Source organism: Leucoraja erinacea, chromosome 16 (assembly GCF_028641065.1).
Source record: "Leucoraja erinacea ecotype New England chromosome 16, Leri_hhj_1, whole genome shotgun sequence".
NCBI classification, from domain to species: domain Eukaryota; kingdom Metazoa; phylum Chordata; class Chondrichthyes; order Rajiformes; family Rajidae; genus Leucoraja; species Leucoraja erinaceus.
Window position 1 is genome coordinate 2630942 of NC_073392.1, and position 66559 is coordinate 2697500.

The window sequence follows — 66559 nt, forward strand, 5'->3', positions numbered from 1 at the left end:
ATAGCCCCGATAACCCATTATTTCCTTCAGTTAAATATTGAGAAGGTAGCACTATTGTCATTTGCCACCGTCACTGACTATTTCTAACCCCCCACCCCTCGCCACCCCCCCGCAAATTCCTTGGACAGGTTGAATAGAAATGTCCCCAATCTCGTTGTTTTATTAATTGAACACGTAGATGAACATCCTCAAGGAGTGTAATCTGATGGAAACTGATTCAGATACGATGTTTAAGAGCTTGTTCAAAGAAGGGGCATATTTTAAAGAAGTGACAGAGATACTTGCAGGGGAATGTGTGAGGAGATTATTATTTGTCTTTTGTTTTAGCTTGAACCAGGTCATCTGAAGATTCAAAGTTTAATATAGTAATTGTGCTGATACTGACTCCAACCGACCACGTAATGAATATCATCCATTCCGGAGGTTTTATTTTTCTGATGCCATTTAAACTGCACTTGGATTTCAATCACTTCAATGTAAAGGTAATTGGGAATGGGGAACATTGGAACAAAAAATTGCCCTTGGTACTGTAATATATTAACTGTAATATAATAATGTATGCATGTTGGTAGGTGGAATCAAAACAAATATCTTTTCATCATTGTTGTGTTATGAATACCACAGAAAATATTATGTATTCTCAAGATCACATTTAATAAAATAATATTGATTAAATATATAGTTATTGGACTTTGCATTTCGGAAAGTCCCCAGCGGGGGCTTTGACTTTGCCATGACATCGGGGGGGGGGGGGGAGAGTGTAGTGGAGAGATAAGTTTTTTTGGCCTTCCATCACAGCGATGTGATGGATGTTTATGTAAATTATGTTGTGTCTTGGGTCTATTTATTTGTAATGTATGGCTGCAGAAACGGCATTTCGTTTGGACCTCAAGGGGTCCAAATGACAAATAAATTGAATCTTGAATCTTGAATCTTGCATTTCGGAAAAGTCCCAGCTGAGAGGAAAACAGCAAAATTCTGAAAACATGGGGGTGAAAATGACTTCAGGACAGTTTGTAGGGAAATGAAGGACATTGTAACCGAATACTTATATAGCTGAGTGAGTATAATTTTATGGATGAGAAATTGTGTTCAACCAATTGATGACTTCTTTGACAAAGTAACTAGCATGTTAGATAACAAGGAAGCCAATGGATGTAGCAAATTATGTGATACAAAAATTTGGTCTGTGAAGTGCCCCATAAAAGATTACCGCATTAGATACGCACCTGTGGACTTGGACGTAATAGGTTAAGTCCAGGGGGTCAGATATGGGGCTTTATGTGTGGGCCAGATATATTGTCAGTGCAGAGGAGCTAGGAGCAAGGCAACGTGTGTGTCCAAACTTACAAAATTCTTAAGGGGTTGGACAGGCTAGATGCAGGAAGATTGCTCCCGATGTTGCGGAAGTCCAGAACAAGGGGTCACAGCTTAAGGATAAGGGGGAAATCCTTTAAAACCGAGATGAGAAGAACTTTTTTCACACAGAGAGTGGTGAATCTCTGGAACTCTCTGCCGCAGAGGGTAGTTGAGGCCAGTTCATTGGCTATATTTAAGAAGGAGTTAGATGTGGCCCTTGTGGCTAAGGGGGTCAGGGGGTATGGAGAGAAGGCGGGTACGGGATGCTGAGTTGGATGATCAGCCATGATCATATTGAATGGCGGTGCAGGCTCGAAGGGCCGAATGGCCTACTCCTGCACCTAATTTCTATGTTTCTATGTTTCTAAAGTGTACGTCCAGAGTCAAGGTCCGGAATGGTGCTAGGTGTGCAGTCAAAGCTGGGACAATGGGAGTGTTCAGCACTGGGAACCTAAGCAGGTAAGCTGCTATGATCAGGGTAGAATAGGGGTCCAGGTGTAAGTCAGGGTCAGGAATGAGAGAAAGTATGCAACTGGAGTCAGGGTCCAGAGTAGCACCAGGTGTGCAGAGATGCTGCCTGACCCACTGAGTTACTCCAGCACTTTATATTTTTTGGGCAAAACCAGCATCTGCAGTTCCTTGTGTCTAAAAATCCTGAGGTTACATATACTAAAAAGAATCCACACAGAGTGCTGGAGTAACTCAGCGGGTCAGGCAGCATCTGTGGAGAACATGGATAGGTGACGTTTCACAGTGCTGGAGTAACTCAGCGGGTCAGGCAGCATCTGTGGAGAACATGGATAGGTGACGTTTCACAGAGTGCTGGAGTAACTCAGCGGGTCAGGCAGCATCTGTGGAGCTAAGGAAATAGGCAACGTTTCGGGCCGAAACCCTTACGGGTTTCAGCCCGAAACGTTGACTATTTCCAGAAGGATTTCGGCCCGAAACGTTGCCTATTTCCTTAGCTCCATAGATGCTGCTGGCACCATAACTGAGTGGGTCAGGCAGCATCTGTGGAGAACATGGATAGGTGATGTTTAGGGTCGGGACTCTTTTTCAGACCGATTGTAAGGGGGGGGGGAGGGAGGGGACAAGAAAGCTGGAGGAGAGGAAGGGGGCAGAACAAACCCTGGCAGGTAATATGTGGAGACAGGTGAGAAGGGAGGTGTGTATCAGCAGATGGTGGTCAAAAGGTGGACAAAAAATATTGTTCATTGTGAATCAAATAAAATGCCTCAACTGATGCCCCTCCATATCTCAAGTCTCCCTCTCCCCTGACTCTCAGTCTGATGAAGTGTCTCGACCCAAAACGCTACCCATCCTTTTTCTTCAGAGATGCTGCCTGACCCACTGAGTTACTCCAGCATTTTGTGTCCATCTTCAGCATAAACCAGCATAGATACATAGAAAATAGGTGCAAGAGTAGGCCATTTGGCCCTTCGAGCCAGCACCGCCATTCAATATGATCGTGGTTAATGATCCACAATCAGTACCCCGTTCCTGCCTTCTCCCCATATCCCCTGACTCCGCTAGCCCTAAGAACTCTCTCTTGAAAGCATCCAGAGAATTAGCCTCCACCGCCTTCTGAGGCAGATAATTCCACAAATTCACAACTCTCTGGGTGCAAAGGTTTTTCCTCATCTCAGTTCTAAATAGAAACATAGAAACATAGAAATTAGGTGCAGGAGTAGGCCATTCGGCCCTTCGAGCCTGCACCGCCATTCAATATGACCATGGCTGATCATCCAACTCAGTATCCCGTACCTGCCTTCCTCTCCATACCCTCTGATCCCTTTAGCCACAAGGGCCACATCTAACTCCCTCTTAAATATAGGCAATGAACTGGCCTCGACTACCCTCTGTGGCAGAGAGTTCCAGAGATTCACCACTCTCTGTGTGAAAAAAGTTCTTCTCATCTCAGTTTTAAAGGATTTCCCCCTTATCCTTAAGCTGTGACCCTTGTCCTGGACTTCCCCAACATCGGGAGCAATCTTCCTGCATCTAGCCTGTCCAACCCCTTAAGAATTTTGTAAGTTTCTATAAGATCCCCTCTCAGTCTCCTAAATTCTAAAGAGTATAAACCAAGTCTATCCAGTCTTTCTTCATAAGACAGTCCTGACATCCCAGGAATCAGTCTGGCGAACCTTCTCTGCACTCCCTCTATGGCAAGAATGTCCTTCCTCAGATTTGGAGACCAAAACTGTATGCAATACTTGAGGTGTGGTCTCACCAAGACCCTGTATGTCCCAAATGGCCTACCCCTTATTCTTAAACTGTGACCCCTGGTTCTGGACTCCCCCAACATCGGGAACATGTTTCCTGCCTCTAGCCTGTCCAATAAAATGCCTCAACTGATACCCTTCCATATCTCTAGTCTCCCTCTCCCCTGACTCTCAGTCTGATCAAGTGTCTCGACCCAAAACGTGTCCAATCCCTTAATAATGTTATATGTTTCCATAAGATCCCGTCTCATCCTTCTAAATTCCAGTGAATACAAGTCCAGTCGTTCCATTCTTTCATCATATGACAGTCCCGCCATCCCGGGAATTAACCTGGTGAACCTACGCTGCACTCCCTCAATAGCAAGAATGTCCTTCCTCAAATTAGGGGACCAAAACTGCACACAATACTCCAGGTGTGGTCTCACTAGGGTCTGTACAACTGCAGAGGGACCTCTTTGCTCCTATATTCGATTCCATTTGTTATAAAGGGCAACATGCCATTCGCTTTCTTCTCTGCCTGCTGTACCTGCATGCTTACTTTCATGCAGGCCCTCCCCATCAGTCTGAAGAAGGGTTTCGGCCCGAAACGTTGCCTATTTCCTTCGCTCCATAGATGCTGCTGCACCCGCTGAGTTTCTCCAGCAGTTTTGTGTACCTGCATGCTTACTTTCATAGACTGATGTACAAGGATCCCCAGATCCCGTTGTACTTCCCCTTTTCCCAACTTGATGCCATTTAGATAGTAATCTGCCTTCCTGTTTTTGCTGTTTAGTTTTTGCTGTTTTTGCTGTTTAGTTTGCAAAAATTCCCCTCGATGGGAATGCAGTGGCTTCATACAACTATAAGGGTCATCGGCCAACAGCCCAATCTCCAGTCTGGGACATGTTATTCCAGGCAAGTCCCCATTGTTGAAACAATTCCTTTTTAATTTCTTTGTCAGTCAGGGTTGCATTAGGAGGAAACAAATTAGTCCCATTGGGACATTTGGGCCAATAATTGAAAAGTTAAAGAGGTATTAGTGCTGAGCGGATTAGGGCTGCACTCCCATTGTGAGCATTGTGGGCAGTATTTAAACTGACAACAGAGTGGATTTACTAACAATTGCTCATCCTTGCAGAGATAATGATATGTGCCTTTCGGACAACAAAAACAGTGTTAAATGGGATCAGTAATCAGTGCCACCCGCCGAGCTCGGGCACGGTAAACCAGTTACAGTCAAAACAATGGACCAGCAGCAATTAAATCCTCGGGCCATGTTAGCAAGTAAATTAGAAGCAGCGTAACAAGTCATCACCACACCAACTCTGAATTAGTAATCGGCTTGGTTGATCTATACAGCAGGAGGTGCAACTCCAGAGCAAATAAAATCATGGGAGACCCCTTCTACCCCTGCAACGGACTGTTCCAGCTGCTACGGTCAGGCAAACGCCTCCGTTGCCATGCGGTGAGAACGGAGAGGTTGAGAAGGAGTTTCTTCCCAGAGACCATTCGGACTGTAAACGCCTATCTCACCAGGGACTAACTCTACTGAACGTTTTTCCTTCCATTATTTATTATGTAAAAGAATATGTGTGTTATGATTGTGTTTATAATTTGTTTGGTTGTTTGTCTTTTGCACAAATGTCCGCGAGCATTGCCACTTTCATTTCACTGCACATCTCGTATGTGTATGTGACAAATAAACTTGACTTGACTTGACTTGCAACTATCGATTTAGTTTAGTTTAGAGATACAGCGCGTTAACAGGCCCTTCGGCCCACCGGGTCCGCGCCGACCAGCGATTCCCGCACATTTACAATTATACCAGGGCAAATGACCTAAGGGTCTCAACCCGAGACGTCACCCATTCCTTCTCTCCAGAGATGCTGCTGCCTGTCCTGCTGAGTTCCTCCAGCTTTTTGTGTCCATCCTCGGTTTTGACCTTCAAACAATACAATACAATACAATTTATTTGTCACTTGAACCTCATAGAGGCTCAAGTGAAATGTTGTTTCTGCAGTCAAACACACAAGAAAAAAAAGACCCAAGACACAACACAATTTACACACACATCCATCACAACTCCTCCTCGCTGTTATGGAAGGCAAAAAATTTTTTCTCTCCCCTGCACTTCCATCTCCCCCCGATGTCAGAGTCAAAGTCAGAGCCCCCGGCGGGCGACAACAATTGTCCCGCGGCCATTAACGCCGCGCCGGGTGGTGCAAGGCCGCGCTCCGGGTCTTGTTGTTGGAGCCCCGGGCGGGCGCTAGCAAAGTCCCACAGCCGTTGATGGAACCTGTACGTCTTTGGAGTGTGGGAGGAAACCGGAGATCCTGGAGAAAACCCACGCAGGTCACGGGGAGAACGTGCAAACTCCGTACAGACAGCGCCCGTAGTCGGGATCGAACCCGGGTCCCTGGCGCTGTGAGGCAGCAACTCTACCCCTGCGCCACCGTGCCTCTTGGCTTTTTGTACTAATATTGGGTTTTGTATTGAATTCAGTTAGTGATGTTGCCTTACAGTACTGTGTTTACAGGCCTGTTGTGCTGCTGCAAGTTAGAATTTCACAGTCCGGTTTGTTGGTACACATGAATATAAAAAGCACGCGACTCTCTCGAGCACTTAATACCACTATTGATCAGTGATGCGGTTTTGACACTCTGTCTCTGTAACTCGTTTTTTGCGTATCAATCATTTGTTCTATAGGTAGACAAAAATGCTGGAGAAACTCAGCGGGTGCAGCAGCATCTATGGAACGAAGGAGATAGGCGACGTTTTGGGCCGAAACCTATATCTCTCTATATCGGAGATGAGGAAACACTTTTTCACACACAGAGTTGCGAGTCTGTGGAATTCTCTGCCTCAGAGGGCGGTGGAGGCCGGTTCTCTGGATACTTTCAAGAGAGAGCTAGATAGGGCTCTTAAAGATAGCGGAGTCAGGGGATATGGGGAGAAGGCAGGAACGGGGTACTGATTGGGGATGATCAGCCATGATCACATTGAATGGCGGTGCTGGCTCGAAGGGTCGAATGACCTACTCCTGCACCTATTGTCTATTGCCTATGAAGAAATTTCTCCTCATCACCTTCCTAAAAGAACGTCCTTTAATTCTGAGGCTGTGACCTCTAGTCCCAGACTCTCCCACTAGTGGAAACATCCTCTCCACCCATGTTTTGCGTCGGGACCATTTTGTCCCCATGAATCTTATTGTATGCAAAGCACTTCCCACATGGAAATTAATACAGCCACTGGTGGTCCAGTTATAATACACTTTATTTTAAATATACCACATATGCATCACACTAATATCTCGACAAGTAATACTTGGTGACACAAACACATCATACAGTCAGAAGCTAAAAGACCTTTTAAACATGCAATTTAAAACTATTCACACCATCTGGAGTTATGCAATTTGAATAAACGTCTGATCCATTTACATGGCCTTTTCATTTACATTAGGTAGTGTGCATTTAATATATCTGACTGAAGGCATTTTAGATTTTTCTACCCTCAAATTATCTAGGTACAGGTACCACAAGTTAAACTAATTCCAAAACATTACGACAGGTGCATCAGGGATTTTCAGGTGACTGGTGAAACCAGCACCTTCTTTCACCCACCCCCCGAATATGTGACACCGAGGCTGGGTGTGGTGGCCGATCTCGACCTCATCGGGACTTCCGTGGCCGATCGGCGGGTGGAATCTGCCCCCTGTGGCCGGGGCTCTGGAACTGCGGCCCGGCTGGAGCCGGCAGATCCGTTCCCATAGCCGACTTCCGTGGCCGATCGGCGGGTGGAATCTGCCCCCTGTGGCCGGGGCGCTGGAACTGCGGCCCGGCTGCAGCCGGCAGATCCGTTCCCATAGCCGACTTCCGAGGCCGACTTTGCGGGGCCGGTGTCTCGGTCCACCGGCGGCCGAGGCGGAACATTCCGGGACCGCTGGGCTCCTCTCGGAGGCCGGGACCTCCGTTGGTCCGGACAAAGGCTCTGGAACAAAGGGGGCCGGATAATGGGTGGTGTGGACCTATGTTGGATACTCTTCAGAAACGTATTATACGCTTTAATCTTTGTGATTCTTAATGGTCACTTGAAAATGTTGAGTAACATCAGGAGATTCATACAGTGTCAGTCGTCAGAGTGATGTACATACCATGGCCTCGCCAGGCCTGGATGACCATAACTCTAACCCAGTGCCAAAGCCAGGACAACGGGCCTTCATGGCCAAGTTAAGACTTTGACATCTTGTAGACTCCAGACTCTAACATGGCAACTCTTGTGTATGGACTCAGTATGGTCTACAGTGTCGGAAGGAACTGCAGATGCTGGTTTAAGGGCCTGTCCCACTTTCACCACCTCTGCCGAGTTTGCCCTTGACTCGTACTCGCAGCGTGGTCGTCACGAGGTCGTAGGTAGCTTGTGATGCTAGTCGTAGGTACTCGTGGCATCAAGTAGGTCGGGGAGTTTTTCTAGCCTGATGAAAAATGCCCACGAGAAAAAAAAGGTCGTGAAAGTGGGACCGGCCCTTTAGACTGAAGATAGACACAAAAAGCTGGAGTAACTCAACGGGACAGGCAGCATCACTGGAGAGAAGGAATGGGTGACGTTTCGGGTCAAGACCCATTCAGACTCAATATCACCTATCAGTTCACCAATTCATGTTCAATTCAAAGTGGAACCATGGCTGTCATACTTGCAGCAGCAAGGACGTGAATCAGATGAGATCTGACCCGTCTGAAGAAGGGTCTCGACCCGAAACGTCACCCATTCCTTCTCTCCAGTGTGGTCCACATACTTAGTATGATTGTATATAGAGTAGGATTGTCATGGAGCTGATGTCATTGTACTTGGGAGCACGTGACAATAATGTACCAGTAAACCATTGCCCCAACTAGGAAGCCTCACAACAGCCCAATATAATACACAAACATTGTGGCTCTGGGCCTAGACTCGCTGGAGTTTAGAAGAATGATGGGGGATCTCATCCAAACTTACTGAATAATGGGAGAGTGGATGTTGATAGAATGCTTCCACTAGTGGAGGAGGCGAGGACTAGAGGGCACAGCCTCAGAATCATAGGACATTCCTAGAAATGGAGACGAGGAATCTCTCTTTAGTCAGAGGGTGGCGAATCTGTGGAATTCATTGCCACAGACGGCGGTGGAGGCCAAGTCAATGGGATCTTCTAGAAACATATAAAATTATAAAAGGACTGGACCAGCTAGATGCAGGAAAAATGTTCCCAATATTGGGCGAGTCCAGAACCAGGGGCCACACAGTCTTAAAATAAAGGGGAGGTCATTTAAGACTGAGGTGAGAAAAAACTTTTTCACCCAGAGAGTTGGGAATTTGTGGAATTCCCTGCCACAGAGGGCAGTGGAGGCCAAGTCATTGGATGGATTTAAGAGAGAGTTAGATAGAGCTCTAGGGGCTAGTGGAGTCAAGGGATATGGGGAGAAGGCAGGCACGGGTTATTGATAGGGGACGATCAGCCATGATCACAATGAATGGCGGCGCTGGCTCGAAGGGCCGAATGGCCTCCTCCTGCACCTATTTTCTATGTTTTCTTAAAGACTGATATGAACGGGGTACGTGGTGGGGGGGGGGGGGGGGGGGGTGAAGAGAGGAAGATGAATCAGGAGAATGTGTTTGAGTGGGACAAATAAATCAACCACGCAGCAGCCACGATGGGCCGAATGGCCCAATTCTGTGCTTGATGGGAAGAGCCTGTAGGCTTCAATGAATTTCCATCAAAAACAAGATATTTTCCAACAATTTCCCTCGTGAGCTAGGAATGCCAAATTCAAGCAATTGCTGGGACACTTGTAAAGAACAACAGCACTGAATCCAAACAAATATTCCTGGGAAAAACACACTAAGTGCTGGAGCAACTCAGCGCTTTGTGTTTAGCTCGGTATTCATGCTCACGCTAGAGGCAGGAAACATGTTCCCGATGTTGGGGGGGGTCCAGAACCAGGGGCCACACACAGTTTAAGAATAAGGGCTAAGCCATTTAGAACGGAGACGAGGAAACACTTTTTCTCACAGAGAGTGGTGAGTCTGGGAATTCTCTGCCTCAGAGGGCGGTGGAGGCCGGTTCTCTGGATACTTTCAAGAGAGAGCTGGTAAAAATAGCGGAGACAGGGGATATGGGGAGAAGACAGGAACGGGGTACTGATTGGGGATGATCAGCCACGATCACATTGAATGGCGGTGCTGGCTCGAAGGGCCGAATGGCCTCCTCCTGCACCTATTGTCTATTCCAGCATCTGCAGTTCCTTGTATCACCATCCCTAACTTCTGACACCATATTTCTAGTTCCTTGTGCTACTACACACTGTCCTGCCCCACATGTCCCTGGCTGCACAATGGGATGCCAGATAGTTCACAAGGTACCCATGGTTGCTCTGCTGATCAGGTCCTCATGGCCGCGCGCCTGGTTTCTGCCTTTGTACGTCCGAACTTATCAATGCATTTTTCACCATTAAAAACTGAGATTCCCGATGAGACCGTTTCAGTTTTGCCCGGCGATTTTGAAACCAGATCTGAAATCAAACAAATCGTAGGTGAACTAAGATTTTTTCTTTAAGCTGTAACAACAGCATGCAAGACACACAAAGAGAGAATGTGTTCTGTTTGGGACTAACTTTACTGTACCATTCAACAGTTTTTTTTAAATTGCTGTTTTTGTTTCCTTTTCCCTTCCTCCCACAATATGTAATATGTATAAGAACATGTGAATCTGTTTGTATGCTTGTTTGTTTTTTGCACAAAGTCCGCGAGCATCGCCACTTTTCATTTCACTGCACATCTCGTATGTGTCTGTGACCAATAGACTTGACTTGACCACTTGACTTTAAAGTGTCTCTAAATCACCTGAATTCGATCTTCGTCCAGAGCCAATTTCCGAGCTAGTTCTTCGCGGACATCAATCCCTGGGTAACAATTCTGTCTGAATTCTTCCTCCAGCACTTCAATCTGAGAAAATGATCCACATAAAATGCATCAATCCAGATCCCATATAGTTGCATGTTCAATTGAACCACATTTAGGAATGAAAGAGACACAAGGAACTGCAGATGCAAAGCGCTGCAAAGTGCTGGAGGAACTCAGCAGGTCAGGCAGCGTCTCTGGAGAAAAAGGATGGGTGACGTTTCAGGCCGGGACCCTTCATCAGTCAGATTAACAGATATATTGTAAATAAAATGAGTGCTAAGAGAAACTCAGCGGGTGAGGCAGCATCTATGGAACGAAGGAATAGGTGACGTTTTGGGTCGAGACCCTTTGGGTCTCGACCCGAAACGTCACCTATTCCTTCAGTCTGAAGAAGGGTCTCGTCCCGAAACGTCACCTATTCCTTCAGTCTGAAGAAGGGTCTCGTCCCGAAACGTCACCTATTCCTTCGCTCCATAGATGCTGCCTCACCCGCTGAGTTTCTCCAGCATTTTTGTCCACCTTCGATTTTTCCAGCATCTGCAGTTCTTTCTTAAACACAGTGTCAAATGGCAGTCAGAGGAGATTCTCTGATACATTTTTGGAAGCAGAATCTACACATTTCTTTCAATTGAATGCTGAAATTGAAAATACACAGGAACAAATCAGTGCAGAATGAAAACCAGAGTTGGTTGTTTTTTTGCTCAGTATTGCAGCATCTGCAGTTCCTTGCATCACCATTTCTAACTTTTGCCTATATTCTTACAGTTCCCTGTGTCACTATCAACTGTCCTGCCCCCACATGTAGTGTCTCGTGTCTCACTGGCTCATTTCCCAAACATAATGCGCAGTCACAGGTAACAAGGTCCTATTTCTGCCCTCTCCTCTCTGTATCGTCCACTGCCATACGCGACTTGGGCAAAACACAAAGTGCTGGAGGAACTCTGGAGGAACTCATCTGGTCCAGACCGCTCAGACCCTTCCAACCAAATGGTCCATTCCTTTCACAGACGCTGCCTGACCCGCTGAGTTCCTCCAGCACTTTGTGTTTTGCTCAAGATTCCAGCGTCTGCAGTTCCTCGTGTCACCATACCTGAATTTGCACTCTCAGTATCTTTACAATGTTCGCACTGAGAAGGCAAAGTTTCTGCTGAAAAATCCTCAGGAGAAAACAAGCTGTATGTTATATTTCTGTACAGCTTTTAAAAAAATGTTGAGTTACTCATTTCATCGCGGATTAAAGTTGTAGATCGGGTGCAGACACAGAGTGCTGGAGTAACTCAGCAGGTCGGGCAGCATCTGTGGAGAACATGGACAGGTGACGTTTCACAGAGTGCTGGAGTAACTCAGCGGGTCAGGCAGCATCTGTGGGGAACATGGATAGGTGACGTTTCACAGAGTGCTGGAGTAACTCAGCGGGTCAGGCAGCATCTGTGGAGAACATGGATAGGTGACGTTTCACATAGTGCTGGAGTAACTCAGCGGGTCAGGCAGCATCTGTGGAGAACATGGATAGGTGACACCTCGGGACGGGACCCTTCTTCGGACCAAGGGGGTTATTAATGCCCAATTGGCTTCAAACTAGTGACAACAAATTAACTTAGATTTTTCCAACTTTGTTGACTTGATTGGACCAGTAAAAAAAAGTTAATACATTTTCTTTTTAACAATAGCAAACTGAATTGGAGAACAAAACTGCTCAAGGTGATTTTACGACTTATCCATTACAGACCACGTTCATAAGTGGTAAGAGCAGAACTAGGCCATTCGGCCCATCGAGTCTACTCCACCATTCAATCATGGCTGATCTATCTCTCCCTCCTAACCACATTCTCCCCGTATCTCCTAGTTGAGAACTCAACATAAGAACATTGATGAGTAGCCATGTACTTTGGATCTAGAATTATGCAGGATTTCGCTTTTAAAACACACAAACTACAGTTGGTAGACAAAAATGCTGGAGGAACTTGAAGGGTCTCGACCCGAAACGTCGCCTATTCCTTCTCTCCATAAATGCCTCACCCGCTGAGTTCCTCCAGCATTTTTTGTCTACCTTTGATTTTTCCAGCATCTGCAGTTCTTTCTGAAACAATCCACAGTTTGGTTTAGTTTGAAGCAATGACAACGCGAGGATGTGATGTACTAACGTGTTGTAGCCAGTCCCCCCCTCCAGCCAGACTGTCCCGGCATCTACCTGCCCCCTGGTGAATGCCGTCCTGGGTCTCCGGCCACGGAACCAGCAACAGTTGGGCGGGGAGAAGAGGTCCTCTCTGTGGCCGCTCCATCTGGCTCCATTGCCCCCCTGATCTCCCTTTCCACCGCCGGGCGTGTGGCAAGATCCCTCGGAGGAGCGTGGGCAAGAGGTCCCAGGAGAGGCTGAGAGAGGGGGAAATATGGTCAGTGCTTGCGAAGAATATCAGGTGACCATCAACAAAAATAGAGAGCTCATTATTCCCTGCCACGTTTTTGGACGTAGACTTAAGGGACTGTCCCACTGTACGAGGTAATTCAAGAGTTCTCCCGGGTTTCCCCCGATTCGAGCTCGGAGAATTACGGTAATGGCCGCTCGTAGGTACTCGGGGCTCTCGTGGACATGTTTCAACATGTTGAAAAAACTTCACAAGCTCACCGCGTTTCCAGAGTACCCGCCGTTAGCGTTACGAGCCGCTAAGAGACGTCCCCGAGCTCCGACGGACCCACAACGTACATTCTATGTGCTTACCACGAGTTTGATTGTTTTTTTTAACTCGGGAGAACTCTTGGGTAAACTTGTACAGTGGGACAGCCCCTTAACTGAGCGATGCAGAGTGCTGGAGTAACTCAGCAGGTCAGGCAGCATCTGTGGAGAACATGGATAGGTGACGTTTCACAGAGTGCTGGAGTAACTCAGCGGGTCAGGCAGCATCTGTGGAGAACATGGATAGGTGACGTTTCACGGAGTGCTGGAGTAACTCAGCGGGTCAGGCAGCATCTGTGGAGAACATGGATAGGTGATGTTTCACAGAGTGCTGGAGTAACTCAGTGGGTCAGGCAGCATCTGTGGAGCTAAGGATAGGTGACGTTTCGACAGAGTGCTGGTTTAACCCGAAACGTTGCCTATTTCAGCAGCATTTTGTGGGGAACATCGATAGGTATTTCCTTTCTCCACAGTGCTGGAATAACTCAGTGGGTCAGGCAGCATATGTGGAGAACATGAAATAGGTGACCGTTTCAGGTCAGAGCCCTTCTTCACCAGAACCCTTGTTCTCCACAGATGCTGCCTGACCCGCTGAGTTACTCCAGCACTCAGTGTATCTTTTTGAGTAAACCAGCATCTGCAGTTCTTTGCTTCTTCCCTTCTTCAGACTAAAGCATTAAGATGGTGATTTGTGGATCAAAACGCCTTGTACTCCAGAATAACGCAGAAAATAAAATTAAATTAAAGCGGGGCGATTCAGAGAAACATTTTTACAATGACTGCATAAACTGTACTGTTATGCCTCCCCGTGCCAGAGACCCGGTGCTGCTGTCTGTGTGGAGTTTCACAGAGTGCTCCCTGTGATCGTGTGGGGGTGTACGTGAATCGGCATCTGTGGATTGCCCCCTAGTGTGTATAGGATGAGGATTTGGGATGTCAGGACCCTATCTTCACTGGATACCCTTGGTTTAGACGCTGCCTGAGAATTTAGTTACTCCAGCACTCTGTGTATCTTTTTGAACTGACAAACCAGCATCTGCAGTTCTTTGCTGGAAGATTGTTTCCGATGTTGGAGAAGTCCATTAAGTGGTGATGTTGTGGATAAACGCCTTGGAACTCCTTTTAAAAACGCAGATGAGAAAATTTTTAACGCAGAGAGTGGCGATTCAGAGAAACATCTGCCACAGATGATTGGAGTTCATTGGCTATATTTAGAGGGAGCCTCCCCGTGCCCTTGAGACAAGGGGATGAGGGTCTGGTGTGGCAGTTTACGGGTTCACCCTGGTGATCGCCATGTGAATGGGTTTGTAGGCTCGAAGGGCCGAATGGCCTCTACTCTGTAAATTGCCCCCTAGTGTTTCTGTGAGGGAGTGGATAAGATCGTCCTTCGCTCCATAGATGCTGCTGCACCCGCTGAGTTTCTCCAGCTTTTTTGTGTACCTTCGCCCTAGTGTGAGCGGGTGATGGATGGGTGGGTGGTCGGCGTGGACTCGGTGGGCTTAAGCAAGTGTGAAGAAGGGTCTCGACCCGAAACGTCGCCTATTTCCATCGCTCCACAGATGCTGCCTCGCCCGCTGGGTTTCTCCAGCATTCTTGTCTGCTCTCGATCTTGCAGCATCTGCAGTATCACGGAGTAATTAACTCAGCGGCACAGACAGACAGGCAGCATCTCTGGAGAGATGGACTGGGTGGCGAGACCCTTCTCCAGGGGGGGAACGTACCCGCTTGTGGCCAGGTTTACCTGCAACGTTCAGCATCTCAGCCCACGGGCGGTGGGGGGCGACGGTTGAGGTGGTCTTCTCCTTTCTCCCGAGCCCCAGGATACTCTCAATGGTGAAGGGACATCTCGCAACTTTTGTCTCAGCCGCGCTGCAAGTCCCTGCGAGTTGAGACTCGGCCTTCAAACCTCCAGCCAAATCAGGGTGTCTCAATGTGGCCATGGTCTACCTGTGTGTGTGTGTGTGTCTGTCTGTCTGTAGGTATGTATCTACCTCCCCCTCCAATGTGCGCAGCGACCGCCCCCCACCCCACGACCCACACATTTGTAGCATCTCCCCCACGTCATTAATTAGTGTGGTTGAGAAAAGTTTTAGCATTTGAATGGAGAGGCCATGGGGCGATAATTGTTTATTTGTTAGAAGCTAAATGGCAGAAACAAAAGTGTACCCCAAAGGAGGGAGGGAGAGGTGTTATCTCCTCCAACCAGTGCACACAACTTTGACAAATCCTCTAACACCTGCCTTGCAGATTTTAAAACATGCCCCCCAAAAAATTAAATATACCATTTTAAATTCTGAGAGAAAGAGACAGAGAGAGAGGGGGAGAGAGGCAAACTTCATCCGGAGAGTAATCTCTTAATAGTATTAAAGTTTTGATGAATATTCTCCCAGTTTAACATGCAGATTGCACAGGGAATGTCAGGGCTTGCTGGAAATCGTTGCAAATGTTGTTAAAACTCAAACACAATTGTTCTGCATCTGCTGCCTGGGATCATCAGAACAATCACTGTCTGCCTCTAAACACATTTCCACACTGGTTTCTTCACTCCCATTAAAATGTTAAGTCATTCGACTTATTAAGTGATTCTCTTCTCTCCAAAATTGACATAATCCCCTTTGTGATACTTTGGAAAGTAACAAATTGCAGTGTAATTAACATAATTGAATTGTAGAATTGTCGAAGTTCATTGTTCTTAAGAAGGAACTGCAGATGCTGGAAAATCGAAGGTGGAAAAAGTGCTGGAGAAACTCAGCGGGTGCAGCAGCATCTATGGAGCGAAGGAAATAGGCAACGTTTCGGGCCGAAACCCTTGGGTTTCGGCCCGAAACATTGCCTATTTCCCAAGGGATTCATCCCAAAACGTTGCCTATTTCCCAAGGGATACGGCCCGAAATGTTGCCTATTTCCCAAGGGATTCATCCCAAAATGTTGCCTATTTCCCAAGGGATACGGCCCGAAATGTTGCCTATTTCCCAAGGGATTAACCCCGAAATGTTGCCTATTTCCCAAGGGATTTCCTTCACTCCATAGATGCTGCTGCACCCGCTGAGTTTCTCCAGCACTTTTGTCTACCTTCAAAGTTAATTGTTCTGCTTGGGACATATGACAATAGACAATAGGTGCAGGAGGAGGCCATTCGGCCCTTCGAGCCAGCACCCGCCATTCAATGTGATCATGGCTGATCATGCCCAATCAGTTCCTGCCTTCTCCCCATATCCCCTGACTCCGCTGTCTTTAAGAGCCCTATCTAGCTCTCTCTTGAAAGTGTCCAGCGAACCGGCCTCCACCGCCCTCTGAGGCAGAGAAATCCACATGACTCACAACTCTCTGCGTGAAAAAGTGTTTCCTCGTCTCCATTCTAAATGGCTTACCCCTTATTTTTAAACTGTGGCCCCTGGTTCTGGTTCTACAATAAAATACTTTTTGGCGTATAGGAAGGAACTGCAGATCTGCGCTCAAGATGAGGTGTTCCATACCAGGACATCCGAGATGTCCTCATTCTTTAGTGAACGGGGATTCCCCTCTCCCATCCCTCGTGCCTCCTCGGTACCTCACAGCTCCACTCTCGCTCCCCCTCCCCCGAGTTACAACTGAGACAGAGTCCTCCTAGTCCTCGCCTTCCACCCCATCAGCCGTCGCATACAACACATAATCCTCCGATATTTCCGCCACCTCCAACGGGATCCCACCACTGGCCACATTTTCTCATCTCCGCCCCTTTCCGCCTTCCGCAGAGACCGTTCCCACCGCAACTCCCTGGTTAACTCACCCATTCCCACCCAAACCACCCCCTCCCCAGGTACCTTCCCCTGCAACCGCAGACACCCGCCCCTATACCTCCCCCCTCGAGTCTGTCTAGGGACCCCGACAATCCTTTCAGGTGAGGCAGAGGTTCACTTGCACCTCCTCCAACCTCATCTACTGTATCCGTTGTTCAAGATGTGGACTCTTATACATCGGCGAGACCAAACGCAGACTGGGCGATCGTTCCGCGGAACACCTTCGCTCAGCCCGCCTGAACCAACCTGATCTCCCGGTTGCTGGACACTTTAATTCTCCTTCCCATTCCTACACAGACATTTCTCTTCGGTCTCCTCCATTGTCAGAGTGAGGCTAAACGCAAATTGGAGGAACAGCTTCTCATATTTCGCTTGGGCAGCTTATACCCCAGTGGTATGAATATTGATTTCTCTCACTTCAGGTAGCCCCGGCATTCCCTCCAACCTCCATCTCTATCCCTCTCCCACCCAAGTCGCACCAGCTTCTCGTTTTCACCCAACAAGTTTCCTTTTTCATCATTATTTTTTTGCGTATCCTTTTTTCTACGACATGGGTAATGGGAGTTGAGGGTGAGGTGAGTGGGGAAGTGGACATATCTGGTTGGGGTGAGCAAGGAGGAAGTAGGGAAATGGGGGCATTACTTGAAGTTGGAGAGAAGTCATGGAAACATAGAAAATAGGCGTTGTACCATCAAAAGCATCCTGACCACCTGTTTCACGGTATGGTACAGCAGCTGCACTGCTGCGGACAGGAAGGCACTACAACGGGTGGTGAAAACCTCTCAGTACATCATCGGTGCCCCGCTCCCTGCCATGGATGCCCTCCACCGAAAACGGTGTCTGAGACTGGCCGGGAAGATCATCAAAGACCCCTCACACCCCAACCATGGACTGTTTGCCCTCCTCCCATCAGGGAGGCGGTACAGGAGCCTCAGGTCTCGTACAGTAGGATGAGGAACAGCTTCTACAACAACACAATCACATTGCTGAACTTGGAGTCCCGCCGATAGATTTCTCCAGTCTCTCTGTCCACATTGTTTGCTTATTCTGTATTTTTATTTCTATATTGCACTATTACTACAGACTGACGCTAAACTGCATTTCGTTGTACCCATACTTGTATCTGTGCAATGACAATAAAGTTGAATTGAATTGAATTGAGTAGGCCATTCATCCCTTTGAGCCAGCACCGCCGGTCAATATGATCATGGCTGATCATCCAAAATTAGTACCCCGTTCCAGATTTTTATCCATACCCCTTGATTATGAAGAAAGACTGGATAGACTTGGTTTATACTCTCTAGAATTTAGGAGATTGAGAGGGGATCTTATAGAAACTTACAAAATTCTTAAGGGGTTGGACAGGCTAGATGCAGGAAGATTGTTCCCGATGTTGGGGAAGTCCAGGACAAGGGGTCACAGCTTAAGGATAAGGGGGAAATCCTTTAAAACCGAGATGAGGAGAACTTTTTTCACACAGAGAGTGGTGAATCTCTGGAACTCTCTGCCACAGAGGGTAGTTGAGGCCACAGTTCATTGCTATATTTAAGAGGGAGTTAGATGTGGCCCTTGTGGCCAAGGGGATCAGAGGGTATGGAGAGAAGGCAGGTACGGGATACTGAGTTGGATGATCAGCCATGATCATATTGAATGGCGGTGCAGGCTCGAAGGGCCGAATGGCCTCTACTCCTGCACCAAATTTTAGTTTCTATGTTTCTATGATTCCCTAAGAGCTAAATCTAACTCTCTCTTGAAAGCATCCAGTGAATTGGCCTCCACTGACTTGTGGGGTAGAGAATCCCACACAGGTTCTCAACATTGGGTGAAAAAGTCAAGTTGATTTGACCAAATGGTCTCACAAGAAAATCCATGGGAGGTCCATGGATGGAGTTCTCTCTCTGTTTTTCTCTCCCCCCCCACACATACACACACACACACAGTTGTGGAGGGAGACTCCACGCCATGTAACCCACACACACACACACACAGTTGTGGAGGAGACTCCACGCCATGTAACCCACATGTAACCCACACACACACACTCTAGTGACCAGAGCCACACAACTTGGCGCCAATGGTCTCTACTCCCCATTCACAACAATGCCAGCTGGAGGTTCTCGCTGACAGGCAGCCCGGGCGACCAATCACCTCAGGTCCCGCCCCCATCCATCAGCCCCGCCCACCGGAAGTCACGGATGACAGACAGATCGCTAGACCAATAACTGAGGGGGAGTGGCCGCTTAAGTCCCGCCCCACGCCCCACGCCCCATTCACAAACACACCCGCCTGCCGGATGTAGACACTGACAGACATGTCACCGGACCAATCGGCGGCGGGGCGGCTGCCAGGATCGACCAATGTCAGCCTGGGAGTGACGTAATGGTCCCGCCCACCGGAAGGCGTAGATGACAGGCAGTCGCGGTGGCCAATCGGCGTTGTGTGTGCGCTAGGCCCCGCCCTGTGGAGGCGGGGTTGGGGAGTGAGGGGCCGTCGCTAGGCGCCAGGCCGCAGGGTGGAGACGGTGCCTGAGCCGGAGCGGGCAGCCTGCAGCGGACAGTGACAGAGGCCGCAGCGTCCGTCCGTCCGTCCACCCGTCCACCCACCGCGGGGCACAGACATGCCGGGCATCGACAAGCTGCCGGTCGAGGAGACTCTGGAGGACAGTCCGCAGGTAGCAGGCCGCAGCCCCCGGGCTGTCCAGGCCGCCTTAGCCCGGGCACACAACACAACACAACACAACACAACACCCGGGGCAGGGTGGAGGTGGAGGTGGAGCAGGAGGGTGGAGGTGGAGGAGGAGGGAGTAGGGTGGGTGGAGGTGGAGGGGAGTAGTATGAGGGGAGGTGGAGGTGGGGTGGGGAGCAAGGTGGAGGGAGCAAGGTGGTGGAGGGAGCAAGGTGGAGGGAGCAAGGTGGAGGTGGAGGGGAGTGGAGGTGGAGGTGGAGGGTGTGGAGGGGGAGGGTGGAGGTGGAGGAGAGTGGAGGTGGAGGTGAGGGTGGAGGGAGGGTGGAAGTTGGAGGGAGCGAGGTGGAGGGAGGCAGGGTGGAGGGTGGAGGTGGAGGGAGGAGGGAGGTGGAGGGAGCAGGGTGGAGGTGGAGGTGGAGGGAGCAGGGTGGAGGTGGAGGTGGAGGGAGCAGGGTGGAGGTGGGGGGTGGAGGGAGGAGGGTGGAGGTGGAGGTGGAGGGAGCAGGGTGGAGGTGGGAGGGAGCAGGGGAGGGAGAGGGTGGAGGTGGAGGGAGATGGAGCAGGGTGTGGAGGTGGAGGTGGAGGAAGGCAGGGTGGAGGTGGGGGGTGGAGGGAGGGAGGGTGGAGGTGGAGGTGGAGGGAGAGCAGGGGAGGAGGTGGAGGGAGCAGGGTGGGGTGGAGGTGGAGGGAGCAGGGTGGAGGTGGAGGTGGAGGGAGCCGGTGGAGGGAGAGGGTGGAGGTGGAGGTGGAGGTGGAGGGAGCAGGGTGGGAGTGGAGGGAGGTGGAGGGTGGAGTGGCAGGGTGGAGGTTTGGAGTAGGGTGGAGGTGAGGGAGCAGGGTGGAGGTGGAGAGGGAGTAGGGTGGGAGGTGGAGGTGGAGGGAGTAGGTGGAGGTGGAGTGGAGCACAGGGTGGAGTGGAGGAGGCATGGTGGGAGGTGGAGGGAGCAGGGGGGGGGGGGGGTGGAAGTTGGAGGGAGCGAGGTGGTGGAGGAGCAGGGTGGAGGTAGAGGGAGCAGGGTGGAGGTGGAGGTGGAGGGAGCAGGGAGGAGGTGGAGGGAGCAGGGTGGAGGTGTGGAGGGAGTAGGGTGGAGGTGGAGGTGTAGGTGTAGGTGGAGTGAGCAGGGTGGGGGTGGAGGGAGCGAGGGTGGAGGGAGCAGGGTGGAGGTAGGGAGGAGGGGGGAGAGGGTGGAGGTGGAGGTGGAGTGGAGCAGGGAGGTGGAGGGAGCAGGGTGGAGGTGGAGGGAGCAGGGTGGAGGTGGAGGGAGCAGGGTGGAGGTGGAGGTGGAGGGAGCAGGGTGGAGGTGGAGGGAGCAGGAGCGGGTGGAGGTGGAGGGAGCAGGGTGGAGAGTGGAGGAGGTGGAGGTGGAGGGAGCAGGGTGGAAGGTGGAGGGAGGAGGTGGAGGGAGGAGGTGGAGGTGGGCGAGAGTATCCAGGATCCAGGACTAGAGGGCACAGCCTCACTATTAAAGGACGTTCCTTTTACAAAAATGTTGAGGAGGAATGTCTTCTTGGTTTCTTGGTCCTCCAAAATATTCCAAATGGAATTTAAACTGTGTGGAGGTGGTGGAGGGAGGACTTAAGCCAGAAATGGTTTTTAGGAAGAAAGAGCTACTTTAAATGTAGTTGCATCTGGTTGGGTAACTATGGTAGGGTGGAGATTATTCCATGCTACCATATTAATTGTGCGGGGGAAGAAGGAATTGCTGTACACATCTATCTTGGAATCTCAAATTGGATCCAATGCCCTCGTCTGCTCCTAGTTGGTTTGGGTTTGGTGTAGGTTTTGTAATCTATGTTGAGCTGACCATTTAACATTTTGTAAAAACAGGTCAAACAGTCAGAGGGCGGTGAATCTGTGGGAGTCATTGCCACAGACGGCTGCGGAGGGCAAGTCAGTGGATATATTTAAGGCTGAGATGGTTAGATTCTTGATTAGTACGGGCGGTATCTCGAATCTAAACTAATCTAAAATAGTTTTGAGAGTGCAATGACTGGACTGTAATGCAGTAAAACCAGTTGCTAACTTGCCTGCAGCAAGTGCTTGCCCACAGGGAATTAATAATGATCAAAGAGTCATCCAGGAGAACATGGATAAGTGATGTTTTGTGTTGGGACCCGCCTGCATCTCAAAATGTCACCTATCGACGTTCTTCAGAGATGCTGCCTGACCCGCTGAGTTTCTTAAGTTTTCTATTTTGTAAACTAACATCTGCAGTGGCTGGGAGATTGCAACCTACACGTGGTCTGCCATGTTTCGACGAATGCAATCAACCTAGTGTGCACAATCAAATAAGATCAAATACAACAAGTTGTCCTACAACTTTAGGCTGTGCACGCCATACGCAAGAAGAAGATATAGTCACAATATAAATATATAAATCCCAAAGCCACTAGGACATAATATATGCTCTTCATTAGGCAAGGTCCAATAAAAGAGTACAACTTGTGTTGCCCTGATGTGGGACAAAAATAGTCATACAGAATGTAAACAGGCCGCTCAGCCCAACTTGCCCATGCCGCCCAAGATGTCCCATCTATGCTAGTCCCACCTGCCTGTCTTTGGCCCATAGCCCTCAACATTTTTCCTATCCATGCACCTATCCAAATGTCTTTTTATAATCTGTTTAGAACAGCTTTGAGTGTGGGAAGTATATTGACCAAAACACAACGTGCTTGAGGTACTCAGCGGGTCAAGGCAGTGAATGGGCAGGTGAAGTTTTGGTGAAGATTCAAGAGTCTGAAAAAGGATCCCTGCCTGAAACATAGTCCATCCCTACACAGACTCTGTCCAACCTGCTGAGTTCTTCTAGCACTTGTGTGTTTTGCTCAAGATTCCAGCATCTGCAATTCCTCGTGTCTTCAAATATATAGGCCAGATCCCCTGATCCTCAAAATAGTGCCTGGGACCTTTAACACTGCCCCTCAGCTTAATGTCCCGAAAAATTACGTATCTGATTCTGTGCAGATTCTGTATGCTTGAGTCAGTTCACCTCTCATACATTTAAACTCCATAGTACACAGTTGCATCGTTCTTAGTTGTTCACAAGAAGACGATTCTCCTCACAGAATTAGCCGTGTGTATCTACTATGCGATCCTGCCAATGCTGGTATAACTTTTCTTGAATAAGGTGTCCAAAACAATGGCCAGTATTATCCTGTACTATTACAACAACAATTCAAACCCAAGAACAGCTAGTTCTCTCTGTACTTCACTTATTTACAATCTATCCCCAGTTAGATAATAGGCCTTTGATTTCTAGTACTGACGTGTATGACCTTCGAACTTTCTCACATTAAACTCCATTTGACAAGTTTCTGTCCACTTGTTCAACCTGATATGTAGCAGAGTCTAAGTGGCCACTCCTTAACATGCCCTCTCACCTATTTTACTGTCATCATCAAGCTTGAATACCTTGCATTCTGCTCCTTCCTCCAGGCCCTTCGTTAATTGTGAGCCAAGAACTGGTCCTTGGCATAAATCCTTCTAGCCTGTGAAAGACCCACTTAATCTGACTTTCTGTTTTCTGTAGTAACCAATCTTCAATTGATGGTATAATTCTCCTCCCAATACTCTTCGCTATCATCTTAAGGAAAAGCTGACAAGTTCTCCCGTGCTATTTGAAACTACTTTGTTACCTCAGAGCTTGCTGAGTTTAGTGAGACTTGATTTGCATTAAGAAATCTGAGCTGGCTATTCTTTAATAATTCATGATTTCCTAATGTCTTCAACAATAGATTCTGATTTGTTTTTTCACATTATTAGAGTTATTGATTTGTACTTGCGAGACTTATCCCTTCAGCCCTTTTAGTATAGTTTGCACATTCTCCCCGTGACCGCGTGGGTTTTCTCTGGGTACTCTGGTTTCCTCCCACATCCCAAAGATGTACACGTTTGTAGGTTAATTGTCTTTGGCTTAAAAAAAGTTGTAAATTGTCCCAAGTGTGCAGGATAGTGCTAGTGTATGGGATGATCGTCGGTTGGTGTGGACTCGATGGGCTGAAGGGCCTGTTTCCGCGCTGTATCTCTAAAGTATGAACATGAATATATGCAGATTAAGGCCGCCAACAACATTTCTACAAACAGGCAAAATAAAAAAAATATATGATCAGTCTTCTGTCAACAACGAGTTCCTTCAACAACCTGCAGCTGGTGACTTCTTAACTTACCTAGAAACATAGAAAATAGGTGCAGGAGTAGGCCATTCAGCCCTTCGAGCCAGCACCACCATTCAGTATGCTCATGGTAGATCATCCAGAATCTGTACCCCGTTCCTGCTTTCTACCCTTATCCCTATACCTGGCTACATCTACACGTCAATGTTATCATCTTTGGAACCAACTCCCACCTTGCCCTGTAGATCACCATGTCTCCATCTTGGGAGACAGACTGGTAAGGACTATCTACTATAAACCCATGGACTCCCAGAGCTACCTCACCTACACCGTGGCAATATAAGAATAATGTTTTGTGTAGGGTGGCACAGCTCTGCAGCTGGTAGAACTGCCACCTCGCATCACCAGAGACCCGAGTTGGATCTTGGCGGCTGATGCCAACTGTGTGGAGTTTGCACGTACTCCCTGCGACTAGGTGGGCCTTCCTTTGGATGCTCCGATTTCCTCCCACATCCCAAAGATGTGCGAGTTGGTACAGTAGTTTAATTGGTGCTAGTGTGTAAAATCTGGAGGAGAGTTAAACGGTATTAATAAATGGGAAATCGCTGGTCGACACAGACATGATGGGCCGAAGGGCCTGTTTCCGTGCTGCATCTCACTCACTCAATATAAAAATAGAGTGCGGATACTGGAATTCTGAAATAAAAACGGAAAATGCTGGAATTGGCTAGCGGGTCAGGCAGCATATGTGAGATAAAAAACAGTTAATATTTGCGTTCCAACTGGCATTCCTGCAATGTGGAAATGTGACTTCCATTAGCACTATGTGTTGCAATAGTAATGACTGTCCAAGAAAAGAATCTGGCTAAAACAGAATCTACATCCAATGAGATAATCAAAAAAATTAACTGAAGCTACACTAATAATCTTGACTGTTACTAACTGTAAGGCACAGTTCCTCATTAAAAATATTTCAACATGATTCAAAGACACAAATATTGCGTAATAAACATCGACTAAATCTACACATCGCTGGTTTTTCTTCCCCATAATTCAATTGTCTGCTAGTAAATTTGAAAGATAGCTAGAAACTTGCAGTCTAAGGGCATTAAAGCCTTTCTGGTTAATCTATACTCCACATGGCTCGAGTATTCACAGCACCAAATATAGAATAAAGCAGCAGCCTTTCTCTGACCTATCAGGACACCGTCCAAATCAAAGGGTATTCGGCCCTTCGAGCCAGCACCGCCATTCAATGTGATCATGGCTGATCATCACCAATCAATACCCCGTTGCTGCCTTCTTCCCCATATCCCCCGCTATTTTTAAGAGCCCTATCTAGCTCACCCTTGAAAGCATCCAGAGTGTTTCCTCATCTCCGTTCTAAATGACTTGCTCCTTATTCTTAAACTGTGGCCCCTGGTTCTGGACCCCCTCGTCCCCCCCCAACATCGAGAACATGTTTCCTGCCTCTAGCGTGTCCAAACCCTTAACAATCTTATATGTTTCAATGAGATATCCTCTCATCCTTCTAAATTCCAGAGTGTACAAGCCCAGCCGCTCCATTCTCTCAGCATATGACAGTCCTGCCATGCCGGGAATTAACCTTGTAAATCTATGCTGCACTCCCTCAATAGCAAGAATGTCCTTCCTCAAATTAGGGGACCAAAACTGCACACAATACTCCAGGTGTGGTCTCACTAGGGTTCTGTACAACTGCAGAAGGACCTACATGAATTACATACACTGGTGATTTGATTAGACCTTGTTTCAGGAAATAGATGTTGTTCAGGAAACAAGGGTATGCCATGCTCTTTGCTGTGCAGCCGATTATCGTCATTTGAAAGATGGCACAATTTGAAAGCAAAGCAGTCCCTTTAGTTCAAGAAAAGAGAAATGTTCGTTCTTCACCTGAATAATGTTGATTGGATTTTAATGAAAGTTCCTGGTTCTAACTTTCAATCATCATTTGCGGTTCACTATTAGAGAAGGTGGCATTAGAGCGATTTCAACCACGGTAAATTGGCCTCTACAAAAGATGACCCTAGTGTGCAGGTAGTCAAAAATGCTGGAGAAACTCAGCGTGTGAGGCAGCATCTATGGAGCGCCGTTTCTGATTGAGTTTCTCCAGCATTTTTGTCTACCTTCAATTTCTCCAGCATCTGCAGTTCTTTCTTAAACCCCTCGTGTGCAGGGCGTGGATGAGAAAGTGGGATAACTTAGAGAGAGCTAGATAGGGCTATTAAAAGTTGCGGAGTCAGGGGATATGGGGAGAAGGCAGGAACGGGGTACTGATTGGGGATGATCAGCCATGATCATATTGAATGGCGGTGCTGGCTCGAAGGGCCAAATGGCCTACTCCTGCACCTAATGTCTATTGTCTATTGTCTATAACATGGAACTAGTGTGAATTGGTGATGAATGGTAATCATTGACTCGGTGGGCCTGTTTTCATGCTGTATCTCTAAACTAATCTAAAATAATTCACTTGCACTGTTATTACTTCATTTGATGTAGAAACATTAGGACATGGAGTATTGCGTACAGTTTTGGTCTCCAAATCTGAAGAAGGACATTATTGCCATAGTGGGAGTGCAGAGAAGGTTCACCAGACTGATTCCTGGGATGTCAGGACTGTCTTATGAAGAAAGACTGGATAGACTTGGTTTATACTCTCTAGAATTTAGGAGATTGAGAGGGGATCTTATGGAAACTTACAAAATTCTTAAGGGGTTGGACAGGCTAGATGCAGGAAGATTGTTCCCGATGTTAGGGAAGTCCAGGACAAGGGGTCACAGCTTAAGGATAAGGGGGAAATCCTTTAAAACCGAGATGAGAAGAACTTTTTTCACACAGAGAGTGGTGAATCTCTGGAACGCTCTGCCACAGAGGGTAGTTGAGGCCAGTTCATTGGCTATATTTAAGAGGGAGTTAGATGTGGCCCTTGTGGCTAAGGGGATCAGGGGGTATGGAGAGAAGGCAGGTACGGGATACTGAGTTGGATGATCAGCCATGATCATATTGAATGGCGGTGCAGGCTCGAAGGGCCGAATGGCCTACTCCTGCACCTAATTTCTATGTTTCTATGTTTCTATGTTGTGTAACTTAAAAGTTCAAAAAATATCCCAATATATATTTGGCAAACTCACTTTGATGTTAATTTTGTGCAGACACGTTCGCTGCTGGGAGTGTTTGAAGAAGATGCTGCTGCAGTTTCAAGTTACACCAGCCAACTCTACAATGCCATGCAGAGGATTTACAATGCACAGGTGCAGTTTACGTTATCAGCCGAATTCATCAGAAACTGAACAAAACTGGAATAGAATGACAAAAATGTCCAATTTTACTCAAAAAGCAAAAGTGTTGATCTGACAGAAAAGCAGGAATGTTGGCAATACTCTGGCAGCATCTGTAGACAATCAACATTTCTCATCTATGATTTTTCATCAAAACCAGGAAAAGGTGGAAATCAAACTCGGTTTAAGTTGCAGAGAGGAAAGAATGCTGGGAAGAAAGAGAATGTCTTTAAAATGGTGGAGAGTTTTACGCTAAGCATTTCCATGCAACAACTGTTGGTGTATGCAGGCTGAACATAAATCTCCAGCGGATCCAGCTTTTTAGTATCAAACACTCAATTAAGCTATCTGGATGTTTATATTTGGCAGACGTAACCAGTATTTTTCCAAGCCTTTGATCCTTGATGTTGAGGTGAAGATTGGATAGTTTTGTTGTTGCAAATGCTGCTTCGTGTTTAGTCAAATATGAAAGAGCTTTGAGGATTTTCAAATTGGGTAATCCATCAGAGGCTTCCTGTCCTAACAAGAGAAGGCTGTGGAGGCCAAGTCAATGGATATTTTTAAGACGGAGACAGAAAGATAGATTCTTGATTAGTACGGGTGTCTGGGGTTATGGGGAGAAGGCAGGAGAATGGGGTTCGGAGGGAGAGATGGCACAGTAGACTTGATGGGCCGAATGGCCTAATTCTTTTCCTATCACTTAGTTATGACCTTATGAAGAGTCAGCGCCACCGTTGGTGCAGAGGAGAAAAACTTGCAGCTTATTTGATCTGTGTTTGTTTTTCAGAATGAATTGAGCACTGCCACACACCTGACTTCCAAGTTGCTCAAGGAGTACAAACAGCAGGTAACATTAGATCGAAGGAAGTGACCGCAGCAAAGTTGGACATCAGTATCTTGATAGGCACTGATGTTTGAGATGGTTTTTTGGTGTTATAATTATAAAAAATATATTAAACTGCAGATTCATTTGAATAATGCCATCGTACAATGCTGTAATAATTACGATAAAACTGAAAGGAAATTGCCAAGGGGCAGAGATAGCTAAAGGCATATTACAATACAATACAATACAAATTGAGGTCCAAATGAAATGTTGTTTCTGCAGTCATACATACAAAAAGAAAAAGATCCAAGACACAACACAATTTACACAGTCATCCATCACAGAGCATCTCCTCCTCGCTGTGATGGAAGGCAAAAACGTATCTCTCCCCCCCCCCCCCCCCTCCCCCCCCCCCCCCCCCCCCCCCCCCCCCCCCCCGATGTCGGTCAAAGCTCCCGGCAGGCGATGGTAATTGTCCCGCGGCCATTAACGCCGCGCCGGGTGATGCGAGGCCACGGTCCGGGTCTTGTTGTGGGAGCCCACGGCGTGCGCTAGTAAAGTCCCACAGCTATTCCAAGCCGCGCCGGGCGGTGATGCAAGGCCCCGCTCCAGGTAATCTTCAACCCCGCAACTCGGGCAGGAGAAGTCGCCATTGCAGAAGCCCCGAAAAGGGGTCTCCCAGCAGGGACCCGCGGGCTCCCGGTGTTCCCGTCTCCTGCGGTTGGAGCCTCCGAATCTCCAGGGGTCGGGTCGCAGCCGAGCGCCACCACAGCTCCACCCGCTCCGAACTCGGCCAGCTCCGCGATGGTGAGTAGGTCCGCAGCTCCGCGACTTGAGCCCCAGGTCGTTCCTGTTGGAGGCCGCTCCACGTTGCAGCCCCAACGACAGCGGACACCCGACAAAGAAAAGGTCGGGTTCTCCGTGCAGGGGAAAGATTTTAAAATTCCCCCCCCCCCCCCCCCCCCACACACATAGCCTGTCAAAAAAATAAATAAAAACTACATTAAAACGAGACAGAAAATAATAAAAAGACAGACAGACTGCAGAGGCCGCTGCGACGTGAGTCGCGCCGCCCATGTAGATTCTTAAAATTGTGAGGTCAATGTTTAGTTTATTATTGCCACATGTACCAAGAAACAGGAAAAACCTGCTTGCTTGTTATCTGGTCAAAAATAAGGACTATGCATGAATACAATCACATGCACCCACAATGCAAAGATAAAGAATAAAGGGTACAACATTTAGTGCAAAGATATAACATTAAAGTCCGATTAAAGAAAGCTCAAAGACCTCCAACGAGGTGGACGGGAGGTCAGGACCACACTCTAGCTGATGAGAGGACAGTTCAGTTGCCTGATAACGGCTGAGAAGAAACTGTTCCTGTCCTAGTGGGACAAAACAAACTCTTCTAATTGGAAAATCTATCTTCCACCAAAATTGTGAGCCAGTTATGAGATTGAGAAATGACTTTGTCACACTGCTGGAACACGATAGGTTCTGTCAGAAGGAATAGTGTTGTGCGACAAACTGCTCTGACCAGGTATGAAGGATCCCCCCTCGCCATCGCTTCCTCTGTTTCAGAATGATCATAGAGTCATACAGCATGGAAACGGGCCCGTCAGCCTAACATGTTCCAGTTGCACTCGTCCCACCTGCCTGCGTTTAACCCATATCCCTCCAAATTTATTGTACCTGTATACTCTTCCAATTGTTTCTTAAACATTGCAATAATACCTGCCTCAACTACCACCTCTTGCAGCTCGTTCCATACACCCACCACCCTTTGTGTAAAATAAAAAGGCTACCCCTCAGAATCCTATTAAATCTTTCCCCCTTCACCGTAAACCTGTGTCCTCTGGTTCTCAATTCCCCTACTCTGGGCAAGAGACTCTGTGCTGTTACCCAATCTATTCCTCATTTGTTATGGTGCTGTGGGATTTTATTTTACACCGTGCAAGACAGCAGACGGATCTTAGCTTTAATATTTTATTCAAGAGGCACTCTCTCCAAACTGCATTGTACATGTTGGCCTAGATTTGTGGGCAAAGGATTGTCTTGCATGGACTCTGAATGCACACCCTTTTGTTTCCGCTACTCGAGAATGATTCCAGGAATGAGTGGGTTAGCATATGATGAGCGCTTGATAGCACTGGGCCTGTACTCGCTGGAGTTTAGAAGGTTGAAGGGGGGACCTCATTGAAACTTACAGAATAATGAAAGGCCTGGATAGAGTGGATGTGGAAAGGATGTTTCCACTGGTGGGAGAGTCTAGGACCGAAGGTCATAGACTCAGAATTAAAGGGCGCTCTTTTAGAAAGGAGGTGAGGAGGAACTAGTCAGAGGCTAATCTGTGGAACTCATTGCCACAGAAGTCTGTGGAGGCAAGTCACTGGATATTTTTAAGGCAGAGATAGACAATTCTTAATTAGGATGGGTGTCAAGGGCTATGGGGACAAGGTGGGAAGATGCAATTAAGAGGCAGAGATCAGCCATGATTGCATGGTGGAGTAGACGCGATGGGCCGAATGGCCTAATTCTACTCCTATAACTAGTGAACTTGTGAATGCTTTGCAAGAAGTTACAATCACACAATTCTAACTTTTAGATTTTTGTCAGCAGTTTTGTTTGCACAATCAATGCCATTATTTGTATCCAAGATTTGAAAAACATTTATATTGTATTTGAAAAAAAAAATCAATCCATTTTGATATTTTCCTTGCAAAATTGTGTTTTTTAACTTTCTACGTAACTAAGTTGTATTTTTAACTTTCAGTAGCCAAGACAATAAAATAAAGAGGGAAACAATAATAAAATACTGCCAACACAATTTGATTATTTTTTTTGCCAAAAAATTCCTTCTGTCCAACAAATACATTTGTTTTTGTATCTGATTTAATTTCCTTTCCTATCATACAGCGATTCCCCCTCGGTGGTGATGATGAGGTCATGACATCCACCCTCCAGCAGTTTGCACAAGTGATAGATGAAGTAAGTATTCATTGAATTGAATTGAATACATTTTATTAACTAAGAATGTATACATACAAGGAATTTGCCTTGGTGCTTTGCTCGCAAGTGGCAACACGATATACAGTAGTAGAAAATTAAAAATAAAACGTTATAATTTAAACGTGTGAAGAATTAAATAAAATACCAGAGCAAAAGGTGGCTACAGACTTTTGGTTATTGAGTAGAGCTACTACTCATGGGGGAAAAAAGCTGTTGTTTTGTCTGGCTGTGGCAGCTTTGACAGTCCAGAGTCGCCTTCCAGAGGGAAGTGCTTAACTGTGCTTTGCTCAAGATTCCAGCATCTATCTGCAGTTTGTGGTAGCTGTATTTGACTGTTACGTTGTGAAATCTCCACAAAGTATTATAATGGCCATATGGTTGGGTGTGAGGAGGGAAGTTTCAGACTGCAGGAGGCAGTCCCAACACTTCTGTTGGGTAAAAAAAGTGCCAGATCCAATGGAGTCGGGGAAAGTGAATGGTAATGGGTTTGGTGAATGGGTGGTTGGGGGAGAACTAACTTAGAAGCATAGAAAATAGGTGCAGGAGTAGGCCATTCGGCCCTTCGAGCCTGCACCGCCATTCAATATGATCATGGCTGATCATCCAACTCAGTATTCCGTACCTGCCTTATCTCCATACCCCCTGATCCCTTTAGCCACAAGGGCCACATCTAACTCCCTCTTAAATATAGCCAATGAACGGGCCTCAACTACCTTCTGTGGCAGAGAGTTCCATAGATTCACCACTCTGTGTGAAAAATGTTTTTCTCATCTCAATCCTAAAGGATTTCCCCTCTATCCTTAAGCTGTGACCCCTTGTCCTGGACTTCCCCAACATCGGGAACAATCTTCCTGCATCTAGCCTGTCCATCCCCTTAAGAATTTTGTATGTTTCTATAAGATCCCCTCTCAATCTTCTCACTACATTTAACAGGACCTGGATGTACATTTGAAGAGCTGTCCACTGCAGGGCTATGGACATGGTGCCAGGAAGTAACTTTTGGCTGGGCAGCTAATTTTTGATACAACAAGTCAAATGTCCTCCTGTGTCATAAAATTGCATTGATTTATACGAGACTTAATAGTGGTGTTATCAAACAACTCTTCTTTTGGGTTTTTTTTAAACCTTGCACTGGTTTTCTGGTCTTCATTAGTTGCACAGTCCAGGCACAGTGCAGTGTTTTGGGTCAGTGGTTATGCCAACTGTTTAAGCCTCAAGGGCCTGTCCCACTTACGCAATTTTTTTCGGCGACTTCCCGTCCTAGTCACAGCAGGTTGCCGAAAATATTCAACATGTCGAATATCCAGCGACTACCAGAAAAAGGTACGACTGTTTGGGCGACTACTCACGACCACACAGGGTCACCTCGCGTCGAATGGCCGAATGCTGGCTCGAAGGGCCGATTGGCTTACTCCTGCACCTATTGTCTATGTTTCTATTTTACTGTTGTTTTCTAGCTCAGTTCCTGCCACGCTGTGCTGTCAACTCAACTAGCTGATGCCATGATGTTTCCAATTACACAGTTCAAGGAAAAACATTTAAAAGGTATGAAAATTACACGTACTGAAGTCTGAATGAGGGATCTCGACCCGAAACGTCACCCATTCCTTCCCTCCAGTGATGCTGCCCATCCCATTAAGTTACTCCATCATTTTGTGTCTACAATAGGTGCAGGAGTAGGCCATTCAGCCCATCGAGCCAGCACCGCCATTCAATGCGATCATGGCTGATCATCCACAATTAGTACCCCGTTCCTGCCTTCTCCCCATATCCCTTAACTCCGCTATCTTTAAAAGCCCTATCTAGCTCTCTCTTGAAAGTATCCAGCGAACCAGCCTCCACCGCCCTCTGAGGCAGAGAATTCCACACACTTGCAACTCTCTATGAGAAAATGTTTTTCCTCATCTCCGTTCTAAATGGCTTACCACTTATTCTTAAACTGTAGCCCCTGGTTCTAGACTCCCCCAACATTGGGAACACGTTTCCTGCCTCTAGCCTGTCCCAAACTCTTAATAATCTTTCTGTGTTACAATAAGATCTCCTCTCATCCTTCTAAATTCAAGCCCAGCCGCTCCAATCTATCAACATATGACGGTCCCGCCATCCCGGCAATTAACTTTGATTTAAACCAGCATCTGCAGTTCTTTCCTTCACAAAATGACATGTATATAGTTAATGGTAATTAACTTTTGTTCCTGTTGGGTTACATGTCTAAGCAAATGTCTAGAAATAGGAACATGTTTCTGTATGTGTGTGTCTCGTTAGATTATCGAGTCGGTGTTCATTTGATGGAATAACATGGAAAAGGTGGATGTCTGCTGCAACACCCCAACATCTCTTCAGTGCCACACAGAGCCAGTCTCAGATTGCAACGTGGAGTTTGAACCCTTCACCTTCTGATTGAATGAAAATTAAAAATGCTACCCCAATAATATTGTAATGCTCATTAAAATCAGTTAAATTATGAAAAAATATTTTTACCAATGACGTTTGCTTTATTTGCAGAAATGTTAACTCTGAATGAAGTTTTCGCTATAGCTAGTCATGGTAAGTGTTGCTTCAGTAAACCCACAAAGAAGATCTTTTTTATTGAGCATGAGAGTTCCATAGAGATATCAACTTGCTAAATTTTCCCCAACAAGTCTCAATGTGGCATTAAGATATTTATTCTTTTGGGGATTGAGATTGTTTGTTTCTTCTGTATGCCAGTTTGAATCTTTTTCCACACAGCACAGATCATTTAAATTTGATAAAATAATTTAAAACTGTTCTTATTAGTTAATCTTCCCTGAATTTCATAATCACAAGACGGGAATTTAGGTAAAATAGATGATGACCTGGCAACTATATTTACTCTCAAGAGTGGAACCTGCTCAAAACTGTTTCCAGATCATTTAAGGATATATTTTTTTTGTCTAGGCTTTCAATCATGATTGAATTTTAGCTGAACAATCATTATTGGGAAGCGGGGAGAACAATAGTTTTACTTTAAGAAAAAGTAATTACTTATCAAATTGATATGACGTGAAAATGGCTGCTTTGCATCAATGACACTTTATCTGACTAGCTTCTAGTGTGGGGAAAAAAGACACAAAGTGCTGGAGTACTGAGGGGGTCAGGTTTCATCTCTGGAGAACCTGGATAGGCAGTGTTTTGGCTCTGTCTGAAGAATAGAAGCATATAAGATTATTAAGGGATCAGACTCGCTAGATGCAGGGAACATGTTCCCGATGTTGGGGGAGTCCAGAACCAGGGGCCACAGTTTAAGAATAAGCGGTAGGCCATTTAGAACGGAGATGAGGAAAAACTTTTTCTTCCAGAGAGTTGTGAATTTGTGGAATTCTCTGCCTCAGGAGGCCGATTCACTGGATGCATTCAAAAGAGAGTTAGATGGAGCTTTTGGAGCTAACTGAATCAAGGAATATGGGGAGAAGGCAGGAACGGGGTACTGATTGTGGATGTTCAGCCATGATCACATTGAATGGCAGCTGGCTCGAAGGGCCAAAACCTTCTCCTGCACCTATTGTCTATGTATCTATGTAACCCAAAACGTCGCCTATCCACGTTTTCCAAAGATGCTGCCTGTCCCACTCAATACTCCAGCACTTTGTATCTTTTTTTAATGGACCAGCATCTGCAGTTCCTTGTTTTAGCTTTCGGGAGTAAATCACGAATGAAATATAAATATGAAATGGAGTGAGCCTCTTGGCTTTCATCCTTTATTAATAATCTTCTAATTTATTATTAATTACATCCTGATCTCTTTATCCCACAGATCATGACCTTGCTATTAATAAATACAGTAGACTATCCAAACGGAGGGAGAATGAAAAGGTTTGTGTCCTTTTTGCTTTCGGATAAAAAAAAATCCATATTCAGCTGCTTTAAAAAATGTTTTTCATTATTCCCTTAACATGTATCTGTACACTGTAAATGGTTCGATTGTACTCAAGTCGAGAGTGTTTTATTGTCATATGTCCCGGATGGGACAATGAAATTCCTACTTGCTGCAGCACAACAGAATATGTGAATATGTAAACATAGTACATTAAAAAAAATCCATATTCCATATGTTTTAAAAAATTTTTTTTAAATTAATTTAAAAAATAATAATTTTGTGATTTTTTAAAAAAAATCTGTAATTTTTTTTAACTTCTCAAGTGGTTAATGATGGTTATTCTCTGCTAGCCAAAGTGTCTGCAGTGTGATAAATATGCCCTATTCTAAACGTTTTTCCCCAAACAGATTAAAATGGAGGTAACTGAAGATCTGTATACATCCAGGAAGAAGCAACACCAGACTATGATGCACTACTTTAGTGCATTGAATATGTTGCAGTACAAGAAAAAAATTGCACTTCTAGAACCTCTTCTAGGCTACATGCAAGCTCAGGTCAGTCAGCACAGGACGCACCATGAAATTAAAACTATTGTTTCTTATCCTTATTTAAATAGTCAACTTTCCAAATAAAAATTCCATTTATTTGTATTTGTCTTCATTTAAAAAAACCCCAATTGAAGCAAGAACAATTTCAGGTGGGGTTAACAGTCACATATTCACCATCTGCTCTTTCAGTTGAGGGTCTGGGGTAACTGGTCATATATTATATACACTCCCCCCCCCCCCCCCCCTCTTTCTCCCACATTCCTACCCCCCCCCATATAAAAAAAACCCGTTTGCATCCATTTGTGCAACGATCCCACCCCGTTTTTATGTTACCCCGCATCCCCCCCTCACCTGTGCCTTGATGGTTTTCCATTAATTCACAAATTTATTATGTTTGTTCTTTTTTTCAGATCAACTTCTTTAAGATGGGTTCTGAGCACATGACCCAACAATTGGAAGAATTTCTGGCAAATATCGGCACTAGTGTGCAGGGGTAAGTCATTACTCTAACCTGTATTAGCCCTATTTATTAATTATGATTCACAGAACAGTGCAGCACAGGAACAGGTCCTTCGGCCCATAATGTCTGTGCCGAACATGACATGATGCCTTGGATACATGCACATACTCCATATCCCTCCATACCTCCATGTGCCTATCCAAAAGCCTCAAACACAACTATCCTATCTGCCTCCACCACCCTTGGCAGCTTGTTCCACACACCCACCACTCTCTCAAAGAACGCCCCCGACCCAAAACATCCCCATCTATGTTCTCCAGTGACCTGCTGAGTTACTCCAGCACTTTGTATTTTCTTTTCTGAGCCTTGTGATGCACTATTTATTACACCTTGCTAACTAGAAATGGATACATCCTGTTGGCCAGCTCATCCACTGTCCACACAAGATGATGTGGTCAGTTCAAGGACAGTTTATCCCAGCTGTTATCAGGCAACTGAACCATCCTACCACAACCAGAGAGGGGCCTGAGCTACGATCTAGCTCATCGGACTATCCTTGATCGGGCTTTACTGGCTTTTACCTTGCACTATACATTATTCCCTTAACATGTATCTGTACACTGTAAATGGTTCGATTGTACTCAAGTCGAGAGTGTTTTATTGTCATGTGTCCCAGATGGGACAATGAAATTCCTACTTGCTGCAGCACAACAGAATATGTGAATGTGTAAACCAAATACATAAAGGGGAAGAGAAAAAAATAAAAAGTTCAATAAATAACAAATATAGTGCAAATAACAAATAATAAATATAGTCTTATGCAGTTCAGAGCTCGGAGCTTATTTGTTGTGTTTAGTAACCTGATGGCTGTGGGGAAGAAGCTGTTCCTGAACCTGGACATTACAGTTTTCAGGCTCCTGTACCATCGTGCATCATCTTTCCGCTGACTGGATAGTGTGCAACAAACGGTTTTCACTGTACTTCTGTACACTGAACTGATGTATACCTTGCTAACTCTGACAAGGACTGCAGCAGTACATGGTGTTGCAGAGTAGAAAGTCAGTGCTCAGACGCATCTGGAAAGTGTCTAGAAGCAGCTGTCCATCTCGCTGGTCATACCAAATATTTTGTAATAATTCTCAAATTCTGGAACATTTACCTCAAAACCTTCCCTATTAATGTTCCTGTCCGTAAGTATTTTAAATGTTATAGTACCTGCCGCAACTACCCCTGCTGGCAGCTCGATCTATACGCCCACCATCCAGCTAGACGTTGAATATGGAACCTAGTTTTCGGAGGTTTTCAGTAGAGTTCTTGATTAGAACAGGTGTCCAGGGTTATGGGGAAGAAGACAGGAAAATGGGATTAGGAGGCAGCAATCAGCTGCGATTGAATGGCGGAGTGGACTCGATGGGCCGAATGGCCTGATTCTACTCCTATAACGTGCAAAGTTCCCACCACCTGGAGCATTCATTAACCTTTACCCTTTTCCAGTGTCCGAAGGGAAATGGAGACTGAGCAGGACCTCATGCATCAGACTATCCAGGACCTGGAAGTAGCCAGCGACAGCTTGTACCTTCCTGACCCAGACACAAAACTATTCAATGTGAACAGAAATCTAACGAGAAAAACTGGATATATGAATACAAGAAAGTAAGTATCAAATTACAATGTTCAATTGTTTTCTTGGATTCCTCAAAATAAACAGTTGCAGTTTGTCACGCTGTGATCTGTATCCTATTACATTTTTGCCACGGGCTGCACCCTGTTGCAACGGTTTGTGTTCAGCTGGTTGCTTTGCTTCAGCTGCATGTAGGACGTTAATGACTGATTGTATCCAATGCATTGTTCTCATGGACGCAACTGAACCATGGAGACATTCTGTTTCTGCGTGTGTAACGTTATGATGCCACAGACATTGTTCTTTGGCTTTCTCTTCAATTTCTCTCTGATTCCATGGTAATGTGGAATAAAATACTCTTTCCACATGTCATGTTTAAGAAGAACTGCAGATGCTGGAAAAATCTAAGGTAGACAAAAACGCTGGAGAAACTCAGCAGGTCAGGCAGCATCTACGGAGCGAAGGAATAGGTGACGTTTCGGGTCGAGACCCTCTTCAGACTGATGTGCGGGTTGGGGGGGGAGCGGGAAGAAGAAAGGAAGATGCGGAGACATCAAGATGGGAGAGCTGGGAAGGGGAGGGGAAAGAGGGAGAAAACAAGGACTACCTGAAATTGGAGAAGTCAATGTTCATACCGCTGGGGTGTAAACTACCCAAGCAAAATATGAGGTGCTGTTCCTCGAATTTGCGGTGGGACTCACTCTGGCCGTGGAGGAGGCCCAGGACAGGAAGGTCGGATTTGGAATGGGAGGGGGAGTTGAAGTGCTGAGCCACCGGGAGATCAGGTTGTTTAATGCGGACTGAGCGGAGGTGTTCGACGAAACAATCGCCAAGCCTACGCTTGGTCTCACCGATGTAGAGTAGCTGACACCTAGATGCAATAGGTGAGGTTGGAGTAGGTGCAGGTGAACCTCTGCCTCACCTGGAAAGACAGTTGGGGTCCTTGGATGGAGTCGAGGGGAGAGGTAAAGGGACAAGTGTAGCATTTCCTGCGGTTGCAAGGGAAAATAACAGGAGAAGGGGTGGGAAGGGACGAATTGACCAGGGAGTTACGGAGGGAACGGTCTCTACGGAAAGGAGAAATGGGAGGAGATGGGAAGATGTGGCCAGTGGTGGGACCCCTTGGAGGTGGCGAAAATGTCGGAGGATTATCTGTTGTATGTGATGGCTTTTCCACATGTCAGATCAGTTAGATCTACAAATTACTGCAGAGGTGCAGAAGCGTGAAAACGTGCACATTCAGCTTCTGGGACAGTATCTGCAGTTCGTTTGTAGGCTAATTGGATTTGATAAAGTTGTAAATTGTCCCTGATGTGTGTAGGATAGAGTCAATAAGCGGGGATCGCTGGTTGGCACAGAGTCGATGGGCCCAAAGGCCTGTTTCCACGCTGTGTCTCTAAACTAAACTAAACTGGGAATTATTTCCGCCTTTTATTTATTTATATCCCCCTTAAATCACCTGCACATCTGAATTTCAGTAAAACGAGGCTGGTGTCCTCTACCTGGGAAAGACATTATTACTTCACCCAAGGCGGGAACCTGATGCGGCAAGCTCGGGGGGGATGTGGCAGGGGGCCTGGTCACCGACTTGGACAACTGCACTGTGATGGCAGTGGACAGTGATGACCGAAGATACTGCTTCCAAATCACTGCCTTTGATGGGAAAAGGTAAGCGTTTTGCCAAATCTATGATCGTTTTTAACTTGCTATGTTACCCTTCAAGGAATGTATTGTCTTGTACCATGCAGATGTGGTTGACAACTTGGAAAATAGGAGGTACGTTAGTTAAATTGGAAGAGAAGAGAAAGCACAAATATCTTTTGCAGAGGTGATGGAAATGCAAATGCATTTCGAAGCTCTGGGGATGAGATATGAGCTGGAGATTCAGTGATGTGGCCAATGTAGTTTTGTAAGATAATTAAAACAATTAACGATTAGTTAACATCGATGGCAATATTCTTTTAGAACTAACCGTGAAATTGGTATACAAAATATAAGGAAGAGACAATGTCAGACTGTGCATCAAGCCACTGAAATATTTATGCAATTAAGTGCGAGGGGGTTTACTCCGTATAGACGGCACCCGGGTCTCTGGCCCTGAAAGCGCTGTAAAGCAGCAACTCTTACTGCTGCACCACCGTAATATTGGTACTCAGTGCAATGGTACTCTTCTACACACAGGCTGCAGGGTTTCAGTAGGTACACTCCCTGAGTGCAGTAAGAATGGCCTTGATTCTCTGGAGCGCAATAATGTCCTCAAAGGATTTAAACTTGGTTAGAATACCTTTTAAAAAAATGATCAAGGGATGTTATCTTAGAGTTGATGTGGACAACCTTTTTCTTGTTGAGAATATTTATTGTCTGATATGGTTTGACATACTTTTTAAATTCAACTCTTTTGGGGGAAAAAATGTGCTGATTTTTCTTTGTTTTCAGATCTGTTGTTGTCCAAGCAGAGAGTAAGAAGGAGTGTGAGGAGGTAAGCTATTCTAATCTTTCGCACAACAAGTAAAAGTTGCTTTAGATTGCAAGATGAGCTGTGTAAAAATGAAAGTTAGTTGCAAAGAGGACAGATGAAATTCTAATAAATATTGATGGAATTTTATTGACACCATTAATCCGCATATTTGTTACTGGGGAAGCATCCTGAGCGCATAAAATATTTTAAAATATCTATTTCACCTCGATGCCTTTGCCTTGTGGTTTGTGTTGAGAAATAATCTAGGCTGCTGACAATGTCAGGCTGTGATATCAAGCCACTGAAATATTTATGCAATTAAGTGCGAGGGGGTTTACTCCGTACAGACAGCACCCGGGTCTCTGGCCCTGAAAGTGCTGTAAAGCAGCAACTCTTACCGCTGCACCACCGTGCAGCCCCAGTAATATTGGTACTCAGTGCAGTGGTACTCTTCCACACACAGGCTGCAGGGTTGCAGTAGGTCACTCCCTGAGTGCAGTAAAGAATGGCCTTGAAATGCTGGCCCAGGCAATAATGTCCGCAAAGGATTCTTTAAAAGATGGTTAAACACCTTTTAAAAAAAAAAATCAAATGCTGTTATCTTAAAGGCTCATAACCTTGCCTTGTTTCAATTTATTGTCTGATATGGTTTGACATACTTTTTAAATTCAACTCTTTCGGGGGAAAAAATGTGCTGATTTTTCTTTGTTTTCAGATCTGTTGTTGTACAAGCAGAGAGTAAGAAGGAGTGTGAGGAGGTAAGCTATTCTAATCTTTTGCACAACAAGTAAAAGTTGCTTTAGATTGCCAGATGAGCTGTGTAAAAATGAAAGTTAGTTGCAAAGAGGACAGATGAAATTCTAATAAATATTGATGGAATTTTATTGACACCATTAATCCGCATATTTGTTACTGGGGAAGCATCCTGAGCGCATCAAATATTAAAAAATATCTATTTCACCTCAATGCCTTTGCCTTGTGGTTTGTGTTGAGAGGGTATTCGGCCCTTCGAGCCAGCACCGCCATTCAATGTGATCATGGCTGATCATCCCCAATCAGTACCCCGTTCCTGCTTTCTCCCCATATCCCCTGACTCCGCTATTTTTAAGAGCCCTATCTAGCTCTCTCTTGAAAGTGTCCAGAGAACTTGCCTCCACAGACAGAGAATTCCACAGACTCACCACTCTCTGTGAAAAAAAGTGTTTCCTCGTCTCCGTTCTAAATGGCTTACTCCTTATTCTTATTCTGTGGCCCCTGGTTCCGAACTCCCCCCAACATCGGGAACATGTTTCCTGCCTCTAGTGCGTCCAAGCCCATAGCAATCTTATTTGTTTCAATAAGATTCCCTCTCATTCTTCTAAACTCTAGAGTGCACAAGCCCAGCCGCTCCATTCTCCCAGCATATGACAGTCCCACCATCCCGGGAATTAACCTTGTAAACCTACGCTGCACTCCCTCAATAGCAAGAATGTCCTTCCTCAAATTAGGGGACCAAAACTGCCAGGCCGCAGTTCCAAACCGGCGGCCACAGGGGGCAATATAGAACGGCGACTGGAAGCCCGCCCACGGAAGTCCCGATGAGGTCGCGATTAGGTGCCTGACCCGGTCTAGGCGCTGCAACTTCAGGGGAACTCCGAGGGAGGGGTGGGGGGGGGGGGGGTTTCAAGTGCACTCTCGTAATTAAAGGAGGAGCTGGACCATTAGATGGTGGACCAGTCCAAGTCTCCTGACTCCTCCAGCTGTGTCCCCTACACCCCCCCTCCCATGCTGGCTCATCCAGAACTCAATTCCCAATATCTTCTCCATTATATCTACTATCGCATAAGTTCCATAAGTCACAGGAGCAGAATTAGGCCATTCGGCCCATCGAGTCCGTTCTCCCAGCATATGACAGTCCCACCATCCCGGGAATTAACCTTGTAAACCTCCGCCATTCACTCCGTTGATCTATCTTTCCCTCCCAACCCCACTCTAGACTTAACTAGACATCAAACATCAACTAGACTTCAAGACCTTCCACAGCAGTGCCTTCAAGATGTCTTTTATTTTATATAACTGCGTTTCCCAACAACCATAGTGGACAAGACTCTCAATCATGTCTCCTTTATTTCACACACCTCTACTCGTACCCAGTCTAAACAAAGGTGGGGTTGCCCACTTCCTTGCCCTTCACTCTACCAGTCTCCACTTTCAATCATCTTCCATGAAATCTGCCAACTCCAGAGGGTACACACTGCCACACACTCTCCCCCCTCTCCCCCCCTTCTCCCCCCTCTCCCTCCTCTCCCCGCCCCTCCCCCCCTCCCCCCTTCTCCCCCCTTCTCCCCCCTCTCCCCCCTCTCCCCTCTCCCATGTCTGTTTCCTCTGCTGCATCCTTCCTTGTCTACCAACACATAAACCAGATTCAGATCAGAAGAAGGGGAGGATGTGCCAATGTCTATTTTCCCTTTGATTTTTTTTTTGAAGAGCTCCTTTAATTAAAATAAAGTTTTTAATAAATATTTTGAACGTATTTGTGGAAATCTTAAATATTTTTGCAGTGGATTTCAACAATCAATAACATTTCTAAACGGATCTACCTCAGTGAGAACCCAGAAGTAAGTTTACAAACGACTACGGCTGATTATTTCCAATTTGTAACGATTGAATGAAGGAATCACTGCATGCCTCAAGTTAGTTAAAATTGATTCAGCTACTGATCAGTCTTCCAATAGTTTGTGTGCAACTGTTTTTTCTCAAGTATGCTCTTTAATTCCAAGACAAATGCTCATAATGCCTAAAAACACAAACTCTATAAGAATTTAAGGTAGGCAGAAATGCTGGAGAAACTCAGCGGGTGAGGCAGCATCTATGGGCAGTCACGGCAGCACAGCGGTAGAGTTCCTGCCTTACAGCAAAATGCAGCGCCAGAGACCGGGGTTCGAGCCCGACTACGGGTGCTGTCTATGTGGAGTTTGCACGTTCTCCCCGTGACCTGCGTGGGTTTTCTCCGAGATCTTTGGTTTCCTCCCACACTCCAAAGACGTACAGGTTTGTAGGTTAATCGGCTTGATAAAAATGTTAAATTGTCCAAGTTGACGCTATGGAGAGTACTGCCCTGCCGACTACAAAATTCAGAAAGTTCAGAAGGTATGGAGCGAAGGAATGGTCCTTCGTTACAGGTCCTTTGCTCCATAGATGCTGCGTCACCCGCTGAGTTTCTCTAGCATTTTTATCTACCTTTGATTGTACCAGCATCTGCAGTTCTTTCTTAAACTCTTTAAGAATTTGGAATGGTTCACTGAGATCGCTTCTCGTTCTTCGTAGCACCAGAGTACAATCCCAGTCGATTTAATCTCTCTATCCTAGGAATCACCCGGTTTAATCTTCCCCACATTCCCTCCACTACAGAGTCATCAAATCATACAGCACGGAAGCAGGCCCTTCAGCCCACCTCGTCCATGCCTAACAAGATGCTCCATCTAAGCTAGTCCCATGCGCCTGCGTTTGGCCCATTTCCCTCTAAACCTATCGATAGACCCTTGGGTAGGGAAAACAGATTTGTGCATGATGATCTATATGTGGTTAAAACAGCAGTTGACAGCTACTTTGGGTTAAGACACTTATAGAGAAAGCTGTAGGTATTATTATTCTATCAATTATCCAGAACAATATAAGGAATTCAATGGGTTCCCTTCTGCATTGTAGGATTTTATCACCCTATTCCAATTCATTTATTGTTCAGTCCAGATAACAATAAATGTACTGATTTCCCCATATTTTTATTCTGTTCTCCATCTACAATGTTGTTCTACTTGTTGTAAACATCCAGTGTAATTGGCTAATTGTCAATTGTTCTCTTGCCTAATGGCACCATCCATGTCTAGTGTTGAGTTTGTGATGATGAGCATTGGTGGCATTTTGTGGTAACATTTCTGGCATGCTTTGTTGTTGTTGCAGGAGCTGGCTGCACGAGTCAACCAGACAGCTTTGGAGGCTGTTACACCCTCTCCTTCATTCCAACAGAGGCATGACAGCAGCATAAAGCCGGCAGTGTAGGTAGACATTTGGCCTCTCCAAACCCAAACCCAGAGTGATACATTCATTACTTGCTTTATAATCCAAAAGGACACAGAGTGCTGGAATAACTCAGCGGGTCAGGCAGCATCTCTGGAGAACATGGATAGGTGACGTTTTATGTCGGAACTCTTCTTCAGATCTCCATGTTCTCCAGAGATGCTGCCTGACCCACTGAGGTACTCCAACACTATGGCCCTTTAATTGTATAATCCAGCATCTGCTGTTCCTTGTTTTTACATTCATTGGTGTATTCCTTTTTAAAAAGTAACTATGCATCTAATTATTCTCAACCTTCTGAGTTCACTTTTACTTGGTGTATATCTTGTATGTGGACATTTTTAAGCCACTTTGGCTACTGCTAAATGGTGTGTTCAGCCAATGCATGTTATATTAATCTTTGTAACTCGATCCTTCTTGGAGTTCAAAAGATCATTGTATAAATGTCCTTAAGGAGGGAAGGCCCAGGTTGTTGACTCTACTTTGTGGCATGTATGTAAACACCCAAGTCATAGGATCACATTTTGATCCATTTTCCCATGAAGTCACCTAAGGTCATATGTGATAGGAGCAGAATTAGGCCATTCGGCCCATCCAGTCTACTCTGCCATTCAATCATGGCTGATCTATCTCTCCCTCCTAACCCCATTCGCCTGTTTTCTCCCTATAATCTCTGACACCTGTTCTAATCAAGAATCTATCTACCTCTGCCTCAAAAATATCCACTGACTTGGACTCCACAGCCTTCTGTGGCAAAGAATTCCGCAGATTCACCACCCTCTGACTAAAGAAATTTCTCCTCATCTCTTTCCTAAAAGAAAGTTCCTTAATTCTGAGGCTGTGACCTCTGGTCCCAGACTCTCCCACTAGTGGTAACATCCTCTCCATATTAAAATATACATACATGGATCTTAAGATGGAATCATTATTTCGTGGAAAATTGACATAAGATTTGACTGCAAATGAGGAAAAAAAAGAACTAAAACATCTTTTCCAAATCTCCAAGCCATGAAGTACAAATGAGGAAAACACAGAAGAGAGACAATTGTCAGGGTGTACAAGAATAGCGATGGAAGTAGTCTCTATCCATGCTTATGACGGAAATGGATCAGTGCTTAAAGTGATGAGGTGGCAAATGAACAAAGTCAGACAGCAGATCCAATGAACATAGAACGGACAGTACGGCACAGGCCCTTCGGCCCACTGTATTTGTGCCAAACATGATGCCAAGTTAAACTGATGCCATCTGCCTGTGCATGATCTATATTCCTCTACACTTTGCACTTCCACGTCTCCCCTTATCCTCTGACTTTTATTCTGTGTTGGAGAAATCCTATCAATTCTACATTACTCAAACGTATGTAAGAGGCTATATTTCCAGTCCTCTCACAATGTTATATTTCAAGGGTTCCCAACCTGGGGTACATTTACCCCCAGGGGGTACATTTCGCCTACCCAGGGGGTACATTTGTTGATTCTGGATTTGTACATAATTGTTCTCATTGACTGACTGTGTTCGGTTCAGGTATCTGTTCATCATTAGTTGTTCATAAATAAGTGAAATAATATTGTGCTATTAAAGTTGCCGGGGGTAAACGGGACGACAAAGGTTGAGAATCCCAGTTATATTTCTTTATTCTTAGAATAAAGGGGAGGTCATTTAAGACGTTTTCACCCAGAGAGTTGTGAATTTGTGGAATTCCCTGCCACAGAGGGCAGTGGAGGCCAAGTCACTGGATGGATTTAAGAGAGAGTTAGATAGAGCTCTAGGGGCTAGCGGAGTCGAGGGATATGGGGAGAAGGCAGGCACGGGTTATTGATTGGGGATGATCAGCCATGATCATATTGAATGGCGGTGCTGGCTCGAAGGGCCGAATGGCCTCCTCCTGCACCTATTTTCTATGTTTCGATGAATGTGAACATGAATATGAATCTGGCTCCGACCTAGTTGCCATCGTGTTGCATGCACCATTATGTCTCTTTGGAGAATTGAGAAGACAGTATAAATGGAGTGTACATTCATCTACACCATCTTGAGAAAAATGTCTTCTGTTTGTGTGTTGAATTTCCTGAAACAGGCACAACAGGGCTCGCCCTCCACCCACAAACAGCCCCAGCTCCCATGGTTCAGAATCTCCAGCCCTCTCTGCAATTTCATTGGATTCGATCGTGGCCCCAGACACACCCATCCAGTTTGATATAATATCTCCAGTCAGTGAGGATCTGTCCAACCTCGCCAAGACTTCAGGTTCCAGGTAAGACAAGCGCACAAGACCCTTTTTGTTTAGTGATCAAATAAAAGTAAGTCAGCTAATTAGATTTGCATTTAAATGCAAAAGTATTTTGTACATTTATGATTAGAACCGTGAACGGCGGTGCAGCAGTAGAGTTGCTGCCAGAGGCTCCGGGTCCCGAGTTCGATCCTGGCTATGGGCACTGTCTGTACGGAGTTTGCATGTTTTCCTAGTGACCTGCGTGGGTTTTCGGTTTTCTCCCACACTCCAAAGAAGTACAGGTTTGTAGGTTAATTGGCTTGATATAAGTGAAAATTGTCCCTAGTGTGGGACAGTGTTAATGTGCGGGGATCACTGGTCGGTGCGGACTTGGTGGGCCGAAGGGCCTGTTTACGCGCTGTATCTCTAAAGCTACAAAACTAAACTAAAATTGAATCAAGAAAATGGAGATACAAGGGTGTTCCTCTCCGCATAAAGTCCACCACTAACTCCTTAGTCTTGTTGGTGTTGAGCTGCAGGTGATTCAGCCCACACCATTCTACAACGCCAATGCCATTGACTACACCTCTGTATTCAGCTTCCCTCCCCTCACTGATGCAACCCACAATTACAGTCACAGTGAAAACCTCTGCAGGTGACAGTAGTCCGAGTTATATCTGAAGTCTGAGGTGTAGATGGTGAACAGGAAGGGAGAGAGGACCGTCCCATGTTGCTCACTACCATGTCCGAGACACAGTTCTGTAGCCTGACATATAGTGGTCGTCCAGTCAAGTAGTTAATGATCCAGGACACCAATGGAGCATCCACCCGCAGCTGTGTCAGTTTGCTCCATCACACTGCAGGCCGGATGGTGTTAAAAGCACTGGAGAGGTAAAAAAAACATGACCACCGGCTTATCCAGGTGAGCATAGGAACGATGGCATCCTCAACCCCCATCTTTGTCTGGTAAGTGAACTGCAGGGGGTCCAGGTAGGGTTTAACCAGTGGTCGCAGGTGAGTGAGCACCAGCTTTTCCAGGGACTTCATGATGTGTAAAGTCAGCGCCACCGGTCTGTGATCATTGGAAGACCTGGGACACTGCGAGAGCTGTCAGGCAGCAACTCTACCGCTGTGCCGCCCTGTGTTCCTGGAGAACAATATATTGTGAGATTTTGTAAGTGGAAAATATTGAGTGAAGTCCATAAGAATAATGTTGGAGTGATGCATTCCCACGAACAGACAGTGACACATTATAGTGAAGATCAGCTTCAAATGATACAGGTATGAGTGTTAGAATCTATATCATTGCAGCAATAAAATGGCACTGGACCTTCATAAATGAAGTAAAATCTGCACTGAACTGCCCTGTGTAGTTGAATGGCCTGTAGATATACTACATACTTTTTTCACACAGAGAGTGGTGAATCTCTGGAACTCTCTGCCACAGAGGGTAGTTGAGGCCAGTTCATTGGCTATATTTAAGAGGGAGTTAGATGTGGCCCTTCTGGCTAAGGGGATCGGGGGGTATGGAGAGAAGGCAGGTACGGGATACTGAGTTGGATGATCAGTATTGTGATTGGACTGTGCAACTAATGAAGACCAGAAAATCAGTGCAAGGTTTAAAAACACCCAAAAGAAGAGTTGTTTGATAACACCACTATGAAGACTGGTATAAATCAATGCAATTTTATGACACAGGAGGACATTTGACTTCTTGTATCAAAAATGAGCTGCCCAGCCTAAAGTTACTTCCTGGCACCATGTCCATAGGCCTGCAGTGGACAGCTCTTCAAATGTACATCCAGGTCCTGTTAAATGTAGTGAGAAGATTGAGGGGGGATCTTATAGAAACTTACAAAATTCTTAAGAGGTTGGACAGGCTAGATGCAGGAAGATTGTTCCCGATGTTGGGGAAGTCCAGGACAAGGGGTCACAGCTTAAGGATAGAGGGGAAATCCTTTAGGATTGAGATGAGAAAAACATTTTTCACACAGAGTGGTGAATCTATGGAACTCTCTGCCACAGAGGGTAGTTGAGGCCAGTTCATTGGCTATATTTAAGAGGGAGTTAGATGTGGCCCTTCTGGCTAAGGGGATCAGGGGGTATGGAGAGAAGGCAGGTAATTTATATGTTTCTATACATCCAATTTAGAAAATTGGAGACAAAAACCTACATAGAAGGAACAAAAGTATCAAATACTAGAGGGTGGACAAAATGTTGGAGAAACTCAGCGGGTGAGGCAGCATTTATGGAGTGAAGGAGTAGGCGATGTTTTTGGTCGAGACCCTTCTTCAGACTGATGTTCGGGGGGGGTGCGGGAAAAAGAAAGGAGAGGAAAAGGAAAAGAAAGGAAGAGGCTGAGACAGTGGGCTGTGGGAGAGCTGGGAAGTGGAGGGGAAGGAGGGAGAAAGCAGGGACTACGTGAAATTGGAGAAGTCAATGTTCATACCGCTGGGGTGTAAACAGCCCAAGCGAAATATGGGGTGCTGCTCCTCCAATTTGCGGTGGGACTCACTCTGGCCATGGTGGAGGCCCAGGACTGAAAGGTCAGATTCGGAATGGGGGGGGGAGGTTGAGGTGCTGAGCCACTGGGAGACATAGCTTTAAAGTGAGAGAGGCAAAGTTTAACAGAGTTTTAGTGGTGAGTGCCAGAAATGTGCTGCCATTAGTGGTAGTAGAGGCAGATACTTTAGTGGCATGTAAGAGACTTGTGGACAGGTACGTGGATATGGATCATGTGCAAGCAAGCACAATTTAACAGTTGGCATCATGTTGTGGGGAAACGGCCTGTTCCTAAATACATTTGATATACACATTTTTTTTTTTTTCTTTAAACGATATAATAGTTTGTCTTTGATTATTCCTCCGTTAGAAGAACAAATCCATTTGGCGAGTCTGGGGAACCAAAAACACAAGAGTCTGAAGGTAAGAAGCAGGAGCGAAGATATTTGTTTTAGATGGTGGCAAATGGTCTAGAAATAGTCACCATTGCCTGACATTGACTGCTTCAATAAAGGGTGACTTATTTGGTGCTGCTCTTCCTGTCTGACCCCCAAGATGAATTTCTCCCACAAAGTTAATGTAATAGGACAGATGTTTAAGAAAGAACTGCAGATGCTGGAAAAATCGTAGGTAGACAAAAATGCTGGAGAAACTCAGCGGGTGAGGCAGCATCTATGGAGCGAAGGAATAGGTGACGTTTCGGGTCAAGACTCTTCTTCAGACTGATGTGGGGGTGGGGTGGGGGGCAGGAAGAAGAAAGGAAGAGGTGGAGACAGTCGGATAGGACAGATTATGTATTTTAGTAACTGGGAATCACTAGCAAAACATTGGCTGTTAATCGTATTATTCTCTTATACATTTATAAAATAATAATTGTAATAAGTTTTTCTGGTTTGTCATTGTCATCATTTCTCTGTTTATTTTTATGTTGGTTTACAGCATTTGAGTAAATTATTTCACCTTTCTGTAGGTTTTTTATTTGCTGTAAGTTTGGTTGTGTTTTAACCTGTTACAATTCAAAGTTGGCATATCTTGGTGTCTGTGTAAATGAGACCATCATTGTTGACATGAGTTTTTCAGATGCATTAGAGCTCTGCCTATGCTTTTTTGGGAAAAGTAGAGTTGGGCTTTGAACATGGAACAGTCTAGCAGATGAACAGCCCCTTGGCCCACAATGTCCGTGTCACACATGGTTGCAAGACCACGCCTTATCTGCCTGCATGTGATCCATATCTTTCCATTCCCTGCATATCCATGTCTCTATCCAAAAGCCTCACAAATGCCACTAGTGTATCTGACTCCACCACCAGCCCCGGCAGCTCGTTCCAAGCCCCCAACCCCCCTGTTTAAAAACAAAACTTGCCCCGCACACCTTTCATCTTTGCTACTCTCAACTTAAAACCTATACGAATGAATGAATACTTTATTGTCACATGTGACAAGTCACAGTGAAGTTCGTTGCTTGCATACCCAAGGTATGTAAATAGTTGCCACATAAAGGGCACTGACAAAGTATACACAGTATCCGCGCCAGGTCCCCCTTTGTTCTACCCCTCTCCCACGCCAGGTCCCCGTTGTCCATTGTTCTTCCCCTCCCTCGCAGTGGACCCCCCCCCCCCCCCCTGCCGGTCCCTCCATCATTCCTTCCCTCTAGTATTGGATCTGGTTCCATCCTGGAAGCTCTTGACAAATGTACGCAGCAAGCAAATGCAATGTGAATGTTAGCAATTAAAACCGATTGTGGTTTTTGATATCTGCCACAGAATCCATTCTCCATCAGTTGTTCATCGTGAGGTTCCTCGGTTCGATGGAAGTGAAAACGGAAGAATCATCGGACGTCATCTACGAAACGATGCGCCAGATCCTAGCCGCGCGTGCCATACACAACATCTTCCGCATGACGGAATCACACTTACTCATCACCTGTGACAGTTTGAAGTGAGTTAGTGACCTGTTTACTGACTGGCTAAAATATATCTTGATGTTTAAATCATTTTAAATATATATGTATCTGATAATAGGTTGTTTTATATTTCAGGTTAATTGACCCTCAGACTCAAGTCACACGTTTAAGAGTAGGTACTAAAATCATCAGCTATCTTTATTATTCTGCTAAAGATGCTTTCATAAATCTGTTAGCAATTGCTACCTTGCCCATTTTTAGTTTACTTTTTAAAAACAGTGTTGTATTCAAATTAATTTAGTTGTAACATCAACAGTAAAATACTGTGAGATTAAGTTCAAGCAAAGTAAATTGTGTGTTTGTTTTTTCCGTTTTCAGTGAGCATCCTACATCATGGAAACAGGCCCTTTGGCCCGACTTATACATGCTGAATAAGATGTCCTGTTTACCGACATTGGGCGCAAATCCCTCTAAACCTTTCCTATCCATGCACTTGTCCAAATGCCTTTTAAAGTTTTGTTAACTTAAATCAACTGCCTCCTTTGGCAGCTCGTTCCATATGCCCACCACCCCTTAGTGAAAAGGTTTCTACTACTTGTGAAGAAGGGTCTCATCCCGAAATGTCATGCATTCTGTCTCTCCAGAGATGTTGCCTGGCCCGCTGAGTTACTCCAGCATTTTGTGTCTATCTTCGGTTTAAACCAGCATCTTCAGTTCACACACATTTTTACCTCTTGTAGCATCTGGCCATGTTTTAGCCCTAAACTTTTAAATTCCCTCCCGGTAACACTCCATCTCTCTTTACACCATTCTCCTTTTGATCAGATGCTCTGTAAAACATTTCTACTTTCACTGATCCTTGGGTCATCAGTTTTAATACTTTTTGTCCGAAGAAATGTCCCCACCCAAAACGTTGCCTGTCTCTTCCCTCCAAGGATGCAGCCTGACCTGCTAAGTTACTCCGGTATTTTAGACAATAGACAATAGATGCAGGAGTAGGCCATTTGGCCCTTCAGATTCAGATTCAGATTCAGATTCAATTTTAATTGAATCTGAATTCGAGCCAGCACCGCCATTCAATGTGATCGTGGCTGATCATCCCCAATCAGTTGTTGCTGCCTTCTCCCCATATCCCCTGACTCTCTCTCGCTATCCTTAAGAGCCCTATCTAGCTCTCTCTTGAAAAACATCCAGAGAACCTGCCTCCACCGCCCTCTGAGGCAGAGAGAGGCTTTATTTTGTTCCTCGTGTCTTGGTATTAAACTCTCTCTCAGTGTTATCTACCAACACCAGGGTCTGTATTTCATGGCAGTGAAAGTGCTGTATGAATGCGAGCAGTTTGTCTTTACTTTGCAGAATATTCACTTGTTTCTGATGGTAGACAAAAATGTGGGGAAACTCAGCGGGTGAGGCAGCATCTACGGAACGAAGGAATAGGTGACGTTTCGGGCTGAGACCCTTCTTCAGACGTTTCGGGTTTTGGGTCATATCCCTTGGGAAATAGGCAACGTTTCGGGCCGAAACCCTTGGGTTTCGGCCCGAAACGTTGCCTATTTCCTTCGCTCCATCGATGCTGCCTCACCCGCCGAGTTTCTCCAGCATTTTTGTCTACCTTCGATTTTTCCAGCATCTGCAGTTCCTTCTTAAACACTTGTTTCTGACGGTCTCTTTTCTTTTGTTGCAGTTCCCTTTGCACAAGGTGGTTCTTTGTGCGACTCACAAAGAGAACAGGCGCTTGTATGGGTTTGTGCTGCATACAGGAGGCAACAGGACAGAAGGCCGCTCTCTCTCCGTCTGCTATGTCTTTGAATCAAACAACGAGGGAGAAAAGGTGCGAAGAAGCGTTCCTTTGGATATTGCGTGTCCTGTGCTGATGTAAAGTGTATTAATGTTGTCAATTGGGGCAGGACATTCAAGGTTCAATTGCAATCATACCCAGGCAGATCGCTGGCGTAGATATTGGATTTATAAGTTGCATGGTCAATGGAACCAAATTTCAGAAGAGGATTGCAAACTTCAGCCAAAAGGTGCGTGTGTTTAGTGCAGAGAATTGAGGGTGAGCTTCTAGTCCATCTTTGCCTGGTGATAGTTGCTGTCTTCTGGTTTTGCATGCTATCCGATCAGATAATACCACACATAAATGCAATCAAGTCAAACTCAAATCCAATAGGTAGAGCAAAGGGGAAGATACAGAGTGCAGACTATAGTGGACAAAATTGCTGGAGAAACTCAGCGGGTGAGGCAGCATCTACGGAGCGAAGGAAATAGGCAACGTTTCGGGCCGAAACCCTTCTTCAGACACACTTTTCAGCATCAGTCTGAAGAAGGGTTTCGCCCCACAAACGTTGCCTATTCCTTCGCTCCGTAGATGCTGCCGCACCCGCTGAGTTTCTCCAGCAATTTTTGTCTACCCTCGATTCTCCAGCATCTGCAGTTCCTTCTTGTGCAGACTATAGTTCTGAGCGCATCAGTTCCAGAGACAAAGTCCAATGTCCGCAATGGGGTAGAGGTGAATCAGACAGTAACCTAGCTTATGGAAGGACCGTTCAGAAGCCTGATAACAGAGGGGAAGAAGCTTCTGTATTGGAGCAGGGATGAGCAGGAATGACCGGGGTGGGACAAGTCTTGATTATATTGGCTGCTTTTCTGCTGATTTTGTTCCTTTTCCATGCTGGGCTTTTGGTAACCCCAAATCCCTCCTCATTACCTCAATATTGACGTGCAAAAACTAATTGTAGCAATGATAGTTTAAGAAGGAACTGCAGATGCTGGAAAAATTGAAGGTGGACTAAAATGCTGGAGAAACTCAGTGGGTGAGGCAGCAGTCATGGAGCGAAGGAATAGGTGACGTTTCGGGTCGAGACCCTTCTTCAGACTGAAGGAATAGGTGACGTTTCGGGTCGAGACCCTTTGGGTCTCGTCCCGAAACGTCACCTATTCCTTCGCTCCATAGATGCTGCCTCACCCGCTGAGTTTATCCAGCATTTTTTTCTACCTTCCAGTAGTGATGATAGGCACCTCAGTTTTACCAAGTGATTGAATTTTTATTTTAAATAAATTCTTAACTAAATAGCATAGTTGAAAGTATTGACTGTGGACTATTTTCTAGATCTGTGATCAGTGGGTGAGGCAGCAGATTGCCCTGCAGTCGAAGGAATAGGTGCAATGTTTCGGGTCAACTGCCCCTTCTTCAGACACAAGGTGAAAAGGTGACGTTTCGGGTCGCGACAAGTTGGGTCTCGAACTGCAAAACGTCACCTATTCCTTCGCTCCATAGATGCTGCCTAACCCGCTGAGTTTATCCAGCATTTTTGTCTACCTTCCAGGAGTGATGATAGCACTAGTGCAGGCACCTCAGTTTTACCAAGTGATTGAATTTTTATTTTAAATAAATTCTTAACTAAATAGCATAGTTGACGAGTAGTGACTGTGGCCTTTCGAGCCATTAGATCTGTGATTCATGTTGGATTATCCAAATCAGTACCCTGCCCTGCAGTCCCCGTATCCCCTGACTCCGCAATGTTCAAGAGCCCTAACTGCTCCTCTTGAAATTACACCAAGAACCCGGGTGAGGCAGAAAAATCCACAGAACACAACTCTGGAGGAAAAAGAGTGAGTAACTTGCTGAGGAAACTGCAGCATTTGGTGTTACATTCAGACACACAAAGTGACTGGAGTAACTCACTGATTGTACGGAAACATTGATTTTATCTCTGGAGAACCTGCAGGAATGGGAAACGTTTTGAGATCCACCTTCAGTCCTGAAGAGAGGGTCTCGATTGAAACGGAACCTGTGGGGCCTTCTAGCCAGAGAAGCTGCCCTGTGTATGGAAGCCAACAGACACTAGGTGCAGGCAGAGGCTACAACATTTAAAAGAGCCATTCATTGCAAAATGAGTGATCAGGGCTGATCACTGCAATCAGTACAGTGGTCCTAGGTGAGCCTTCACCCCGTATCCCCTGAGTTCCGCTATCTTCATCTGAGAGCCCTATTGCCTAGGGAGTGCTTGAAAGTATCCACCGAACTGATTCCTGGGATGTCAGGCCTGTCTTATGAAGAAAGACTGGATAGACTTGGTTTATACTCTCTAGAATTTAGGAGATTGAGAGGGGATCTTATAGAAACCTACAAAATTCTTAAGGGGTTGGACAGGCGAGATGCAGGAAGATTGTTCCCGATGTTAGGGAAGTCCAGGACAGGGGTCAACAGCAGCAGGTAGGGGGAAATCCTGTAAAACCGAAATGATTGAACTTTTTTCACACAAAACCTGCACCAGATCATGAAACGGTCTGCCACTGAGGGTCTGTGATCCAACAAAGTCCAAGGTGAGAGGGGAAAGATTTAATAGGAACCTGTGGGGCAATTCTTTCCACATGGAAGGTGGAGGGTGTATGGAACGAGCTGCCAGAGGAGGTAGTTGAGGCAGGGACTACAACATTTAAAAGATACCTGGACAGGTACATGGATAGCAAACATTTAGAGGGATATGGCCAAACCAGGCAAGTGGGGCTAGTGTAAATGGGGCATCTTAGTTAGCATGGGCATGTTGGGCTGAAGGGACTGCTACTGTACTCCGTGATAGCAATGCAGAAGCGCAGGATACATTTGAATGATTTCCTCAAAGGATCATTAAGGTAGATGTTGATCTGGTTCCACTGAGCATAACATGTTATGTAAAGGAGTGAGACCTTGTGTCTATTTAGGCTGGAGCCCCAGGCCCCCTTCTTTTGCTGTTACCAATAAAGAAAGAGTTGTACTTCTGTCTTCTAGTGTGTGTTACTCTGGGGCTTCTGTCATCAGTGTGTGTGCTGTGAGTCAGGGCTGCTTGCTTTAATTATTGCCATCTCTTTGCCCTCCAAACTCACGGTGTTGTGTGGTGTATGTAATAGGATCGGCAAACCACAGACAAACAGAAGGAACTGGACCGAGTGAAGCAAAGACAACTGAAGGAGCTGGATAAACAGAAACAAATCGATAAGGTAAAATTAATCCAACTCAACGTACACAATCTTTCATATTGAAATTCCCATTTAGTGTCATTAGAAGAGTACAGCACAGGATCAATGATTGAGTCTACCTGCACGTGATCCATGTTCCTCTATCCATGTGGCCGTGTAAAAGCCTCTTAAACACCACGACTGTGTGCCTTCATCACCAACCCCGGCAATGTGTGCCTGGCCACCAGCACACTCTGTTTAATAAAGAACTCAGCCCCGCGCATCTCCATTAAAAAACCCCCCCCCCCCCCCCCCCCCCCCCCCCCCCCACACACCACCCCGGCCACACACTCACTTCACCCCTGGCTTCGGGAAGAAGGCACAGGAGCCTGAAAACTGGAACATCCAGGTTCAGGAACAGCTTCTTCCCTACAACCATCAGGCTATTAAACACAACAGCCTCAAATAAGCTCTGAACCACAATAGACTAATTATTATTATTGACCTATTATTGTTTTTTATGTGTGTGTGTGTGCGCGCGTGTGTGCGTTTGTGCGCGTGTGTGTGTGTGTACAGCTTTTTTTCCTCATTACATTGTTGATAGAACACTATGTTTACATATTCTGATGTACTGCTGCAAGTAAGAATTTCATCGTTCTATCTGGGACATATGACATTAAAACACTCTTGACCCTTTTTTATAGTGGGAGAGTCCAGGACAAGAGGTTGCAGCCTCAGAATTTATATATATATATATATATATATATATACTCTTAATTAGTACAGGTGTCAGTTATGGGGAGAAGGCAGGAGAATGGGGTTAGGAGGTAGAGATAGATCAGGCATGATTGAATGTGTAGGAAAGAACTGCAGATGCTGGTTTAAATCAAAGATGGATACAAAATGCTGGAGTAACTCAGTGGGACAGGCAGCATCTATGGAGAGAAGGAATGGGTGATGTTTCTGGTCGAGAAGAAGGGCCTCGACCCGAAAAGTCAGCCATTCCTTGTCTCCTGAGACGCTGCCTGTCCCGCTGAGTTACTCCAGCATTTTGTGTCTAGCCATGATTGAATGGTGGTGAAGACTTGTTGGGCCGAATGGCCTAATTCTGCTCCTATCACTTCACAAGTTACAGGAGTAGAATTAGGCCATTCGGCCCATTGAGTCCGCTCCACCATTCAAGTGAGACTACACCTGGAGTATTGTGTTTAAGAAGGAACTGCAGATGCTGGAAAAATCGAAGGTAGACAAAAATGCTGGAGGAACTCAGCGGGTGAGGCAGCATCTATAGAGCGAAGGAATAGGTGACGTTTCGGGTCGAGAGCCTTCTTCAGACTGATGGGGGGGTGGGGGGGGGGGCGAGAAGAAGAAAGGAAGAGGCAGGTGGGAGAGCTGGGAAGGGGAGGGGAAGGAGGGAGAAAACAGGGACTACCTGAAATTGGAGAAGTCAATGTTCATACCGCTGGGGTGCAATATCTGTGATATTGATCGCATGAAAACATTGGTTCCAGGATCTGGAGGAGCAGAGCCGGCTGATTGCTGCCTCCAGTCGGCCAAACCAAGCGAGCGGCGAGGGCCAGTTTGTGGCATTGTCAGAGGACAGTGACACTGCGGACGATGGCAAGACGAAGAAGAAGGAATCTGAGGCGTGAGGGTGGAAGATGCCGTCACAGTGACTGACTGGGAGACCGCTCGACATCACTACAAGATATTACATTGTAAAGTACTTCCCTCCGTTTGAGCTGGGAGCTTCCTAAACACCAAGGCACATACATGTCCTATGGTGTCTGCTCTGAAGTAAGCCTATGTACTATTCTGAACAGCAGATGTTGCTAGTTAACTCCTCTCTATATCTTTGCCTTTACTTTGAAACCTATAATTATTTTTTGACAATGTATTGAATATTTTACACATTACAAGCTTGTGCAATGTGTATGCAAAGAGCTGTAACAGCTAGTTTATTGTTGTTAGCTAGTAGATACCTGTGAGGTATCGTGCCTAGAATCACAGCATCAAGGAAGAGTCGCTGCTTTGTGTAAATAAAACAAAAAGAATCATCCTTCTGCACAAATACTTTACCATTCAGTAATAAGCTGTGATGTACTCAAGGTGAATCGCTTTGTAAAATTGCGCAGTAATAGCCCTGTCCCACTCTACGAGTTCATTCCAAGAGCTCTCCCGAGTTTAAAAAAAAATCAAACTCGTGGTAAGCACGGAGAATGAACGTAGCAGGTATGTCGGAGCTCGGGGACGTCTCTTAGCGCTAACGGCAGGTACGCGGGAAGACTCGCTAACGGCAGGCAAGCACGGGAGGACTCGAGTTTTCAAACGTTGAAAAATGTCCACGAGAGCCCCGAGTACCGACGAGCGGCCATTACCGTAAATCTCCGAGTTCGAATCAGGGCAAACTCGGGGAGAGCTCTTGGAATGAACTCGTACAGTGGGACAGGGGTTTTACCTGTATCTTTGCTTTGCAGTAAATCTTCTTCTTGTCGAGTCCACACACAAAATACGAAGTTGATCAGCCAGAGCTGGGCGGCATCTGCGCACACAATGGTGTCTGTCTTGTGCGTGGTGATGGTGGAAACGGGGCTCGTTCCTTGACCCCTTTGCAGTAAATGAAACCCAAGTCATTAATTTCCACTCCAGTGAAATGCTTTCTATGGAACACGGTTTATAATCCTCAGCCTGGCATCGTGTCGGCTACGATGAGGTAACAGGCCAGTACATAGTCTGATGGGTCTGGATTTATTCAACTGAGTTTGTGGAATGTTATTGTCCAACCTCTTGTGTCATAGTTTGATTTCAGTTTTGTGAAGTTTGGTTGAACACATTTTGAACTCGTGTCTTCTCTTCATACAGAATTAAACCATCCTTAAATAATACTAAATATTATTCACATTATCAGCTTATTATTTAGACTCAGTTATTGTCAGTACTATATATTTAGAAACAGATAAACTATTTAGGAACACAGAGTGCTGGAGTAACTCAGCGGGTCAGGCAGCATCTGTGGAGAACATGGATAGGTGACGTTTCAGAGTGCTGGAGTAACTCGGCGGGTCAGGCAGCATCTGTGGAGAGAACATGGATAGGTGACGTTTCACAGAGTGCTGGAGTAACTCAGCGGGTCAGGCAGCATCTATGGAGCTAAGGAAATAGGCAACGTTTCGGGCCGAAACCCTTATGGGTTTCGGCCCGAAACGTTGCCTATTTCCAGAAGGATTTCGGCCAGAAACGTTGCCTATTTCATTAGCTCCATAGATGCTGCTGCACCATAACTGAGTGGGTCAGGCAGCATCTGTGGAGAACATGGATAGGTGACGTTTCACACAGTGCTGGAGTAACTCAGCGGGTCAGGCAGCATCTGTGGAGAACATGGATAGGTGACGTTTCACAGAGTGCTGGAGTAACTCAGCGGGTCAGGCAGCATCTGTGGAGAACATGGATAGGTGATGTTTCACAGAGTGCTGGAGTAACTCGGCGGGTCAGGCAGCATCTGTGGAGAACATGGATAGGTGACGTTTCAGGTCGGGACCCGTCTTAAGTCCCGACCTGAAACGTCACCTATCCAGTGATGCTCTCTGACCCGCTGAGTTACTCCAGCACTTTGTGTCTTTTTCTTCTTCTTTGTAAATCGGCATCTGCAGTTCCCTTGTGCAACTTTTTAGGGGTACTATATCGCTTTGTTTCTCCAAAAAGTCACACATTATTCTTGCCGCTTTTGGGAGAATATCCAATGACGGTTGTGAAAGGAGCGGGGAGGACGAAACGGTCAAATAATGTGCTGGAGTTTGAACATAATTGTACCTCAGCCTTTACATACACCGCTCTGTCTCTGCCTCAGAGGGCGGTGGAGGCCTGTTCTCTGGATACTTTCAAGGGAGAGCTGGATAGGGCTCTTAAAGATAGCGGAGTCAGGGGATATGGGGAGAAGGCAGGAACGGGGTACTGATTGGGGATGACCAGCCATGATCACATTGAATGGCGGTGCTGGCTCGAAGGGCCGAATGGCCTACTCCTGCACCTATTGTCTATTGTCGATCACTTTTGCAAACAGTGTTTAACCACAATGGTGACTGATTATCCAAATACTATTTTGCCTGTACATGGCGCAGTATTATACACTTCTAGCTGGTTCTTTATGCATTTTGTAAAGCTGCTTTTGCTAAAGTGCATTGATTTTATTTGAAGATCGACACCAAAAGCTGGAGTTTGGTCAGGCAGCATCTCTGGAGAATAAAGGAATATGTGACGTTTCGGGCCGAGACCCTTCTTCAGACAGAAAGTCAGTGGAAAGGGATATAGAGAGAGATATAGACGGTGATATAGAGAGATATAGATGGTGATATAGAGAGATATAGACGGTGATATAGAGAGATATAGACGGTGATATAGAGAGATATAGACGGTGATATAGAGAGATATAGACGGTGATATAGAGAGACATAGACGGTGATATAGAGAGATATAGACGGTGATATAGAGAGATATAGACGGTGATATAGAGAGATATAGACGGTGATATAGAGAGATATAGACGGTGATATAGAGAGATATAGACGGTGATATAGAGAGATATAGACGGTGATATAGAGAGATATAGACGGTGATATAGAGAGATATAGACGGTGATATAGAGAGATATAGACGGTGATATAGAGAGATATAGACGGTGATATAGAGAGATATAGACGGTGATATAGAGAGATATAGACGGTGATATAGAGAGATATAGACGGTGATATAGAGAGATATAGACGGTGATATAGAGAGATATAGACGGTGATATAGAGAGATATAGACGGTGATATAGAGAGATATAGACGGTGATATAGAGAGATATAGACGGTGATATAGAGAGATATAGACGGTGATATAGAGAGACATAGAACAAATGATTGAAAGATATTTGAAGGTAGACAAAAATGCTGGAGAAACTCAGCGGGTGAGGCAGCATCTATGGAGCGAAGGAAATAGGCAACGTTTTGGGCCGAAACGTTGCCTATTTCCCAAAGGATTTGGTCCAAAACGTTGCCTATTTTTCCCAAGGGATTCACCCCAAAACGTTGCCTATTTCCCAAGGGATTCGCCCTATTCCCCAAGGGATTTCAGACAAAACGTTGTCTATTTCCCAAGGGATTCGGTCCAAAACGTTGCCTATTTCCCAAGGGATTCGGTCCAAAACGTTGCCTATTTCCCAAGGGATTTGGTCCGAAACGTTGCCTAATTCCCAAGGGATTCACCCCGAAACGTTGCCTATTTCCCAAGGGATTCACCCCGAAACGTTGCCTATTTCCCAAGGGATTCACCCCGAAACGTTGCCTATTTCCCAAGGGATTCGCCCCGAAATGTTGCCTGTTTCCCAAGGGATTCACCCCGAAACGTTGCCTATTTCCTTCCCGAGAAGAAAGGAAGAGGCGGATATTTGAGGTCGCTACAACACTTACCTGTAACGAAATGCATGTTCCATTAAGGTATAAAGGCTTATTTTATCATGTACGATCAAACCACTTTTAGATTTTAAATGTAAAAGAATTATGCCTTTTGAGTCCATTAGTAACTAAAATGTTCATTTTCTACACTCTTAACCTGATTCCTGTGGTGTTAAATTGATGTTGGTGTGCTATGCTAAATTTATGGAATTAAACCAAAAAAATAAAAAATGTTTGTTTTAAAATACGAAGATAGACTCTGGAAGGTAGACAAAAATGCTGGAGAAACTCAGCGGGTGAGGCAGCTACTGTGGAGCGAAGGAATAGGCGACGTTTCGGGTCGAGACCCAAAGGGTCTCGACCCGAAACGTCACCTGTTCCTTCAATCTGAAGAAGAGTCTCGACCCGAAACGTCACCTATTCCTTCGCTCCATAAATGCTGCCTCACCCGCTGAGTTTCTCCAGCATTTTTGTCTACCTTCGATTTTCCAGCATCTGCAGTTCCTTCTTAAACAAGATAGACTCTGGATTCATTTTGATGGGGAACAACGTACAAAGTCACCAAACCATTGCACTTTGTTTTAGAATATGGCACATATACACTGTAAAATTAGCCCGTGAGGTTTTGGTAAAACCTTCCGATTGTTAAGAATTAATTTTAAGGTAATGAAATTATTTTACCGAGTAGTTTTGTTTCTTGGCGATTTTAAAATCAAGAATTACTACATAGGTAGGTACACTAAAACTAAATGTAGTAACAAAACTAGGTGATTAAACTGATCAATGCAGTCTTTTGAACACTATATATTAGTAAATGGTTCCAATTAAACCAGTGCAAGTTTAATTATGCCCAATAATGTTAATGTTTATCCATTTAATTGTATTTTCTAAAATGTCCACATTTTGTACTATGAAATTGTACATAGAACAAAAGTTAATAAAATTCAGCATTGATTTGTGTGTGTGTGTGTGTGTGTGTGTGTGTGTACGCTGTTTAAACTATTTGGGTACCACATGCATGTTCATTCAACTGTGCTCTCTTGATTCTGTTGGAGATTGGGAGACAGACACAAGCACTGACTGTAACTTTGTCATTTCCAAATTCAATCCCAGAGTCGCACATGTTCAACTGACATAACCTAGCGGTTTATATAGAACAGAGCAGGCCCACAATGTCCATGCTTAGGGTCGCCAACCTCCTCACTCCCAAATAACGGACAAAGGGTCAAAACAATCTTAGTTACAAAGACAAAGAGTTATGGGTGTCGCTGTGTCATTTACAATGTTTTATTACCAAAACGTTCTTCAATCGTTTTGTTAAAACCTTTTTGTTACAAAACGGATTTTTCTTTAAATTTTCCTGTAACAATTACTTTTGATTCTACTGAAAATATGCTGATAAATATGAATTTTTAAAAAGCTATAAACAAAACAATATATTGCATAGTGCAACTTATTTATATTTAATACTGAACTGGTATTTACAGACCACTATGCCTTAATATATATTTCAGTTTGGTTAAATAATGCTCCTGATCATACAACATGTAACAAGCTGGGCAAATTAACATTCACAAATTATCAGCTCCTCTCCCTATCATCTAACATTTTCTATTTCTTTGTATTGTAAGCAAAGCAGCAAAAAGGACAGTAAATCATTTGATTTGTTTTGATCGTGAATCTTTACAGCAATTATTACACTGAAATACATCATTCCTATTTTATTGCATTTGCTGTTTCAATACAAAATACTGATTTCAGCATGTTTTAAATATTGATTTCTGGAGCAATGTCCTATAAATTAAACTATTACTGCCAACACCATTACCATTGCAGTTATCTTTAAAATGTATAAGAAGGCTTTACCCGGGAAGGCGTTGGGTTTAGGGCCCGTTGTAAGGGTCGTATTCTTTGAAGAGAATGTATTCCTTCAGGCGCTGGGGCAAGGGCAGGAATGTCAGGAACACCGGGCATCGCAGTCTCATCCTCCCCATGCATCTGCGAACCGTCAGCCTGCACAGGTGCTGCAGACACCGGGGGTTTCCTGCAAACACACACGCACGTTGTCAGACCCTTTATCTTTAGTCAGAGGTCGGTGAATCTGTGGAATTCATTGTCACAGAAGGCTGTGGAGGCCACGTTAGCGGGTATTTTGAAGGCAGCGATAGACAGATTCTTCATTAGTACGGGTGTCGGGGGTTATGGGGAGAAGGCAGGAGAATGGAATTAGGAGGGAGAGATAGATCAGCCATGATTGAATGGCAGAGTAGACTCGATGGGCCGAATGGCCAAATTCTCCTATTCCTTATGACCTGGGTGACACAAAGGCGACCACAGCACAATACATCCTATCTTTGTTCCGCCCACTCCTCTGACATCAGTCTGAAGGAGGGTCTCGACCCGAAATGGCGGGATAGACGTTTAGCGCCGGGACAATTTGGTGATTTTGTGCGAGGGTGGAGGGTGGGTCACCACGGCTTTGTTTGGTATTGTCATGGTAATTAAATCAATTCTTTTTGCCCACTGTGGATTCAGAGACGTACCCATGATGTGCCTGATCTCCGCCCATTCGCTTTGTTGCTCCAGAACCGCCTTCAGCTTAGAGCAGAGAGTAACGGTGGCCACGTAATCCAGCATCACACGCACCACATTCCCCGATAGATGCTTCAACCAGGTCAGAGTAATGACTTCACAGAACTGGAACACAAGCTCAAACACTAAATAATTATAATAATAATAAATTAAAATGGGTTAAATGATCTTAAAAAATATATATTTCTCTCCTTTGAAACTACAACAAAGGACATTGTGTGTGTGTGTGTGTGTGTACGAAATCGTCAAAATCTTACATAATAAACTCTTGTTTAAGTGATGTATAGTTATGGCGGCGCAGTGGTAGAGACAGCGTCAGAGACATGGGAACGATGTTAACCACTGGTGCTGTCTGTGTGGAGTTTGCACGTTCTCCCCGTGACCGCGTGGGTTTCTCCGGGTGCTCCGGTTTCCTCCCACATTCCAAAGACGTGCAGGTGTGTAGATTGATTGGCCCTCTGTAAAAATTGCCCCTAGTGTGTAGGGCACAGAACTAGTGGACGGGTGATCGATGGTCAGCATGGACTCGGTGGGCCGAAGGGCCACTTTCCCTGCTGTATCTCTAAACTAAAGCTAAACTAAACATAATCTGCTTTGATTTGGCAGTGTTCACACCTAACCCATCCATATCTCTAGCCTTCCTCTCCACGACTCTGAGTCTGAAGAAGGGACTCGACCCGAAACGTCACCCATTCCTTCTATCCAGAGATGCTGCCTGTCCCGCTGAGTTACTCCAGCATTTTGTGTCTATCTTTGGTGTAAACCAGCATCTGCAGTTCCTTCCCACACAAATCCCACCCATATCCTCCACAGATGCTGCCTGACCCGCTGAGTTACTCCAGCACTCTGTGAAACGTCACCTATCCGTGTTCTCCACAGATGCTGCCTGACCCACTCAGTTATGGTGCAGCAGCATCTATGGAGCTAAGGAAATAGGCAACGTTTCAGGCCGAAATCCTTCTGGAAATAGGCAACGTTTCGGGCCGAAACACTTATGGGTTTCGGCCCGAAACGTTGCCTATTTCCTTAACGTCCATAGATGCTGCTGCACCCGCTGAGTTACTCCAGCACTCTGTGAAACGTCACCTATCCATGTTCTCCACAGATGCTGCCTGACCCGCTGAGTTACTCCAGCACTCTGTGAAACGTCACCTATCCATGTTCCCCACAGATGCTGCCTGACCCTTATAGAAGCATAAAATTATAAAAGGACGGGACAAGCTAGATGCAGGAAAAATGTTCCCAACGTTGGGCGAGTCCAGAACCAGGGGCCTCAGTCTTAGAATAAAGGGGAGGCCATTTAAGACCATGTGTGTGTGTGTGTGTACGTACCATGTTGTCTCTGATGACCGTGGGACTCCAGCCTTCGTGGGTGAAGAGTGGGTGGATCTTGTTTTCATGGGGGCAGTGGAAGCAGCGTTGGATATCGTAGCCGTAGCTGAACAACAAGCGTAGCGTGCGCTGGTCGGTGAGGGCGTACTGCAGGGCGGAGGGGAAGTGGGTAGTGTTGACCCTGCAGTAGTAGTTGACATTGGCACCGTGCCGCAGCAGCAGGTGGATCAGCTGGTGGTTGGCCAGCCGCAGGGCCGGCTGCAGGCAGTTGATGGGGTCCTGGTTGGGCCGTGCCCCGGCCTCCAGCAGGAGACGGGCCGAGTGGACGTCGTTGTTGGACACGGCGAAGTAGAGGGCGGACTTGCGCCGGTCGCAGTAGCCGCGCTGTAGCTGCGGGCTCAGCATGAAGTTGACGTCGAAGCCGGATTGGAGCAGCAGCTGCAGGCACTGCTGGTGTCCACCTGCCGTGGCAGAGTGCACCGGGCTGATGCCACTCTCCTGGATGGCAGAGTTGTCTGTCACCTCGATCAGCTGCTTCACCAGCCTGGGGAAGGACAACATACATACAAACGTAGACAATAGGTAGGTGCAGGAGTAGGCCATTCAGCCCTTCGAGCCAGCACCGCCATTCAATATGATCATGGCTGATCATCCAACTCAGTGTCCTGTAACTGCCTTCTCTCCATACCCCCTGATCCCTTTAGCCCTAAGAGCTAAATCTAACTCTCTCTTGAAAACATCCAGTGAACTGGCCTCCACTGCCTTCTGTGGCAGAGAATTCCACAGATTCACAACTCTGGGTGAAAAGGTTTTTCCTCATCTCAATCCTAAATGGCCGACCCCTTATTCTTCAACTGTGACCCCTGGTTCTGGACTTCCCCAACAATACAATAGAGTATTGTGTTCAGTTCTGGGCACCGTGTAACAGGAAATATGTCAAGTTACTCCAGCACTTTGGGTCTTTTCTTGGTATAAACCAGCATCTGCAGTTCTTTGTTTCTACATGGAAACAGGAATTGACCTCCACTGCCTTCTGTGGTGGAGAATCCCACATATAGAATAATATTTTTAAATTAAATTGAATAAATGTTATTAGCTAAGTATGTACACATACAAGGAATTTGCCTTGGTGCTCCGTTCACAAGTAACAACACGATATACAGTAGACTAAAAATAAAACATTATAATTTACACATGTGAAGAATGAAATAAAATACCAGATCAAAGGGAGGCTACAGATTTTTGGTTATTGAGTAGAGCAACTACTCGTGGATTAAAGCTGTTTTTATTTCTGGCTGTGGCAGCTTTGACAGTCCGGACTCGCCTTCCAGAGGGAAGTGATTCAAAGAGTTTGTGGCCAGGGTGAGAGGGGTCAGAGATGATCTTGCCCGCTCGTTTCCTGGCCCTTGCAGTGTACAGTTCATCAATGGAGGGAAGGTTGCAGCCAATAACCTTCTCTGCTGATCGGACGATTCGCTGCAGCCTCCAGGTGTCGTGCTTGGTGGCTGAGCCAAACCAGACCATGATGGAGAAGGTGAGAACAGACTCTATGATGGCCGTGTAGAATTGGACCATCATTGCCTGTGGCAGATAGTGCTTCCTCAGCTGCCGCAGGAAGTACATCCTCTGTTTGACTGTGATTGGGTCGATGGTGGCCCCCCATTTATGGTCATTGGAGATGATGGTCCCCAGGAACTTAAAAGACTCCACAGATGTGACTGTGGTGTTGATGGTGAGTGGGGTGCGGGGAGGTGTCCGTGCCAAACATGATGCCAGGTTAAACTA

The 66559-nt window shown here is 45.7% G+C and overlaps 3 protein-coding genes across 3 annotated transcripts in view; 1 reads left to right on the top strand and 2 right to left on the bottom strand.

The window, feature by feature from the left end:
- Positions 1 to 9196: 9196 nt before the first annotated feature.
- On the bottom strand, positions 9197 to 15110 carry hesx1 (HESX homeobox 1). The gene is made up of 4 exons (XM_055648322.1): positions 14912 to 15110; positions 12688 to 12869; positions 10437 to 10538; positions 9197 to 10105 (listed from the first exon to the last, which is right to left on the bottom strand). The coding sequence occupies exons 1-4, from the start codon at positions 15108 to 15110 to the stop codon at positions 9983 to 9985; spliced, it is 606 nt and encodes a 201-aa protein (XP_055504297.1). The 3' UTR covers positions 9197 to 9982.
- Positions 15111 to 19447: 4337 nt separating this feature from the next.
- appl1 (adaptor protein, phosphotyrosine interaction, PH domain and leucine zipper containing 1) lies at positions 19448 to 57474 on the top strand. The gene is given in 23 exon segments (XM_055647534.1): positions 19448 to 19620; positions 26918 to 27016; positions 27831 to 27890; positions 30786 to 30857; positions 32336 to 32423; positions 33384 to 33425; positions 34654 to 34712; positions 35124 to 35270; positions 35675 to 35757; positions 37219 to 37377; positions 38824 to 38902; positions 38904 to 39013; positions 40519 to 40561; positions 42344 to 42400; positions 43743 to 43837; positions 45938 to 46114; positions 48945 to 48997; positions 50338 to 50512; positions 50613 to 50649; positions 52162 to 52308; positions 53587 to 53637; positions 55368 to 55457; positions 56927 to 57474. Coding segments are annotated over 23 exon segments (2118 nt in total). The 5' UTR covers positions 19448 to 19566; the 3' UTR covers positions 57068 to 57474.
- Positions 57475 to 62070: 4596 nt separating this feature from the next.
- Positions 62071 to 66559, bottom strand: part of LOC129704454 (dynein axonemal heavy chain 12-like) — a 14423-nt gene continuing 9934 nt past the window's right edge. Inside the window, exons 7-9 of the mRNA XM_055647535.1 lie at positions 64775 to 65318; positions 63394 to 63547; positions 62071 to 62894 (exon numbers count right to left, since the gene is read on the bottom strand). Of these exons, the coding sequence (XP_055503510.1) occupies positions 62734 to 62894; positions 63394 to 63547; positions 64775 to 65318 (859 nt within the window). The 3' untranslated portion in view covers positions 62071 to 62733. The remainder of the gene's footprint in view (positions 62895 to 63393; positions 63548 to 64774; positions 65319 to 66559) is intronic.

Coding starts and splice junctions, on each gene's coding strand:
- hesx1 (XM_055648322.1), bottom strand. CDS start 15,110: ATGGCCACATTGAGACACCCTGATTTGGCTGGAGGTTTGAAGGCCGAG. Junction 10,539..12,687: donor CGGCATTCACCAGGGGGCAG/GTAGATGCCGGG, acceptor TCATTTTCTCAG/ATTGAAGTGCTGGAGGAAGA. Junction 10,106..10,436: donor TGGACGAAGATCGAATTCAG/GTGATTTAGAGA, acceptor GTTTGATTTCAG/ATCTGGTTTCAAAATCGCCG.